Raw genomic sequence first — 69312 nt, 5'->3', positions numbered from 1 at the left:
GGTGATTTATCTGGTTTTTGGTGTTTGTGAAGCACCTTGAATGGCTGCAGGAGAAATGCATCAGTCAGCAGGACGCTCACAAATGCGGCAAAGTGGAGAAAAAAACCCAGAAAAGGTGGTTTTGACTTGATTCATCCCTTTTAATGCTTTTACACTTCAAGGTTGTTAGGTTGTTATATTCACTTCCCTTCCAATGTGTCATTTTGTGCATTATTTTACATGTAACATGTAAGTAGACGGAGGAAAGGTAAAATAATACATATCTGGATTGACTGTCAGGCAAATTAAAAGGCAAATTATAGGGCAATAAGCAGCAGACTTGAATATTCAGTTCACAAAGGTGGACTAACACTTTTTTTAAGAAGTGGACTACTGGACGCCAACTCACAACAAAAACCTGCACAGCAAAGTCCTCGTGTCTCCCATTGGGTGAGACTTAACCTGCTTCACTGATGGTCCCTCACTCCATCCCCCCCCCCCCCCTCTGCAGACCTGCAGCTGGCCGCCGAGCTCGGGAAGACCCTTCTGGAGAGGAACAGGGAGCTGGAGCAAGGCCTGCAGCAGATGTACTCCACCAACCAGGAGCAGCTGCAGGAGATCGAGGTAAAAAAAGGTGTTTCTGAATGCTGCTGTGAAATTGCACCATCGCAGGTTTGCATTGCATTAGAAAAGCCTCACATGTGGCCTAAAAGGGAAATACTGCTGTGCAGGGGGCGTGATTTCCTCAGAGGATGTTGGATTCATGTCCCAATCACTTGCTTCTCTTGGTTATTGTGTTTCACATACGGGCAAAAAGTATCAGGTCTCTATGAAGGAACGTAAATGTGATTATGATGCAATTCATGCTTTTATTTTGGGAACAAATTTAACCCTGATTTGCTGTTTTTAATGTTAAAAGTGTATGAATTTATATTCCTTGTATGTATTTGTTGCTGTGTATATGCAGGACTTCCTGTAGACCTATTAAGCCCCCCACGGCTCAATTTAATTCCGTTGAGTGAGGTCCGCCTGGCACTAAACCCTCCTCTTCTCACTGCCGACACTCCGATCTCTTAAGACCTTTCCTGGACACCCGTGACGTGGCCAGTCTGATCATGACCTGTGTTGCAATTCGTCCCCTCGGAGGAATTCCTTGTAAATGATCTTTGAGAGTAAAGCCAACCTGTCCAACTTGTCGGTTGACCCGTCTGTTTTGTTGTCACCGTGAAGTTCATGTTCCTTGTTGCGTTCGGCGGAGACTAGATTAGACGAGGAAAGGTTCAACGTGTCCTCGCTGCAGCGGCTGATAAGATAACCTGTCCTCAAGGAAACTGATTGAGAGACACTTGGCTGCTGCTTGGAAACAAAAACATCAGATTGTCTCTTTAAATCTCTGTTGTTGGATGTTGTGAAGAAAGTGTCTAATGATTGACAACGATTGATTCTTCTGGTTGACCTACTTATTATGGATTTGGTTGAAAAACTACATTTTTAGCCACTATGTTGCCATTCATTAACTGTTGATTTAATTCATTTTTTAAATCCTTTGGATGTGTCCTTCTTGGATCTGAATGTATGAATTATGCTTTATGGTTTCGTACATACATTTTGAGTGCCCTCTGTCGCCTCCTCCAGTACCTGACGAAGCAGGTGGACCTCCTCAGGCAGGTCAACGACCAGCACGCCAAAGTGTACGAGCAGCTGGACGTGTCGGCCCGAGAGCTGGAGCACAGCAACCGCAAACTGGTGCTGGACAACCGGACGGCTCAGCAGAAGATCCAGGGGTAAGTCTGGAGACATGTGGTCTGACCTCTTCCTCTGGGGCTCAAAACGCCCCTCGTTGGTAACCTTGACGACGCTGTGTCCAGGCTGACGGAGACGGTGGAGCTGCTGCAGACGCAGGTGGAGGAGCTGCAACGTCAGGTGGAAGGGTTGAAGCTGAGTCCGTGTCGGCCTCCGACGCCGCCGCCGCCGCACAGGACGTGGCGACCTCGCAGCTCTCAGAGCGTCTCCTGCCTGAAAGAGCTGCAGAACACACTCGGGTGAGGAGACGCAAATGCAGAGCGCCATCTTTTTGGACTGTTAGTCACACAAAACAAGCAATTTCAAAACATTTTTTCATCAATTTAATCATCTTCTATTAAGTCACACTAAAAAAAAATCAACAATTTTGGAAAAAAAAATAAATAAATACGTTTAGGCAGAAATTTATCAACAATAATATTGAGTTGATTCGTCGTTTGAGTCATTATTCAAGCAAAAATGCCAAATATTCTCAGGTTTCTGCTTCTTAAAAGTGAGGATTTGTTGCTTTTCAAGTTGGTGATAAATTAAATACATTGGTTGGAGAAAAATCTGCCCCTGATTATGAAACAAAGAGCCGAATAGCTGCGAACGAATGGACTCACACTCAAGTAATAATAACCTCTATTTAATACATCCTGGTGATTTTTGGGCCAGAAATAATTCAGTTTCAGTGTCTCTTGTTGATATATTGAGTCTTAAAATAGTTTGAGTTAATCCTGGTAGCTGGTTTAATCAAATCAAAACTTAAATGCCTTGTCACTGATCCAGAAGCTCTTTGTAAGCTTTAAGAAGGGAAGCAGCAAATCCTCCTCCTGGCTTTAGCCCCCCCCCCCCATGTGTGCTAATCCTACTGGCTGGCAGTTAGCCACGTCCACCTCACAGTGAGTTTTCACTCTGAATGATGTCACTTCCTCTTGGCCTGGACCGTCCTGTGGCGGCGTGACAAGTTCATGTGTGCCCCGGTGTAATCTCTGAGTGCTCCCTCATCACCGTCCCGGTCAGACAGACACCAAATCTAACTGGGGAATAGAGAGAGACGGGTCTGAAGTGTGGTGGGAGAGGTTGGGAGGGAGGAGGAGGGCAAAGTCCGAGCGTGTCTCGATATCTCTGAGGCCGACATTGATTCTTCAGCTGATTTCTAATCTACTTGGTTCTACTGATAAGCTTAGTGAGGCCTTTCTTGGCCTTGTATGCTGTTTTTATTATGTAACATGTTTGTTTTTCTTTTTTTCTTTCCTGTTATCAGATATGTTTTTAGTTGAATCAACCACAAAAAAAACAAGAATAGAAGCCTGACATATTTAAATATTAATATTTAAATGAACTAAACGCGTCTACAGTGTTGTGAGTCTGAACTCGTGACCTTTGGCACTTCCTGTCACCTTTCACTTTGACTTGTTCTGACCACCATTAGAAATGCACATCGATCTGACCGTCTGTGTGTCTCTGCGCAGCTACGAGTACGACGAAGCCTCCGACGGCCTCGAGTCCTCCGACGTGTCGTGGCACGAGGAGGAGCAGGCGTCGCTACGACAATCCCTCCGCAGCCTCCAGACTCAGTTCGCCGGCGAGCGCGCTCGGAGGGAGGAGTCGGAGCGGGAGGCGGAGCTGCTGGCCGGTGAAAACGCAGCGCTGGAGCAGCAGCTGGCAGGGATGGAGGGCTACCAGGTAGGTCCTGAATACACACCGGAAACACAAGCAGACCACATGGGGTTATATTCAGGGTTCTTGTATCATCTGTTCCTCTCTGCTTCAGGCCAGAGTGGCCGAGCTGGAGCGCGAGTCCGAGGAGCTCCGTCAGCTCTGGAAGTCGGACTCCTCCGCCAGATCCGCCAGGCCGGACGCCATCCACAGCATGCTGCCCAACTCCATGCTCCTCAACGCGGAGGAGGAACACGAGGAGGACGCAGCCAGAAGCCCCTGGGTGCTGAAGCGCTGGGACAGCGAGAAGCTGATGAAGGGGACGCCGATGCACGACAGTCCCGACAGGGTCTACGACCACGAGTGCTCCTGCGTGCGGCGAGCCGAGGTGGTGAAGTTCCGCGGGATCTCGCTGCTCAACGAGGTCGATGCTCAGTACAGTGCCTTGCAGGTGAAGTACGATGAGCTGCTGCGGCGCTGCCACCTGGGGGGGCAGCAGCAGGAGGAGGAGGAGGAGGAGGAGCAGGAGCCGACCCACAAGTCGGTCCAGACTGCAGGTCTTGCCGTCTCTTGTCCTGCTCTGACGGTCCTCGAGGAGGACTTTCATCAGCCGGAGTATAAGGAGCTTTTCAGGGAGATCTTCTCCCGCATTCAGAAAACCAAAGAGGACCTGATTGAAAACAGAGGGCGACCCTCCGCTGGTGAAGTGCTGCCTTTTGTGCATTAGTAGCTTCCCTGTAAAAAATAAGAGACCTGCTGCAAGATGAATGAATGTCTTCCAGTTAAAGAGTGAATCATCAGAAAGACTCTTCCAGCAGCACGTTAAGCTAACTGTGTTTTTTGCCCAGAAATGGTGATCGTCGTGCAAAGAGGTTATGAGATGAGAGTGATGCAGGAAAAACAAGGCCAAACACCACCAGCTCAGAAACACCAGTGCCTGACGCCGCCGTCTCTACTGTGCACTCGCTCTACCTCACTTCGCACAACCCGGTTCACAAGCCGAGCCCTCCGAGGAAGCCATTATCTGGGTCGTCCTCTCCATGAGCTGTACGCTAACGCTTTATTCTACGGGTCCTAAAGTTTCCTAGACGAATATAGAAAATCATGGAAAGCCTCCTGGGAAAGATGTAAAGTTGTGTTTTGGTGCTAATAGATAAATATAGAGAAAATTTGGAACACTTCCAATTAAATAATTGCAGTTATTTGCTGGATTAACCTTAAAACGTCAGAATAATTCAGCATATCTGGGTCCTTTTCTTTCTTTGAAGTCAATTCCTCAAACTGGTACTAATGGACTGATTTAAATAGCTGTTTTTAAAAATAATTATTTAGTCAATAAAATGCCAGAAAATTAAAAGAAAAATTCAAATAAAGGCCCATCACATGTTTCCAGAGACTAAAATAACTCCTTTAAATGTCTTGCTTTGGCCAAAACCCAAAGTTATATTCAATATTTGGCTAAAAAATGATAAAAAAATTCTTTTTTTGTTGATCAGCTAATTAACAAATGAACCAGTTGTTTCACCTCTAATTGCTAGTGTGACTTTTAAAGGCTTTCATTCAGTGAAAATGATCTGAATTTAATTCTTTATCACGTAGCATAGCGAGCAGGAACAAAGTGTGTTCACTCGATTTTAGCTCCGTTTTTGGTCTCCACCAGCTCCTGACTGTGTGCTAACGCTGAAAACGCCACACGAGAGCGGTGAGATTGAACCAAAACATTGACGTTGTGGGCTGGACAGCTTAATAACTTCATCACTACCAGTCACGTTAATATAAAAAATATATATAAATTATAGCAAATTCTTAAAATTCTCTATAAAATCAACCTTTTTCCAGGAAACTTCCGGTTCATAGAATGAAATGTTATCACTGTATCTGCTGTTTGTTTACTTTGTTTATGTGAACTTTTAATTTATTTCTTTTTTCCTTTACTTTAAAATAATAGCTGCACCTTTTCTTGGTGATAGTTTTGCGCCTGTAAGAGCGACCAATGCAAGATGTTATATCGGTGAAGGCGTTTATATTAGTAGAAGTTGGTGATTCGTGTTCATAAAGGGTGACACCTGATTATCGTACGGTAGGTTAGATGACCGTGACTGAATGTTATATTAAAGGGAAGTTCTGAGGTTCACCAAAAGACTAACTGTATGTAATTGATAATGTAACGGGGGGGGTTTGATTAGAAGCTTTCGTCACCAGCACTTCTGTTGCTTTGCCGGTTTCCTCGTTAAGATGCACGCGTTTGTAGACGTCTGCAAAAAAATTTAAAAAATCACGATGAGATGCACTTTGGAAAATTACACACTGTCCAACGTTCTCCTGACACTTTACATGTCTGTTAAATGTAATCATTATCAAGAGTCCTGAATAATCTGCTGTGTGTGTTTTCACCCGTTTCATGATTGGACCTCATGGATTATGTCTGAGCCATAAAACATGAAGCAAGACGAGACGGATGATTTGTGTCTTTTTGTTGCTGCGTCAGTCCGTTATAAAATATGATTAATTTATAGACTGAGAAAGTTGGACTTGGACATCGTAAACCACGGATACATTCTGATAATTATAAAATGTTTTCTTTTAATCTGATGTAATAAATCTGCTTTGACGTCAGACACCCAGATACACTGTCGCACTCCAGACGAGCTCAACGCAGCCTGAAAGCAAAACTGGAGACAACAATTTTTAAAGAAAATCTAAACGTTACTATGGCATATAAATAAATAAAAGTAAATATATGTAATCATCTTTCTTGGTGCATTAGGAAGAGCAAACATCATAAATTACTGCAATCCGTTTTCAAATAAATAAACATTTGATGTTCCCACCTCGTGACCGATGACTTTCATAATGACGAAGAGTTAATCCGACATGACAATAAAGAGAAATACAGCTGTTATTATTCAATGATGCACCGCTAGTTTTCAATGTATTCCACTGAGAGTTATTGTTCCGGTTCATTTGGTGCATTTAAACCCGATATTGACGATCAAAAACACAACAAAAACAATGTCAACATTGCATCTTTATTGGCCGTCATCAAAATCAGTCTCTCTTCAAACTCTGTACATTCAGTAAGAAACAAAACTCGGCCATTTAACCCACTCCGTCCTCTAACTGTGTGTCGGTACGCATTCGAGTGAATAACGCGTGTTGAAATGTGGGCGGGGCCACGTTGCATGTGGTTTCCAGGTCCACGATTGCCAAAATATTAAGTGATTTCAGTTGCGCAATATGATAACGAAATCAGGGACTTTTTGCATCATTTGTTTCAGGTCTGCAAAGTCAGGAATTTGGCAACAATTCAAGTGCTTTTCACACGTTTTAACTAAGCGATTGGGTCATTCCACCTTAAAGCTCAACCCTGTCATTTGTGTATTGAGGGTCGAATAAATACTCCACTCAGTTGATATTCTTTAAAAAGTCAGATCGTGTGTTAAGATAATGGATGGAAAAAAAAGCCCACAAGGCTTTAAACAATATTTGCTTTGTTGACGATACGATAAAGTAAAACGTGTCTTCCCTGGCAACAAATCAGGAGTCACGTTGCTTTAAATAGTGAATACCGTCCTGATCCAGTAAAAGTTTAATTAAAAAATAATCAAACATGAGGTCCAAAAGAAATCCCAAACTCTAATATATATATATATCTTCATGTTTTCGAGTCGTATTCTCCAGCTCTTAGTGGGAGTATGTGAGGGGTTCACATCCTCCGCGCTGCATCAGAGTGCTTGTGTTAATGTCAGAAATGCTTCAGATGAAACCGGAAAAAGCTTCACGTTCTGAGCAGACGGCTGACATCCTTTACCTCCAATCGCCCCGCCCTCGGAGCTGGGCGAGCTGTGATTGTGATTGGCTCTCACCTCTCTGGGTAGCCCTCCCACTGGACACCCGGGAGAGGATTTGATTGGCTGACAGTGACTGCAGGGTTTGGGTTTGGGGTCGGGGTGGAGGGGGGGCAAAGCTCTCAGGGTCAGGACTGTATCGTTCCCTTGAGGTACCACATCCCTGCGTGGCTGCTGCAGCACTCCTGGAACAACAGACGGCAAGTTAGATCGACGATATTAAAAAAAACAACAAAAAATAGCTCAAGTTAAGGTACAAGTTCAGTCTCATGACTCACATGGAGCACCCTGTCGACATCCGCCTTTGAGACGTCTCCAAACTCCTGTGCCAGTCTGGCTTGGATGATGTTCCTCCTGATGCGGTAGTTCTTGTTGAACAGGTCGTACAGCAGCCGACGATGCTGCAGAAGGAAAAACACAGGATTCATTTAATTCAGGATATGATTTCTTTGCCCAAGCCTATTTATCTGGTGGTAGAAGTAAAAAAAAATAAAACATTTTGGGTCAGTTTTATATTTAAAAATCTATATAAAAGCCTTATAGTCATACAAACATCCTGTGAATCCAATATTGCTAATGATTGCGGATTTGGTGAAAATAAATTCATAAAAAATAATAGAAGAAATATTAAGGGAATAGCTCGACAATTTGCACTCTCGAGAGTTGGATAAGAAGATCGGTCCATTGCAGCCACATATTATATTATATAAGTCCTGCTCACATATTAACAAGTTGTATCTTGGCTGTGTAATGAGTAAAAAACTGTGAACCATGTGACCATGGCCGACTTACAGTAAATAGAAATAAGAAACTAAAAGACTAAATCCAGCTCAAACTAGAAAGGTGTAACCCACACTGGGCTGAAAGTCAAATAAGTCTTATAAGACGAGAGAAAAAGCACACTTGGTGTCACGGCTTTGCCTCTTCCACTTTGGTTGCGGCTGACAAACAGAACCGTGTCCGGCTCATGGCCCACGCTACAACATCTGCGTGTGGTTTCAGACATTTCAGCGCTCGCTGAAGGCTTTGACTTGTGGTTTTGGTGCGTTTTTAAGCTTGCATAAGTCTGCAGGTAGAGTCAAGAGACAAGAAGGATCAAACCACGATACACCTGATAAAAAAAAAGAAAAAGAAGTGTTTACCTTGTCAAACTCGTCTCCAGTCTCCCACAAACCAAACACCTTCTGTTCATCGGGGGCTGCTGTGGTCTGAGCAGGAAACTAAAGTTGGAGGGAAAGAGTAATGTTAGAAAACCTGACCTGAAGTCAGTAACAAACAATGAACTGTGTGTTTATCAAAGACTTGATGATTTGTCTGTTAATGTGACAAGATGCCAAAACAAGAACGCTGCTGTGATCAGAAGGAGGAGGAGGCTGACCATCCAGACACCACCTACGACTCAAAACTGATCTATTACCTGCCAGACATCCAAACAATCTGTGTTTACAGTGATGCAGAAGGCAAGTCACCTGATTCCAGATCTGCCTGCGTTTGCAAAAAAAACAACAAACCGGCTTAGTCCCTCGCTGAGCATTAATGAGCTTTGCTTTGAGGCCAATAATCTGTTACATAACAAAGACCCAGCCAGCCGCTCCCCATACAGCGGGGTGGGGGGGTTAAAATCCTCTAACGTATATAGATTGGATAAGACCTAAGCTGGGACAGTGCTGGTCCTGGCAGGAGATCTGGCTGCTCAACTGAACTAAAGAGAGGATGCGGCACAGATCACAGCACTCCCCGCCCTACGAGCAAACACCACAGCAAGTAAAACACAGAGATCACATCCACCCGTATTAAGCCTACAAACGGCCAACCGTAGTTTAAACACAGAGGACGGAGCCGACTCACGGAGGTATCGGGTGGCTGCAGGAACTCGAGCGAGGTTTGCATTATTTCTACCGCTTTACAAGCAACAAAGCACTCACGAGTAAAACGATCGTTAGTGCCGTTATTCTGGTGGGGAAAACCGATAGCTGCATTCAGGCTGGGAAAACCCCCTCACTCAGTACCCACGGGCAGTCTTACACCAGACCGGGAGCCGAGAAGAAGCTCGTAATCCAGGACAAAAAAAAGTGGCGTAATCTCAGCACTTCTAAAACCAGACGTGCAGGATTAATAGAGGACAAACAAGGACAAATGTCGATCAAATAATCTAACCATTAATCAACTGTGATGGACGATTGTATACATTGTAAACAGACCGTGTAGCATTTACTGTGCAGCATTCCATCAAATAGAGATGCACAGTAAATGATCATTTACGATACATTTTCGGTATCAATACAACTAATTATGTTCTAATTAATGTATACAATTTCCCAGAGCCCATAGTGATGTTTGCAAACGTCCTCTTCTATCAGACAAACAACCCAACAATCAAAGTATTCCTCTAAACTGTGATACGAGAGTAAGAAAAAATGGAAAATCATTAAAAAAAAACTCATCTAAAATCATCTAATCAATTAAACTAGTACTAACTGCACTGTGTAATGAGCACACGAGAAAAAAATAAAACAATTGCTGCCATTCAGAGTTGTAAATTCCTTCTGAATTCTTCGTCACCTATACCTTATATACAACAGAGATGGAGAGAAGGAAGAAAAATAGGAGCTTCCAGAGCGAATGAATGGGAGATTTACATCCAAAACCTTGTAAATCCCAGGTTTTTACAGTAGAAATCCTCCCCGAATACTCACAGGCACCATTATCTGTTTGCACTGGCAGAGCAGTATGGCGTCCTGCAGCATGTGGTCCGAGATGGAGGGGTAGACGCTCCGTCCCACCGGCATGGAAGCCAGGTGGAGGCTGAACAGCCTCTTAAACTCGTTCAGCGTCAGTACAAAATGCTTCCTGAAAGTCTTGATCACAAAGTCGTGCAGCTCCGGGGACGGCGCGTTGCCGGGACTCCCTCCGTTCCCGTTGGTGTGGTCGAAGGCGGGGGAGGGGTAACCGTTGATAGAACCGTTGGGGATAGAGGAGGAGGTGTCCATGGGTTCGTCTTCCCTGTCGCTGACGGGTTCCTGCTTGACTTGGACGTTGCTGCTGCTGCCCGCCCGTCTGGCATCCATGTCCTTCTGCAGGGACGACTCGTTTCCTTGAGCGCGCTCCTGCGCCGCCTTCAAACGCTGCTCCCCGCTGATGTGCACGGGCTCTAGAAAAACCACACAGACATCAAGTCAGGTATGTGTTTCCTGATTGTCGAATGTGTCAACACAGAAACGCGGCACACACCAGGCTGAGAGGAATTCTTTGGCATGAAGTCTTCTTTGGAGAAGTTAAAGACCTTTTCCAACCTTCAAAGAAAGAGATCAGTACAAATTAAAAACCACAACCATCCCAGAGCTTTTCATCACACTTCCATGACTGACAACTGTTTGATTAAAACTTTGAGTGTAACCTACTTGCTCTGGATGCCAAGCCACAGCATGTGTTGCCTGTGGGCGACGTCTGGGTGTTTCTTAATGAATTCTGCATCGGTAGGCAGCAGGAACTCCCAGCCCCGGTTGACTCGAGGGGCGGCCACGTGCTCCAGGAACTCCTTCACGTCCTCTGGGGGAAGCTGGCACAGGACGGGGAAGAACGTGTTAGTGTGCTTTACCTGAATGAACAGAACATCTGTAGCCTCAAGGTGACAAGAAAGCATTCAAAGACACTTCTGCTTCAGTGAGGCCGCTCAGCATCTAAACAACTATGAAAGAGTGCGGTGAACTCCCTTCAGCATCAACAAGAATGTGGTTTTCTAATCACAAAAAGTAATGCAAATATATCTCATTCAAAAAAGGCTTGTTATTTAACTGGACCTGCACTTTTTCTTCAATAAATCAGAAGGATAAACTTGCAATACATCCAACCAATTCAGTCCAGATCCAGTGAAATTAAAAACACATCACACTTCCACAAACAACTTCCTAGCTAAACATGTTGAAGACCCACGAGACTAATTTACCATGAAAGCAGCCTCTGGGGGGGACAGCGCTTATTTTGAGGCTGAGCGGTTCCAACAATTCAGTTTTTTACTGCTTACTTATAAATCAATTTATAAGATGATACAATTTACCAAAATTAGTTGTAAACTAAACCAAACTCCTGAAATTAGATTTGGGCAGAAAGATGCTCCAGATGTCATTACCAGGCAGGAACATTCAGTCATTTATGGTCCTGTGATACTTACTTTGATGATGGATGTAATCTCCTTTCTCATCACAGAGCGCTCCAGAGTGAACCTCCACATCTAAATTAAAAAAGAAGCAAACAACTGAGTCACTGTGACTTTAAATCCAAGCCAACTACACACAAAACAGCAGTTTAATTTTAAGTAAAGAGTGACGGCAGCACACCACAAAGTCCCGGCCACGACAGAGCACTTCTGCAGGGACGCCACTGTGAGGACTGCAGGTGTTTTTAGGATACAGAACATCACTGTGGATAAAAAAACACACTGTGACATCACTCAGGTGTTTAATGTGAAAACTAGCAAATCATTAAGATCACACGGCCGCAGAGCTCATTTTAAAAACACCACCTTTAATCTGCGTCAAGCTTTGAGTGACACTTTCTCTCACCTCTTGACGACCCAGTTGCCCTGAACCAGCAGCGCCACCTGTTGGATGCAGCGCAGCGCTGCGGTTGAGTCTGTGCCGGAGGCGAGCAGGCCCATCAGGTTAGCGAACGGCATCACCTTGACTAAAGACCAGAGGAGACATGAGGAGTGAGATGGAGGAACGTGATAAAAACTGAACAGTTCCACTCAGACTGCAAAATGAAAACCAGCCTGCACCTCAGTTTGGATGCTTTCAATCATTTACATTAAAAGTTTTCAAACCATTTCACATGTCTGACATCCATACTAATGCTTTGTCGCCCCCATCTGGCACAAAGAAAAACTGCATGAGTAATTGGACTCATTGATATTTAGATAAAAAGAATGAAAATCTCACAAATAATGACAATTCTTCAAAAAGCAGACGCCCTGCTATCTTACTGATATGTAAATGGACATGTTTCATCATACAACATTGGTGGCAGAGTCTTACTCGAGCAAGGCATGTGGACTGGAGGAGCCAGGGGATTGAACCGCCAACCTCGTGGCACAGTTTGGCCCAAATGTAATGGATTTTGTCTGAATGTGTTGGCCTACCATTCTTCATCAGCGTCTTGACTTGCTCCCCCAGTGGCAGAGTGCGGAGCTGAGCCATGGAGAGCACGTTACTGGGACCGACTGGCTTCACACTGAATTACAGAATAAACAAAAACAAAACGTCAATGAAGATTCTCTGGAAGTGTCATCTTGTTTTAATATAAAACCTGTTCAAACTTACACTTTTTCCTCAGCAAGAGGGGGCATGAGCATCGCCAGGTACTCCCTGCAAAATAAGAGAGAGCATGTAAAAAATGTAACCTTCAGGAATTACATGAGGACAACAGAACTATAAGAACTGAACCAATAGTCCTGCTGGAAGATACACAATATATAAATTAATATAAGTAAAACCTCAGAGAATGGCAAGCCAGGGAATCAGTCGTCACTAACTAGCAGACATTTAATTAATTCCACATGAGTCATATTTACACTTAAACCAAACAAGTACTTTGGTGGTGGAAAATACTCATATAGAGGCGACATTAAGTTACAAGGCAAGCTTAGGTCAGTTTGATCATTTGAAGTGAGTGAATATGGACAACCAGGGTTGACAATACTGGCTGTTTGTTACCAAAAAATCCAAAGAATACGTCAAAGACTAGGGACGTCACGAGAACCAATACTTTGGGCGATGCCAAAAGGGCGACAATACTAATTTATTGATACTCACTTAGGAGTTTTGACCAGTTCAGAGTTCTCCGAGGCGTCCACCGTCTGGCAAAACAGGTACTGCCTTTCGTGCTCCGAGCGTCCATCCTGAAATTAAATGACAAAACACAAAACTGATGGGTTTTCCCACAAACCCTACACTAACGGTTTAGGCATTCTGATGGCTGTGTGCTCCCCCTACCTTGACACCGTGGTAGTGCAGGTGGACCCAGGGCTCCTCGGCCTGTTTCCTCTGGAGGAACTCGTACGACTGGATCCTCCTCTGCCGGGCCTGCTCCGACTCAGGACGAGCAAACCTCACCTGGAGTGGAGAAACACACGAGTATAAATGATGGGTTTACAGTGGCATGTGAATTCAGTGCAATCGTGAATGTGTGTGTGTGTGTGTGTGTGTGTGTGTGTGTGTGTGTGTGTGGTGTGCAAGTCTTCACCGTGATGGCCTTGGCGTCTTCCTCGGCTTCATCCTGGGAGGAATCTCCCCCTGGAGACAAAAGACTATGTTCATGTAACAGTGGTCACCGCAGCAGTTTAAAGACATTTTTTTCTTTAAAAAAAAAAAGGATCAGAATTCTATAATTCTATAAATATTTATTTATTTACAAAAGAGTTAATTGAAACGGTAAAGAATAAAAAAAGAAGCTTTAACCGTATTCTTCTGCTAAAAAGAAACAAATTCTACTCTTAGAACTCAATGATTACGTTTTGCCAAACAGACACACCTTCATTGGCTGCCTCCCTCTCTCTGGTTTTGGTGTCCGCCTTGTCCAGGTACGAGAAGCTCGGTCTCATCTGGAGGATTCCCGTCAGAGGTGTGACGTGCAGCTCACCTGTTGACAAGAAGAGAATACAATCACAAACCCAAGCGCTACTTTTGGTGCTGGATTGTGAATCATATTGACACGTTTTGGTTATCTTCCATGTAAACACAGTTAAGATTTAAAAGGTAACACTGATAAACACCCATATTGACTCTGAACACGTGAGCGACCTTTGTGGATTTTACAAGCAGCAGCAACGAGGTCAGAATAAAACAAAACACATGGTGCTTAAGTGGACTACGGGATCGGACCTTTTCGAAACACAGCAGCGGCATATCTGGAGGTGTTGGTGGTAGCCTGGATGGAGGTGAAGGTCTGTTTATCCATCATTTTCCTGGAGAAGAAAACAAGAGAGAAATGCTCAGGCCAAAGAACTAACTGGCTAATTATTCAGCTAGATTCAGAAAGAAAAGTCTGACCAAACTTGGCATCATTTTGTAAAGTCATCCAATTTGTGTTCTTACCACAACTTACATGAGATGCCAATCTCATGTCTGGACAATACATAGGGAAGCTACAGCCAACAGCTGGTTAGCTTAGCTTAGCATAAAGACTGATAACGGGGGAAACTGCCAGCTTGGCTTCCAACAGAAAAGAAAAATCAACCTAATAGCATCTCAAAAGCTCATGAACACATTATATCCCGTTTGGTCCGTACGAAAACTAGTCCACAAATGTGTTTTGGGGGATTAGGTGCAGAACTATGTCTTGGTTCTGAAAAACAGCTGAGAGAAAGTCTGGGAAATAGTTTCCCTAGTCTCCCGTCTTCATGCAATGCTAACCTGTAGCTTCATATTTGACATACAGACCTGACAGTGATGACGTTTGCCAGAAAGGAACGATTTCCCAAAAATTTCAAATTTTTTGCTTTAAACACTGGTAGCGTTTGAGTAATGAGTTTTAACAGCAGACTTACACTGAATAGGTGTTGGTTTCGTCGTAAGTCGTGCCGTCCACATTCAGAGCTATCTGCTCTCCTTTGCTGCGACAGTAGTTTGGACTCATTGTGTCGACGGCCATTTCTAACTCCACCTGTATTTATGGAGCCGAATGAAAAAAAAAACACATCACGAACATTTCCTACACTTATTGATGACAAAATAAGAGCTTTTTTTTTTTTTTTTTTTACCCTTTGCTGCTTGGGTTTGATCTTAGCCGCTAAGTGGTTGACGTCATCATAGGTCATGTTGTTGGGTCGGACAGGGTACTGGGTCAGGATAAATAACAAAAAGGTGATTAGTGAGTGACACTTTAGACTTTACACATCATTCACACATCAGAATAAAAAGAGTTGAGTTAACGTACAGAAACAAAAAGGGAGTCAACAAAAGATAAACATTACCTGGAAGAGATACAGCTTATCTGCAAGGCTTTTGGCAAGATACACATCGATCTAAAAAGGAAGAGAAAATACATAAATATAGAAAGTGATGAGGAGCTGATAGATGTATTTGAGTATCACAAGGGATATAGAAAGTCATTAATTCACAAATAAATCAGCTTCTCAATAGGTTAACTATAATGACAAAGTAACAACTTATGTTAAATTAGTATTTCCGGTAACTACATCACCCAGCGAAAAAGCATGTTATTAAATAGTTCCTGGATAACAATGCAGGTATTTGACGTAAAATAATAAGCTATACAATATCTCTCCAGCCTTGTTTTTTTTGGTCACTTAGCCTGCAAACATACCTCCTCTATAATGGGGTCATCGTCATCCCCGCTGGCCATATTGATGTGCACAGAGCGGAGGAGAGGAGATGAAACCGGAGCAGCAGATCTCAGACCTGGAGACAAAGACACGCTCAGTTATCAGTTAGACTTGCACACCTACAGGTCCACTTCATCGCTGCCAATAATAAATGGTGATAATAAAGCAAACAGATGACAGGTAGTTGGTGGTTAGTGAGAACACTGATTCAGCACATTAGAAGGCTAAGATTCATCACTGTTTGTGTTGTCTTCAGTCTGTTTTTTTTATTTTTTTTTTAAATTAACCCACACAATAAAGTTAACCCCTCAAAGTTAGCCAGGACCATGCAGTCTGTCAAGGGGTGCCATCACTGACACAACCAGGTAAATCTGGCATGAAAGCAAGACGAGTGCAATCAATATTAAATCACTTATATCCTTGCAAACACCACGTGACAAACACCACATACAGTTAACACGTACACAAACGACAGAGATCGCAGTTAAGCATCGCAAAACAAAAAAAATTCAAGTCATATCACAGGCTATGCTAGCTACATAGCAAGCTAGCAACAAACCCCCAAAGCTTCTTGTCACAGGCCTGCCCTTTAACACTAACGGGTTACGTTCCGCCCATTCCGATGTTAAGTTAAAACAACACACACTTAAACGAAAGCACCTTTAAATCCTCGTACACACGAACGTTAGTGAAGAAAACGGCTAACATCCTAAAGTAGCCTAGCAACTTTAGCATAGCATTAGCAAGCTAGCTCGGCGTGCTAACACACATACACAGGCAAGTCAAAATAACACACAGTGTTAAATGGGGCCAGTTTTCTTTCATTAAAAAACCGACACCAGACCAGATTGAGCGTTCAGCTCTCACCTGCACACGTCACGGGCTTTTAGCTATCTCATCGGTGTGTGACAAGCCCAGGAGTGAGGTGCGTAGAGAGGCGCAGGAGCGGTGACTAACTCCGGCTGCTGGACACTGTCGGCGTCGCTACCATGTTGACTCCACACACAGACACGTGGGGAGGAGCCCGCTCCCACAATGCACAGCGAGACCCCTTTATTACAGCCCCACCACCCCAGTTTGCTTCGCTTGTTTTGTTAGCGCGTACAGTGCAAGATCAGCGTTCACTACTTCATTGATTTTTATACAGCAAGTATTTTAGTGCAGGATGTGCAAAAATACAACTTGGCAGCGGTGGGATTCGAACCCACGCCTCCGAAGAGACTGGAGCCTTAATCCAGCGCCTTAGACCGCTCGGCCACGCTACCTTCTGGCCCAACGAGACTCACGAACTACATAACGATAAAACTCGACCGTGGTTAAATATTGAATGATATTTTACATTCTTAAAGGCGCCATATGTAAGAATGTGGCCAAGAACGTTACTACACCAACATTCAAAACACTGCGGCGAGTCGTATCCGCCATGGGGGAAACTGATCCCGGGCCCTTCTCCCCCGTCTTTGACGGACGAGTGTTCTCCAGCCTTGGTGAGGATGACAGCCAATCAGATCCGCTGCTGCTCCAACATTCTCCCACCAATCGCCTTCGCCCAGCTCCAACATTTGACCAATCACGACGGAGAAATGTTGGACAGAGCCGAGCGAAGCCGAGCGAAGCCGAGGAGATTTACAGGTAAACTACATTATTAGGAGTATTAAAAAAACACTCACATCAGAAATGACACCTAAAAGCTAAATAATAGTGTTTCATGTAGAACAGCTATATGAAATAACAACTTAATCTTTCATTGTGTTGTTAATAATATGAATTTTTTAAACTGATGTCAGTATATTCTTTGCCATGCTTTTTCAGGCTCCAGACCTTGAGACAGATCGTCAAGGTCCAGTGCCTGTCCTGGTCACCGTAAGTAATATAACATTTAATGTCATTCTGTAGAGCATAATCTTGTGATTTTTCTTAACATTTCCTGCAGCCCTACCTCCTCGGACATCAGCCCTACCTCCTCGGACATCAGCCCTACCTCCTCGGACATCAGCCCTACCTCCTGGCACATCAGCCCTGGCTCCTGGCACATGCCCTGCCCTCTACTGAGACTGGAGTGCTTTTGCAGGATGAAGATATGGTAAGTGTGTGTGTGAGATCAATTTTGATTATGTAGGTGTATATGCCCAACTCTTACATATACACACTTACACACAGTACATATGCACACACTCTGGATGATGTGTACTTTAAAGAAACTGTGAAGGTTGTAAGGTTTGCTATTTTCTTATTTGCACAGGCCGTTGATGACCAAAATGTTCCTGGGTACCAGCACGTGGACAGGCTTGCTGAGTACTTGGTGAAGCTTCGGGAGCAGGCCTCTCTCTGTCTCACCAACCAGCAGGCCAGTGCAATCATAGCACTGTGGGGGAAGCTGGATGAAGGTGACAAGCAGCGGGCGATCTACGCACTTTTGAGTGGCCGGTTCAGGACACCGAAGAAGCCCTCACAAGTTCCTGGTGTGGAGAGCACCACCCGTTGCTTGTTGGGTGCAAGTAGTGCACCTGCCCAGTGGCCTGACTGCTGTCGGTTGGTGGAGAGCATTTTTATTAGGCTCTGCGATCTCCACCAAGAGCCAGTGAGGAAAGGGCTGCGTCTAGGTGGTCCTTAATTCTTAGGGACTACCACAAAATCAGGCAGCTCATTGTTGGGAACTCCCTGGTGATGCATTGTAAATAAATAAATAATGCTTGTAAATAATAGTTAAATTGTAAATAGTTTGAAATGTTTGTTTATTTTTTGAATACTTTGTACTTTGTTTGTTGTATGGATAGTGTTGTGTGAATAGTTGTGTGAATTTTCTATTTTTCTATTTGATTCTTTATTTTACTTGTTGCACTTTTCATAGTCTGTTCTAATTAAATCTTTCTAAAGTTGTTGTTTCTTTTCTCCATGAACAAACAAACAAACAAACACAGCGTACACCAAAGGTACAAGTGGGTGTTTTTTATGATGATAATGACAACATTCAATAACAGTAAAATGGTATGTTATTTACAAGTTAATTAACTTGAACTCTTGGAAAAAACACCATGCTATTACATTTAATTTATTATTATACAGGAAAATATTAAAAGTAACAGTTAAATTCTTACAGTTTCGGTACACTGTGCAGCACATCAACAGCATAAAATGCTCAGAGGAGGCATTACTATTACTGATATATGGTGGAGGTGCTCTCTGGTAAACATGAGGAGAAAATTCAGAATGGTCAGCAATGGAAAGATCATGGGTTCGAATCCCGGCCCCGTTTCATCAAAAACACAAAAATGTCCAACTTGCATCCAGGCAGCTAGAAAAGTATTACAAGATAGACAGATGTTCCTCTCTTTCCTCCTCTTCTCTCTTTTTACCTCTTTATCTCCCTTTTTTCTTCTTCCCCCTTCTCCCCCGTCTTTGACGGCCGAGTGTTCCCCAGCCGGCCCTTCTCCCCCGTCTTTGACGGACGAGTGTTCTCCAGCCTTGGTGAGGATGACAGCCAATCAGATCCGCTGCTGCTCCAACATTCTCCCACCAATCACCTTCACCCAGTTCCAACATTTGACCAATCACGACGGAGAAATGTTGGACAGAGCCGAGCGAAGCCGAGCGAAGCCGAGGAGATTTACAGGTAAACTACATTATTAGGAGTATTAAAAAAACACTCACATCAGAAATGACACCTAAAAGCTAAATAATAGTGTTTCATGTAGAACAGCTATATTAAATAACTTAATCTTTCATTGTGTTGTTAATAATATGAATTTAAACTGATGTCAGTATATTCCTTGCCATGCTTTTTCAGGCTCCAGACCTTGAGACATCAGCCCTGGCTCCTCGGACATCAGCCCTGGCTCATGGCACATCAGCCCTACCTCCTGGCACATCAGCCCTACCTCTTCGGACATCAGCCCTACCTCTTGGGACATTAGCCCTACCTCCTCGGACATCAGCCCTACCTCCTCGGACATCAGCCCTACCTCTTCGGACATCAGCCCTACCTCCTCGGACATCAGCCCTACCTCCTCGGACATCAGCCCTACCTCAGCCCTACCTCCTCGGACATCAGCCCTACCTCCTCGGACATCAGCCCTAACTCCTGGCACATCAGCCCTACCTCCTCGGACATCAGCCCTAACTCCTCGGACATCAGCCCTGGCTCCTGGCACATCAGCCCTGCCCTCTACTGAGACTGGAGTGCTTTTGCAGGATGAAGATATAGTAAGTGTGTGTGTTCAGGACACCGAAGAAGCCCTCACAAGTTCCTGGTGTGGAGAGCACCACCCGTTGCTTGTTGGGTGCAAGTAGTGCACCTGCCCAGTGGCCTGACTGCTGTCGGTTGGTGGAGAGCATTTTTATTAGGCTCTGCGATCTCCACCAAGAGCCAGTGAGGAAAGGGCTGTGTCTAGGTGGTCCTTAATTCTTAGGGACTACCACAAAATCAGGCAGCTCATTGTTGGGAACTCCCTGGTGATGCATTGTAAATAAATAAATAATGCTTGTAAATAATAGTTAAATTGTAAATAGTTTGAAATGTTTGTTTATTTTTGAATACTTTGTACTTTGTTTGTTGTGTGGATAGTGTTGTGTGAATAGTTGTGTGAATAGTTGTGTGAATTTTCTTTTTTTTATACATTTGATTCTTTATTTTACTTGTTGCACTTTTCATTGTCTGTTCTAATTAAATCTTTCAAAAGTTTATGTTTCTTTTCTCCATGAACAAACAAACAAACAAACACAGCATAAACCAAAGGAACAAGTGGGTGTTTTTAATGATAATAATGACAACATTCAATAACAGTAAAATGGTATGTTATTTACAAGTTAATTAACTTGAACTCTTGAAAAAACACCATGCTATTACATTTAATTTATTATTATACAGGAAAAGATTAAAAGTAACAGTTAAATTCTTACAGTTTTGTTACACTGTGCAGCACATCAACAGCATAAAATGCTCAGAGGAGGCATTACTATTACTGATATATGGTGGAGGTGCTCTCTGGTAAACATGAGGAGAAAATTCAGAATGGTCAGCAATGGAAAGATCATGGGTTCGAATCCCGGCCGCGTTTCATCAAAAACACAAACATTTCCAACTTGCATCTAGGCAGCTAGAAAAGTATTACAAGATAGACAAATTTTCCTCTCTTTTCTCCTCTTCTCTCTTTTTTCCTCTTTATCTCCCTTTTTTCTTCTCCCCCCTTCTCCCCCGTCTTTGACGGACGAGTGTTCCCCAGCCTTGTTGGAGGATGACAGCCAATCAGATCCGCTGCTGCTCCAACATTCTCCCACCAATCGCCTTCGCCCAGCTCCAACATTTGACCAATCACGACGGAGAAATGTTGGACAGAGCCGAGCGAAGCCGAGCGAAGCCGAGGAGATTTACAGGTAAACGTCGGCGTGTTTTATTGAGCGGTGATTTTGAAGCGAGCGACAGTGAAGACAAAGCAGAACAACAAGCGACATGGCAAGTATTAACACCTTTACTACTCTGCTGTACATAATGAAACTTTATATACTGAAGTAATTTCACCTGTCGTGTTACATGTTATGACTGACATTACACTGACAATGTGCAACTCTTATTTTTAGATCGAGAAATGTCCAATGCAGAGACCAGGACAGAGGTCTTTGTTTGGTCAAGAGAGGCAGTGTGTCTGTTAATTTCACACGCAGAAGGTAACACTGGTCAATTAAATACTCAAGTTGTGTCTGTGTGTGTGTATTAGTACACAAACTAATTTGTGACATAATATATACTCTGCCATGTCCAGGGCACTGTGCAGCCACAGACTGCAGCACCTGCACCAACACCAGCACCAGCACCTGCACCAGCACCAGCACCTGCACCAACACCTGCACCAGCACCTGCACCTGCACCAGCACCAGCAGCTGCCGTCCAGGGCACTGTGGGGCAACAGACTGCAGCAGCAGGGCAGCAGAGTGCAGCCCAGAAGCAGCAATCCCTGCTTAATTTGTCAATGGTATTTGGATAGTTATTGACACTCATAACTTGACGATTAATAATTGACATTTTCTTCACTGGGTGAATAGTTGCGTGAATAATTGTGTGAATTTTCTATTTTTCTACATTTGATTATTTATTTTACTTGTTGCACTTTTCATAGTCTGTTCTAATTAAATCTTTCAAAAGTTGACGTTTCTTTTCTCCATGAACAAACAAACAAACAAACAAACAAACAAACACAGCGTACACCAAAGGAACAAGTGGGTGTTTTTAATGATGACAATGACAACATTCAATAACAGTAAAATGGTATGTTATTTACAAGTTAATTAACTTGAACTCTTGAAAAAACACCATGCTATTACATTTAATTTATTATTATTATACAGGAAAATATTAAAAGTAGCAGTTAAATCCTTACAGTTTTGTTACACTGTGTAGCACATCAACAGCATAAAATGCTCAGAGGAGGCATTACTATTACTGATTTATGGTGGAAGTGCTCTCTGGTAAACATGAGGAGAAAATTCAGAATGGTCAGCAATGGAAAGATCATGGGTTCGAATCCCGGCCGCGTTTCATCAAAAACACAAAAATGTCCAACTTGCATCCAGGCAGCTAGAAAAGTATTACAAGATAGACAGATGTTCCTCTCTTCTCTCTTTTTTCCTCTTTATCTCCCTTTTTTCTTCTTCCCCCTTCTACCCCGTCTTTGACGGCCGAGTGTTCCCCAGCCTTGTTGGAGGATGACAGCCAATCAGATCCGCTGCTGCTCCAACATTCTCCCACCAATCGCCTTCGCCCAGCTCCAACATTTGACCAATCACGACGGAGAAATGTTGGACAGAGCCGAGCGAAGCCGAGCGAAGCCGAGGAGATTTACAGGTAAACTACATTATTAGGAGTATTAAAAAAACACTCACATCAGAAATGACACCTAAAAGCTAAATAATAGTGTTTCATGTAGAACAGCTATATTAAATAACTTAATCTTTCATTGTGTTGTTAATAATATGAATTTAAACTGATGTCAGTATATTCCTTGCCATGCTTTTTCAGGCTCCAGACCTTGAGACAGATCGTCGAGGTCCAGTGCCTGTCCTGGTCACAGTAAGTAATATAACATTTAATGTCATTCTGTGTAGAGCATAATCTTGTGATTTTTCTTAACATTTCCTGCAGCCCTACCTCCTCCGACATCAGCCCTACCTCCTCGGACATCAGCCCTACCTCCTCGGACATCAGCCCTACCTCCTCGGACATCAGCCCTGGCTCCTGGCACATCAGCCCTGCCCTCTACTGAGACTGGAGTGCTTTTGCAGGATGACGTGACATGCTGGCTCAAAGCATGCAACATGAAATGGGGAAACCACGCCCGATTACAATCAACAATAAAGAATTTATTGTATATTAAAGAAGAATTTACAAGGATCAATTAAATAAAGAATATTAAAGATAAAGAAGTGTGGTGTAAGTCAGTAGAATGTAGTTTTCTCAACTGGTCTTTAGTGAACCTGTCCAATGATGACTCCAATGGAGCCTCAAAAAAACTATCCAATTCCATTTTACACTAAAAATTAAATGGACTAAAGTGTATCGACAATGCTTGTTTAATATCAAAAAATATTGTACCGATGGCTTCGACGCAACAAAGTACAGCACAGCTGGCAAACTGAATACAGGTGCATCCACCCAACTAACCACCAGTCTAGGGCAGCCCCGCATCTTACTTCAGAGAAAAACCTAGATATTTCTATGCTAGTCTTCGGTGTGCCCTCATGCAATTTGGTTGCACGCAACCCCAGCGCGTTCGACACACCAAAAATAACAAACTAAAATAAAAAAAGGCAAAACAACAAACAGCGGTAAGCGCTCTACACCTAACGCGAGGGTTCACGTGTGCTCTGGTAGGATCTAACCTACCCTCCCCCCTACCGTTACCACTACACCTGCACCCAATTAGCCAGCAACCTGCACAGAGCTCGTCTACCTGCAGCGCAACTGTCGGAAGCTGCAAGTATAGCCTCCCAAATGGCTCTCCCCCTCCTCGGCCAAAACAAAGCAAACAAATCCCAAACCAAATCAAAATTTGATTATAACAAAATCTCAATGAAACTACAAAAACACGTATTTATCATTAAACAAAATGAAACAATTTTAGCGCGAGTTTCCCCAATTTTGCATAATTATTGCACTGGCAATTTCTTCCCATCAGTACAAACAAAAAGCCTTTAATTCAAATTCAAAATAAGTTCACTTGCATTTACAAGCACTAGATCTTACGATATAATGGAAAATCAAGTTACCTTACCAAACTCCGGAAAAAGATCCCGGACGAGCCCCCATATGTGACCTGCTGTCTCAAAGCATGCAACATTAAAATTGGGGAAACCACGCCGGATTACAATCAACAATAAGAATTTATTGTATATTAAAGAAGAATTTACAAGGATCAATTAAATAAAGAATATTAAAGATAAAGAAGTGTGGTGTAAGTCAGTAGAATGTAGTTAACCAAAAGTGTCATGCAAAGTCAGTCTAATGGTTCAAACAACTAATGGTTCAAACGACACAAAACACCGGGAGGAGGAAGCCGCCCGATCGTCTGTGCACAGAGCTTTTTATCCTGCTGTTCATCAGGCTGTCAATTAGGCTCACCTGACACCAATCACCTGCTCCCAAACACAGGGGGAAAGAGCACAGGCCGCAGCAAGCATGGGCGGAGTTAGAGACAAACCCAGGGTCGTCACAATGAAGATATGGTAAGTGTGTGTGAGATCCATTTTGATTATGTAGGTGTGTATATGCCCAACTCTTACATATACACAGTTGCACACAGTACATATGCACACACTCTGGATGATGTGTACTTTAAAGAAACTGTGAAGGTTGTAAGGTTTGCTATTTTCTTATTTGCACAGGCTGTTGATGACCAAAATGTTCCTGGGTACCAGCACGTGGACAGGCTTGCTGAGTACTTGGTGAAGCGTCGGGAGCAGGCCTCTCTCTGTCTCACCAACCAGCAGGCCAGTGCAATCATAGCACTGTGGGGGAAGCTGGATGAAGGTGACGAGCAGCGGGCGATCTACGCAGCGCGACACCAGGGGAGACTTTTGAGTGGCCGGTTCAGGACACCGAAGAAGCCCTCACAAGTTCCTGGTCTGGAGAGCATCACCCGTTGTTTGTTGGGTGCAAGTAGTGCACCTGCCCAGTGGCCTGACTGCTGTCGGTTGGTGGAGAGCATTTTTATTAGGCTCTGCGATCTCCACCAAGCGCCAGTGAGGAAAGGGCTGTGTCTAGGTGGTCCTTAATTCTTAGGGACTACCACAAAATCAGGCAGCTCATTGTTGGGAACTCCCTGGTGATGCATTGTAAATAAATAAATAATGCTTGTAAATAATAGTTAAATTGTAAATAGTTTGAAATGTTTGTTTATTTTTTGAATACTTTGTACTTTGTTTGTTGTATGGATAGTGTTGTGTGAATAGTTGTGTGAATTTTCTATTTTTCTATTTGATTCTTTATTTTACTTGTTGCACTTTTCATAGTCTGTTCTAATTAAATCTTTCTAAAGTTGTTGTTTCTTTTCTCCATGAACAAACAAACAAACAAACACAGCGTACACCAAAGGTACAAGTGGGTGTTTTTAATGATGATAATGACAACATTCAATAACAGTAAAATGGTATGTTATTTACAAGTTAATTAACTTGAACTCTTGGAAAAAACACCATGCTATTACATTTAATTTATTATTATACAGGAAAATATATAAAAGTAACAGTTAAATTCTTACAGTTTTGTTACACTGTGCAGCACATCAACAGCATAAAATGCTCAGAGGAGGCATTACTATTACTGATATATGGTGGAGGTGCTCTCTGGTAAACATGAGGAGAAAATTCAGAATGGTCAGCAATGGAAAGATCATGGGTTCGAATCCCGGCCCCGTTTCATCAAAAACACAAAAATGTCCAACTTGCATCCAGGCAGCTAGAAAAGTATTACAAGATAGACAGATGTTCCTCTCTTTCCTCCTCTTCTCTCTTTTTACCTCTTTATCTCCCTTTTTTCTTCTTCCCCCTTCTCCCCCGTCTTTGACGGACGAGTGTTCCCCAACCTTGTTGGAGGATGACAGCCAATCAGATCCGCTGCTGCTCCAACATTCTCCCACCAATCGCCTTCGCCCAGCTCCAACATTTGACCAATCACGACGGAGAAATGTTGGACAGAGCCGAGCGAAGCCGAGCGAAGCCGAGGAGATTTACAGGTAAACTTCGGCGTGTTGTCAGATCAGCATCTTGATGTGGCACACCTGTGAGGAGGGATGGATTATCTCAGCAAAGCAGAAGTGCTCACTATCACACATTAAGACAGATTTGTGAACAATGTTTGAGAGAAATGGTAATATTGTGTATCTGGAATGAATTTTAGATCTTTAAGTCCATCTCATGAAAAATGGGAGCAAAAACAAAAGTGTTGCGTTTATATTTTTGTTGAGTGTAAATAAAAAGAGAGCTCTCTATTTTTTTTTGCTGGCCAGCCATTTATTTTTATTTTGAAAGGACAATTGAAAGACTCTTTTATAAAACACCTGATCGGTGATTCTTTTTATTTTATTTTATATGTTTATGGGGTAAATACTCCCTGAACCGAAGGACTATTAACTCAGACAGAGCATTCAAGTGTTTTTTCCTTTTCTATCAAAGGGAATATTTTAACTTCATTTATTTTTATATAAAAAGTGAATGTTCTTATAACTGCCACGTCGCTGCTTCTTCTTCTTCTTCTTCTTCTTCTTCTTCTTCTTCTTCTTCTTCTTCTGCTGCGCCCGGCCGCGCTCCGTGGCAAGACGGCCACCAGGCACTCGCTGACGGGCCCTCCCTCTGGGCCTGGCTCCAGACGGGAGCCCCGGGCTTCCTCCAGGCCGGGTCACTCCTCTTCTTCCTAGGTTATTCATGGGAGTCTTTTGAACCATTCTTAGTCTGGCCCCTCACCTGAGACCAATTTGCCATGGGAAACCCCACCAGGAGCACAAAGCTCCAGACAACACGGGCCTCAGGGTCATAGGGACACGCAAACCTCTCCACCGCGTTAAGGTGATGGTTCCCGGAAAGGTTTTTTTTTTTGGTTGTGGGAAACCGGAGCACCCGGAGTAAAACCCACAGGGGAGGGGATAATATGGGAGGGGTTGAGGAGGTATTTAATTTGGCCGCCCTTTTTTTTATAATTATATATAGCTGTATTTTTTTACAGCATATATTATTTTCTGAATTATAAATTTAGGGCCAAATTAGGACACAGCACCAGTTCAACGTCTTTTGCGCAGACCGATGCTGTGTCTGAACCTCTTGAAGAGAGATTTCTTCTTCTTGGGGGGCTGCACCTCCTCTGGCAGCTCCACACAAGGAAGGCTCTGCTCGAGGCTTTCGACCTGGAGCTCAGTCACCAGTTGGTCGGGTGAGGTCTGGTGCTGCTCCTCAGCTCCCTGAAGAGCACCACCATTCACAACCTCGATGTCTTCTGGTTCCTTCGCCAGCTCCTGGTCCAGGGTCCTCTGCTGGAGTTCTGCCTTTAGCTGAGATAATTCAGCTCGGAGGTCCTTGTTGTTCTCCTCGGCAGTCTGGAGGTCATCTGAGAGCTGCTGGTTGGTGGAGACCTGTTTTCTCAGGGCCTCCATCGCCTGCTCCACGTTTGAGCTCCTCAGTGAGGTTCACCCTAATGCTGTTCTCTTCAGCATTGATTCGCTGCTGCTCACGCATCTGCTCAAGCAGCAACGTTTTTTTTTTTGGTTGTGGGAAACCGGAGCACCCACAGGGGAGGGGGTAATATGGGAGGGGATGAGGAGATATTTAATTTGGGGCCAAATTGTTTTTTTTTTCTAGTGGGGGGAAACCGGCGCTCCCGGAGAAAACCCACACGACACAGTACAATTCACTGTGCCGCCCTTTTTTTTATAATTATATATAGCTGTATTTTTTTACAGCATATATTATTTTCCGAATTATAAATTTAGGGCCAAATTAGGACACAGCACCAGTTCAACACCTTTTGCGCAGACCGATGCTGTGTCTGAACCTCTTGAAGAGAGATTTCTTCTTCTTGGGGAGCTGCACCTCCTCTGGCAGCTCCACACAAGGAAGGCTCTGCTCGAGGCTTTCGACCTGGAGCTCAGTCACCAGTTGGTCGGGTGAGGTCTGGTGCTGCTCCTCAGCTCCCTGAAGATCAGCACCATTCACAGCCTTGATGTCTTCTGGTTCCTTCGCCAGCTCCTGGTCCAGGGTCCTCTGCTGGAGTTCTGCCTTTAGCTGAGATAATTCAGCTCGGAGGTCCTTGTTGTCCTCCTCAGCAGTCTGGAGGTCATCTGAGAGCTGCTGGTTGGTTGAGACCTGTTTTATCAGGGCCTCCTTCGCCAGCTCCTGGTCCAGGGTCCTCTGCTTGAGTTCTGCCTTTAGCTGAACGAATTCAGCTCGGAGGTCTTTGTTGTCCTCCTCGGCAGCTTGGAGGTCATTTGATAGCTGATGGTTGGTGGAGACCTGTTTTATCAGGGCCTCCTTCGCCAGCTCCTGGTCCAGGGTCTTTTCAGATAAATCAGCTTGGAGGTCCTTGTTGTCCTCCGTGGCGGTCTGGAGGTCATTTACCAACTGCTGGTTGGCGGAGGCTTGTTTTATCAGGGTCTCTTTCGCGAGGTCATGGCGCAGAGTACTCTGATCAAGCTCTTCTTGCAGTTGAACTAGTTGATCTCTGAGGCCTTGGGCGACCTTCACCTCAGCCTGGAGATTAATGGTGGTCTCCAGGTTGATCGAGGCCTGTACCTTCAGGTACTCCAATTCCTCCTCCTTTTCAAAGTTCTCCTGCCTGAGGCTCTGGATAGCCTTCTCCTGCTGTTCAAACTTTTCCTGGAGGATTAAATGAGACACCTTGAGGTCCTCATGCTCCCTCTGAAGATCTTTCTTCTTCTTTATCTTCACGGTGCAATGGACTGCAGAGGCGATCTCCATTTTATTCAGAGTCTCTGGCTCACTTGCCTTCTTGAGCATCTCCAGTTCGCCACGGATGGCCTTGCCCCGATTGATGTGCATTTCCTTCAGGGTCTTTTGCCGTTTGAGCTCCTCAGTGAGCCCCATCCTAATGCCGTACTCTTCAGCGTTGGTTCGCTTCTGCTCACGCAGTTGCTCACGCAGCTGGTTGATGGTCTCCTGAGGGGTCAGTTGGACATGAGTCCTCCTGCTGTTTCCCTGCTGCATCTTGGCTGCAGGAATGATAGTTTACAAGACGGTACAATGTAAACTGGCTTTCGCCGATGAACAGATGGACTAGAAGAGCAGACTGGTGGAGACAGCCCGCTCCAGATGTAAAAGTTCTGTCTCTATCTGTTTGAACGTAGATTCAATTTCGTTCCTCTCACAAAGTTGCAAAAAGTTCAAAATATCACTATCTATTCACTCTCAATCACTATCTCTCTAAAGATCTCTCTCTCTCCAAACTCCAAAAACTCCACGATGAGTTCGGGTCACTGCTTGTATTTATACAGTCCAGGGTCACGTGATGTCACCAGTCATCAAAGACATCAGACATCAAAGCACATTGTACATTCCAAAATGAAAAAAAAGAAAAGAACTTTCAGGTTGCCATAGTAACCACTGCCCTTAAACATGTTTACATTGGTTTTTCATTGACTTCAGCACCCCAAAAGTTTGCCATACTTTAACTTCCAAACGTGATTAAACATTTAAAATGTTCATAAGACTGTGGACTTTATTGGGTCAAACATTCATGTCGATGGTCCACACGGTTTTCCCGATATCGCAGTTTGAGTTTGGTGAAGTTTCAGATGTTATAATGGGTGTGAATGGCGTGGAATCTTCAGCTCCTGTCGATATAATATAATATTTCCAACTATTTAGTAAGTCTACCAGAATTGTATTTGTTTTATGTTAACATTTCACACATTTTTTTAATATATACTGTATATATACAGTATATGCAGTATATACAGTATATATACACACGGTCCACTTTTTTCTTGGGTACAACCACAACCACGAATCATCATTCACCTGTCTCCTTGTTCATTCAGATTGACTGGCATACAGACAATCTTATTTCCCAGTGAAACAGGAAACAAGGAAACACAGGCAGGACATAAGGTCGGGAGGAATTTGATGATTCAAAAGATCTCTCTCTCGTTGGTACTAGCTGATTTAAGTAGGTGCGGTTAAAATCACGTTTTTCATTTCAGCAATTAGCAATTCAGCAATCAGGACAATTGAAAGACTCTTTTATAAAACACCTGATCGGTGATTATTTTATTTTTATTTTATATGTTTATGGGGTAAATACTCCCTGAACCGAAGGACTATTAACTCAGACAGAGCATTCAAGTGTTTTTTCCTTTTCTATCAAAGGGAATATTTTAACTTCATTTATTTTTATATAAAAAGTGAATGTTCTTATAACTGCCACGTCGCTGCTTCTTCTTCTTCTTCTTCTGTGCCTGGCCGTGCTCCGTGGCAAGACGGCCACCAGGCACTCGCTGACGGGCCCTCCCTCTGGGCCTGGCTCCAGACGGGAGCCCCGGGCTTCCTCCAGGCCGGGTCACTCCTCTTCTTCCTAGGTTATTCATGGGAGTATTTTGAACCATTCTTAGTCTGGCCCCTCACCTGAGACCAATTTGCCATGGGAAACCCCACCAGGAGCACAAAGCTCCAGACAACACAGGCCTCAGGGTCATAGGGACACGCAAACCTCTCCACCGCGTTAAGGTGATGGTTCCCGGAAAGGTTTTTTTTTTTGGTTGTGGGAAACCGGAGCACCCGGAGTAAAACCCACAGGGGAGGGGATAATATGGGAGGGGTTGAGGAGGTATTTAATTTGGCCGCCCTTTTTTTTATAATTATATATAGCTGTATTTTTTTACAGCATATATGAATTATAAATTTAGGGCCAAATTAGGACACAGCACCAGTTCAACGTCTTTTGCGCAGACCGATGCTGTGTCGGAACCTCTAGAAGAGAGATTTCTTCTTCTTGGGGGGCTGCACCTCCTCTGGCAGCTCCACACAAGGAAGACTCTGCTCGAGGCTTTCGACCTGGAGCTCAGTCACCAGCTGGTCGGGTGAGGTCTGGTGCAGCTCCTCAGCTCCCTGAAGAGCACCACCATTCACAACCTCGATGTCTTCTGGTTCCTTCGCCAGCTCCTGGTCCAGGGTCCTCTGCTGGAGTTCTGCCTTTAGCTGAGATAATTCAGCTCGGAGGTCCTTGTTGTTCTCCTCGGCAGTCTGGAGGTCATCTGAGAGCTGCTGGTTGGTGGAGACCTGTTTTCTCAGGGCCTCCATCGCCTGCTCCACGTTTGAGCTCCTCAGTGAGGTTCACCCTAATGCTGTTCTCTTCAGCATTGATTCGCTGCTGCTCACGCATCTGCTCAAGCAGCAACGGTTTTTTTTTTTGGTTGTGGGAAACCGGAGCACCCACAGGGGAGGGGGTAATATGGGAGGGGATGAGGAGATATTTAATTTGGGGCCAAATAGTTTTTTTTCTAGTGGGGGGAAACCGGCGCTCCCGGAGAAAACCCACACGACACAGTACAATTCACTGTGCCGCCCTTTTTTTTATAATAATATATAGCTGTATTTTTTTACAGCATATATTATTTTCCGAATTATAAATTTAGGGCCAAATTAGGACACAGCACCAGTTCAACGCCTTTTGCGCAGACCGATGCTGTGTCTGAACCTCTTGAAAAGAGATTTCTTCTTCTTGGGGGGCTGCACCTCCTCTGGCAGCTCCACACAAGGAAGGCTCTGCTCGAGGCTTTCGACCTGGAGCTCAGTCACCAGTTGGTCGGGTGAGGTCTGGTGCAGCTCCTCAGCTCCCTGAAGATCAGCACCATTCACAACCTCGATGTCTTCTGGTTCCTTCGCCAGCTCCTGGGTCCTCTGCTGGAGTTCTGCCTTTAGCTGAGATAATTCAGCTCGGAGGTCCTTGTTGTCCTCCTCAGCAGTCTGGAGGTCATCTGAGAGCTGCTGGTTGGTGGAGACCTGTTTTATCAGGGCCTCCTTCGCCAGCTCCTGGTCCAGGGTCCTCTGCTTGAGTTCTGCCTTTAGCTGAACGAATTCAGCTCGGAGGTCTTTGTTGTCCTCCTCGGCAGCTTGGAGGTCATTTGATAGCTGATGGTTGGTGGAGACCTGTTTTATCAGGGCCTCCTTCGCCAGCTCCTGGTCCAGGGTCTTTTCAGATAAATCAGCTTGGAGGTCCTTGTTGTCCTCCGTGGCGGTCTGGAGGTCATTTACCAACTGCTGGTTGGCGGAGGCTTGTTTTATCAGGGCCTCTTTCGCGAGGTCATGGCGCAGAGTACTCTGATCAAGCTCTTCTTGCAGTTGAACTAGTTGATCTCTGAGGCCTTGGGCGACCTTCACCTCAGCCTGGAGTTTAATGGTGGTCTCCAGGTTGATTGAGGCCTGTACCTTCAGGTACTCCAATTCCTCCTCCTTTTCAAAGTTCTCCTGCCTGAGGCTCTGGATAGCCTTCTCCTGCTGTTCAAACTTTTCCTGGAGGATTAAATGAGACACCTTGAGGTCCTCATGCTCCCTCTGAAGATCTTTCTTCTTCTTTATCTTCACGGTGCAATGGACTGCAGAGGCGATCTCCATTTTATTCAGAGTCTCTGGCTCACTTGCCTTCTTGAGCATCTCCAGTTCGCCACGGATGGCCTTGCCCCGATTGATGTGCATTTCTTTCAGGGTCTTTTGCCGTTTGAGCTCCTCAGTGAGCCCCATCCTAATGCCGTACTCTTCAGCGTTGGTTCGCTTCTGCTCACGCAGTTGCTCACGCAGCTGGTTGATGGTCTCCTGAGGGGTCAGTTGGACACGAGTCCTCCTGCTGTTTCCCTGCTGCATCTTGGCTGCAGGAATGATAGTTTACAAGACGGTACAATGTAAACTGGCTTTCGCCGATGAACAGATGGACTAGAAGAGCAGACTGGTGGAGACAGCCCGCTCCAGATTTAAAAGTTCTGTCTCTATCTGTTTGAACGTAGATTAAATTTCGTTCCTCTCACAAAGTTGCAAAAAGTTCAAAATATCACTATCTATTCACTCTCAATCACTATCTCTCTAAAGCTCTCTCTCTCTCCAAACTCCAAAAACTCCACGATGAGTTCTGGTCACTGCTTGTATTTATACAGTCCAGGGTCACGTGATGTCACCAGTCATCAAAGACATCAGACATCAAAGCACATTGTACATTCCAAAATGAAAAAAAAGAAAAGAACTTTCAGGTTGCCATAGTAACCACTGCCCTTAAACATGTTTACATTGTTTTTTTGGTTTTTCATCGACTTCACCAGCCCAAAAGTTCGCCATACTTTAACTTCCAAACGTGATTAAACATTTAAAACGTTCACAAGACTGTGGACTTTATTGGTTCAAACATTCATGTCGATGGTCCATACGGTTTTCCCGATATCGCAGTTTGAGTTTGGTGAAGTTTCAGATGTTATAATGGGTGTGAATGGAGCCGAATCTTCAGCTTGTGTCGATATAATATAATATTTCCAACTATTTAGTAAGTCTACCAGAATTTTATTTGTTTTATGTTAACATTTCACACATGTTTTTAATATATACTGTATATATACAGTATATGCAGTATATACAGTATATATATACACGTTCCACTTTTTTCTTGGGTACAACCACAACCACGAATCATCATTCACCTGTCTCCTTGTTCATTCAGATTGACTGGCATACAGACAATCTTATTTCCCAGTGAAACAGGAAACAAGGAAACACAGGCAGGACATAAGGTCGGGAGGAATTTGATGATTCAAAAGATCTCTCTCTCGTTGGTACTCGCTGATTTAAGTACGTGCGGTTAAAATCACGTTTTTCATTTCAGCTTGCCTTTAAAGGGCGGGTCCACCATTATGATTATCATTTTTTTAAATCATTCTGTAGCTTCCCACTGCTGTTCCCATATACACATATATCTCATGTAACCTGGTTGGCAATCTTCTGACCCCACTCCGGTGTGTAATCCTACACAAGTTCCTGAAAATGGTGCAGTTTCCTGAGAATGAACCTGAATCTACAGAATTTCTTATATACAGTGGTGTGAAAAAGTATTTGCCCCCTTCCTGCTTTCTTCTTTTTTTGCATGTTTGTCACACTTAAATGTTTCAGATCATCAAACAAATTTTAATATAAGTCAAGGATAACTCAAGTAAACACAAAATGCAATTTTTAAATGAAGGTTTGTATTATAAAGGGAGAAAAAAATCCAAACCTACATGGCCCTGTGTGAAAAAGTATTTGCCCCTCCAGTTAAAACATAACTTAACTAAGATTTATCACTTCAAGGTTCAATTTCTCTAGCCACCCCCAGGCCTGATCACTGCCACACCAGTTCCCAATCAAGAATTCACTTAAATTGGACCTGCCTGACAAAGTGAAGCTCCTCAAAAGCAAGACATCATGGTGAAAACCAAAGAAATTCAGGAACAAATGAGAAAGAAAGCAATTGAGATCTATCAGTCTGGAAAAGGTTATAAAGCCATTTCTAAAGCTTTGAGACTCAAGAGAACCACAGTGAGAGCCATAATCCACAAATGGCGAATACATAACACCGTGATGAGCCTTCCCAGGAGTGGCCGGCCGACCAAAATGACGCCAAGAGTGCAGCGACGACTCATCCAAGAGGTCACAAAAGACAAGGTCAATGTTCATGACTCTACCATAAGAAAGACACTGGGCAAAAATGGCCTACATGGCCGAGTTCCAAGACGAAAACCACTGCTTTGCAAGCCAAAAAAATATTAAAGCTCGTCTAATGTTTGCCAGGAAACATCTTGATGATCCCCAACACTTTTGGGAGAATACTTTGTGGACTGACGAGACAAAAGTTGAACTTTATGGAAGGTGTGTGTCCCAATACATCTGGCGTAAAAGTAACGCAGCTTTTCAGAAAAAGAACATCATACCAACAGTAAAATATGGTGGTGGTAGTGTGATGGTCTGGGGCTGTTTTGCTGCTTCAGGGCCTGGAAGACTTGCTGTGATAAATGGAGCCATGAATTCTGCTGTCTACCAACGAATCCTGAAGGAGAATGTCCGTCCATCTGTTCGAGACCTCAAGCTGAAGCGAACTTGGGTTCTGCAGCAGGATAATGATCCAAAACACACCAGCAAGTCATTTACATTTACATTTACATTTAGGTCATTTAGCAGACGCTTTTGTCCAAAGCGACTTACAATAAGTACATTTGTCAAAAGAAGGAAACAAAGAAACCACGACGTATCATTGCCGATGCAGTAAGAGCTAAAAATAGAACAAGTGTTAGGTCCTCATCTGAGTAAAGTAGTACTTCAAGAGTAACAGTGCTACGATCCGAGTTTTTTTTTTTTTTTTTTGCGGGGGGGGGGGGGGGGGGGGGGTGTCGAGGGAGGGTGTTAGTGGGTCATGCTATGTAGAGTCGAGGTGAAGTCTGAACAGGTGAGTCTTGAGCCTTTTTCGGAAGATGGCAAATGACTCTGCTGTCCTGACATTGGTCGGGAGTTCGTTCCACCACTGAGGCGCCAGAACAGAGAAGAGTCTGGACTTTGCTGAGCGACATTTGTTTGATTTCAGCGATGGTGGTACCAGCCGGCCAGCTGAAGTAGAGGAGCGGAGTGCTCGCTTCGGGGCATGAGGTTTGACCAGTGTTTGAAGGTAGGCAGGTGCCGTTCCATTGATGGCCCTGAAGGCCAGTGCCATCGTCTTGAATTGGATGCGTGCTGCAACAGGGAGCCAGTGGAGGTCACGGAGGAGGGGGCTCACGTGGGAGAATTTGGGTAGATTGAAGATAAGGCGTGCTGCAGCGTTCTGGATACGCTGCAATGGTTTAATCGCATAGGCCGGGAGTCCGGCCAGGAGAGAGTTGCAGTAGTCAAGGCGGGAGATGACCAGTGCTTGGACCAAGAGCTGCGTTGCATCCTTTGTGAGGAAGGTCCGAATCCTGCGGATATTGTAGAGGGCAAATCTGCAGGATCGGGCCACAGCAGTGATGTTGGGGGTGCAGGATAGTTGGTCATCGAGGATTACACCCAGGTTCCTCGCAGTTGAGGAAGGAAATACTGTGATGCCCTCAACAGTGACCGACAGGTCCATGCGAGGGCAGTCTTTCCCTGGGATGAAGAGGAGTTCGGTTTTATTCAGGTTAAGCTTGAGGTGATGTGCAGTTGTCCAGACAGAGATGTCAGCCAGACAGTCCGAGATGCGAGTTGCAATGTGAGCGTCAGAGGACGGGGGAAAAGAGAGGAACAGCTGGGTGTCATCAGCGTAGCAATGGTAGGAGAATCCATGCGATGTGATAACAGAAAGTCCACCTCTGAATGGCTAAAGAAGAACAAAATTAAGACTTTGGAGTGGCCTAGTCAAAGTCCTGACCTGAATCCTATTAAGATGCTGTGGCATGACCTCAAAAAGGCGGTTCATGCTCGAAAACCCTCCAATAAGGTTGAATTACAACGACTGTGCAAAGAGGAGTGGGCCAAAATTCCTCCACAGCGCTGTCAAAGACTCATTGCAAGTTATCGCAAACGCTTGATGGCTGTTGCTGCTGCTAAGGGTGGCCAAACCAGTTATTAGGTTTAGGGGGCAAATACTTTTTCACATAGGGCAATGTACATTTGGATTTTTTTCCCCCCTTAATAAAAGAAAACTTCATTTAAAAACTGCATTTTGTGTTTAATTGTGTTGTCCTTGCCTTATATTAAAATGTGTTTGATGATCTGAAACATTTAAGTGTGACAAACATGCAAAAAAAGAAGAAAGCAGGAAGGGGGCAAATACTTTTTCACACCACTGATATATGGTGGAGGTGCTCTCTGGTAAACATGAGGAGAAAATTCAGAATGGTCAGCAATGGAAAGATCATGGGTTCGAATCCCGGCCGCGTCTCATCAAAAACACAAAAATGTCCAACTTGCATCCAGGCAGCTAGAAAAGTATTACAAGATAGACAGATGTTCCTCTCTTTCCTCCTCTTCTCTCTTTTTTCCTCTTTATCTCCCTTTTTTCTTCTCCCCCCTTCTCCCCCGTCTTTGACGGCCGAGTGTTCCCCAGCCGTGTTGGAGGATGACAGCCAATCAGATCCGCTGCTGCTCCAACATTCTCCCACCAATCGCCTTCGCCCAGCTCCAACATTTGACCAATCACGACGGAGAAATGTTGGACAGGGCCGAGCGAAGCCGAGCGAAGCCGAGGAGATTTACAGGTAAACTTCGGCGTGTTTTATTGAGCGGTGATTTTGAAGCGAGCGACAGAGAAGACAAAGCAGAACAACAAGCGACATGACAAGTATTAACACCTTTACTACTCTGCTTTACATAATGAAACTTTATATAGTGAAGTAATTTCACCTGTCGTGTTACATTTTATGACTGACATTTGGCCTTTTCTCGCGTTTTTTAACATTAATGTTATCGATGAACCTCAGGAACAGAGCTTTAATTTCAGAGTCTACTGGAGAGGAAAACAAACGAACAGGAAGCAAAAATTAGTGTTTATTCATAAAAAGCAAACTTTATTTAACAGTTTTATACTCCAAGCATATTTGAACATGCATTCTTCCAACATAAATGCGTTGAGCAAAGCAAGTAAACCACATAATTTATTCTGATCTTTGAGATCTTCCCTTACATTCAAACATTCACATTCGCTGAGTCAACAGGTGGTCAGAGACGGGGAGATTAAACAGGAGACTCACAAAGAAAAACAGAAACCTGAACATTTAAGCCCGATCCTAGAAAGCTGCACATGCACACAGCACTATTGTCAAAATGTATTGCAATTAAAAAAAAGTATGTAAACTGCACCCACTCAGGTTATACCTGAATGTGTAAAAAAACGGATTCCAATGGCCTTTTTGTGATAAAAAAATGTGTGCCCAGAATTACTCTTCCATGAGCGCCCAGGCTTCCTCAGCTTTCATGTAGTACTGGTTAGCCAATCGGCCCTTCATGGCCTCCATGGCAGCTTCTGCTGCTTCTGTAAACAGGTCACCTGTAGGGAGGGATGGTGAGATCAGGAGGCAGATACAAATATCTACATCAATTAATGGCCAATAATAAGCCTCATCTATTCTCAGTGACACATTGCACTGAAAAGCTCACAACAGTCGTGATGGATCACAATAATAACACAGCCTCAAGAGTGTCATCGGTTACTCGAACCTGCTCTCTGTGGGTCTGCCGTGAGGTCGCCGCCCCCCGCTTGGTACAGCTCTGCCACTCGGCTCAGCAGCAGGTAGCGAGGCTCGTCCTGCGTCCCATCGAACTCCCCCCCCTCATCGTAGTCCGTCATGTTCAGCGCGCTTTCATACCAGCGAATCGCCTCCTGACAGTTTTGCTTTCTAGATAAAAAAAACCCCCAATAAAACGAACCCTTTAGCATCAAAATCTTCCTTTACTTTAAAATTCATCTCCAGAAACGCCTCTAGGGGGCAGTATCATCACGATTGTCCAGCTTCACTGACCTGTCGGCAGGCAGATTGATCCCAGTATCAAAAGCTTTGGCCACGATGATCATAGAAGATCTGTCCCCGGCCTCGGCGGCCAGCAGCAGATACTTAAATCCTTTCATCTTGTTTCCTGCGTTATCCTGCCGACGACACAGAAACGTTCAAACACAAGGGTTTACAAACACAGACTGTACAACACCAAAACCGTTTTTAATAATAAACGGTACCTCCAGCTCCATGTCGGGCAGGATGTGATGCGGCAGCTGCAGACAGCACTGCCCCAAGGCTACGATGGCCTCCAGCTCTCCGCACAGCGCGGCTCGCTCCAGGTGCAACATGGCCGAGTCCTGATCCCACTGCTCATCCTTCTCACAGAAACGACCCGCTTCATGGTACCGCACCATCGCCAGGTGGACCTGGTGCAGGAGGAAGGAGACCAGAATTTAAAAAATCCGGGCCAGATGGGGTCAATGGGAACAAAAATGCATGAAGTGCATTGTGGGTAATTATGTTATTAAACTACACTTGTTTTAAGTGTTTGCACTGGAAAAGTGACTGAATAAGATACACTAAAAATATAATATGGGGTCTTTAATGTGTATTTCAGCTTTAGGCCGACGAATGTGAGTTAATTTCAGTCCTTCTGTCCAGCCACACATATCACCTTTAACACCAAACCAATCGTTTTACCTTCCCGAGGATGGACTGGCCGATCTTCTTCTGCAGGAGAGTGTTGAGTCGCTCCACCTCGGTGGCCACGCAGGACGGTCGGTGGACGTGAGCCCGAGAGGAATGGTAGAAGCTCCACTTCTCCTCCGTCAGCTGAGTAGAAGTAGAAGAAGAAAAAAAACGGTCAAGATGCACAAGAAGGGAAGGGAACGACGATGTTCTTTATTCACCGCAAAATCAAATCATATGATGAAGGCAACTCAACGCTCTCAGGGGTGCAGCCGTCCAGACACGGAGAGGCCTTGAGCTCAGAGCTGGAGGACTACATCCCTGTTAGCCTCAGTGATTGCAAAAAATCACGTAAAGCACAGCAACAGGACACACACACACACACACACACACACACACACAGCTACTAGCATTAGCAAGATGGTGGCGTTGGGGAAGGAGAGGTAGATGGTGTTTCGGTTCCAAATGTAATTTCTCAAGTTTTTTTGGTATTTTTTGCATTTTCAGGCTGTTTCCACTCAGAATCATGCTCCATAAAGCTTTACAGCCGGGTAGCGCCTGGCTTTACAAGCTGCCGTGCAAGCAATCACCCTTTCGTCTGCGGCGTTGTATGAATTTAAGTTTGCAGAGACTCTTGGACGAGCTACCATCTTCCTCTAATGAGGGAACACAAAGAGCAGGAGGAACTCGTTTAGAGGAAAGGCGAGGAAGAGATTTTGCTGATAAATTAAGTGATGAGGAGAAAAAACAAGGATGAGTGAAATTAGAGGATGATTATTATGTTTACACACTGCTGACTCTGTTTGTTTACCCGTCTGACACTGTCCTCGTCCGACTCAGAATAATGTCTTTGGTAGCGATGGTGGGCCTACGTGGTGATACAACATGCATTCATAAGACCTACAGTCAGAAGATCTAACAGCAGATTCAACGTGGAGGAAGAGAAATGGTTGAAATGACTTGTTAATCTGATTTAAACACTAGACATACATGATCTAAAGTCAGCTATAAGATATCGATATACATAGTAAATGTCAGACTGTTTTCAGGCCAGAAGTAAACAAGCAAAAGGACATCTTTACCCCGTCGACGTGGTCGTTCAGGTCGCCTTCGCTTCTCCTCTCGCTGGGGTAGCCGCTGTCCCCGCCGCTGTCGGATTCCTACAGAAGGGAAATACATCTTAAAGAATCTCTGCAGTGAGTTGTGTTCTCAAAAAGCAGGTTCATGCTTCATCGTCACCTCTAGGTTATTCAATTTCAGATTCCCTGACTTTTCCTGACTTTCAATGACTAAAAAGATGAATTTCCATGACCTATAATGAACGGTAAGAACAGAGAAAACAAAAAACAGCCACAGTATTGTAAAGTGTTCACTTCTTGAACGCTACACATTTATTGTGCTATTCGTTGGTAAATTGGTGCTGAAAAAAAAACAAGTTACCATGACAACCACACTACGAAATAGGCAGGAAACTTAAATATAATATAATAGGATAAATGCCAACTAATCCTGATATTCTAAAAATGATCAAATCCTCTGACTTTCCCTTACATTTTATTTTTCCAGTTCTATTATCCGTTTCATTTAGGCTTTTTGACTGTGTTGTGATTTAAATTGCCTTATTTAAGTATTTACTAGAGTAAGTAATTGCTCACCTTGTGTTCTCCTGTGTTGTTATTATTATTGAGTCTTTCATAGTCGTTCATTCCAGTAAAAGATAAACCTGTAAAATGAAGAAATAATGCTTGACTGCGGTCAAATATACTGTTATACATGTGTAATAACTACGTTCCTGGATAACGCACCCAGAGGGAACTTTCCCAGAGATCCATGTGTGGTTAGCGGGGAGCAGGGGACCGAGTCCACGTCGCTCATGCTCTCGTCTGCAGAAGACGTCTCCGACAGCCGGCTAAAGAGCGGCGGCGCCCGGCTTCCCGACACGGTCCGAACACGAGGAGAACCGCAGGGTTCCTCGCAGCCCCTCAGAACCGTCTGGGCTGACTTCTGCAAACAAAAAAACAGGATTACAACACACTGATAAGGATCCTTCTCACGCCTTGTGATTCAGGGACCAGTTCTCGGAAAATTATTGTGCAAATCTTCCCCTTATTTTCATCGTTTTCTTTCTTTGCACGTTTTTGCAAATCTCATGCTGTTGTTTTTTCTGATGAAAAAATAATTACAGGAAATAAGATCCCAAATCCGGGGGACAACAGTCAAGCTCAGGCCCAAATATGGCAATTTGGTTTGTTTTGTTGTTTTGTTTGTCAGCAGGATTATGGAAAACCTGATTTTCATGAAATTCAGTGGAAGGCAGCAGCATGGGCCAGGGAAGGAGTCTTTGCATTTTGGACACACATTATTTTTCATTATATTCTGGACTCTTTTAACCCGGAACCACTGCTGATTTCTGTCCCTCGCTGCCACTTTATTTGTTATTATTATTAAAATGTGACAACTTACAAGCAGTTTGTTGGTGCAGTCCAGCTGGGACTTCTCCGCGGGGGAAAGGTCGAAGGGCGTCAGGCCCATACTCTTGCAGATCTTGTTACACAGGTGGGAGTGGAAGAACAGCGCCATGCCTCGCACACCTGGAACAGGCAGGCATGAAACCTCTTGAATCATCTCTAACCAAAAAAACGTCACACTTCAACTTGCAGCAGCGTGTCGATATCAGAAGGGAAGCCGCACCTAGGTTTCCATCTCCGAAGTCCGTTCCCTTCTCTGTGTGGATCTGGGGGTCGGTGTAGAGATCCCCGACTCCCTGGATGTCCACCACGATCAGCTGGTGGCCCGATCGCTCGAAGGAGAAGTGGCTGAAGGCCTAGTGGATGTAAAAGAAAAGAACGGTCATTAAAGTGCTTAATATGAGCGTGTATTGACAGTAGAATGTGCGGCGGCGAGCGGCGGCTGACCTGTGGCGTGAGCCGGATGTTGTCGTCCCTCACGAAGCCAGAGTTGGAGTTGTATTTGATGTACTTGCCCTCGATGTAATGTTCCAGGTGGTAGAGAGGTTTACCCGGTCTGCCCGTCATCTCCATCACGCACATCTGCATGATGTCCACCTGGGAGTCCAGCACAGAATTAATAAATGGCCGCAGACCCTGAATACGAGATGCTACCGCCGAAGTTCCTCCCGCACCTGTTTGGGAGGCCGGTGGCGGTTGTACTCCTCCCCCCAGAGTTTGGCCTCCATTTGTAACCGGACGTCCTCAAAGTAGACGTTTCTGTCCACCGTCTCCATGTAACGCTTGGACACATAGTTAGACGCCGACTTCCAGTTGCTGCTGTGTGAGAAATTAGACAACTTCTTCCTGGAGGAGGGGGAAGAAATGTAGGTACAGTGATGATTTAATGCCTTGAACCAGATAGAAAACTTAACTAAAGCCACTTTTGATCGTAGCATCAACTGGAAAAACACGCTACGGCTCAAATTTCTCACATATCTCAGGATTTAACATCAACAATTGGACCTTTATCTCTTTTCTTTCGTTCTGCAGCGCCATGCGGGAGTCGAAACAAAGCGGTGCAGCGAAAACAAACCATCAGACTCTTCACCCCAAAACAACCGGGGAATAAATAGATGGGAAGATCTACACAGCCGGGTCATTTTTTCCGTACCATCTTTGGTCTCTGAGACTGACTGGATTCATCGTCAGCTATCCTCCCGAGTCGGAGTTAGAAATGTGAGGAATGTGGACCTGGACCTCTTGTGGGCTAAAACAACCGCCGGATGAATGAAGGGAAATATCTCCACTTACGTTCTGAAGCACTCCCTCATGGCCCCTTTCCCGAACGGCTGCGAGAGACAAATGTGACAAGAGATAAGAATTTATTCGTTTAAACATCGTCTTTTTATCGAGAGTTGGATTTTACCTGGGCAGCCATCTTGATGTGGACCTGGTCTTGAGCCCACTCCCCTGTGATGGCATTGTACCTGCAAAAAAAGTGAATTAAGACTCAAATTTGACTGTTGGATGCTTTTTTTTTAGCAGCGTGGACAAGCAAGTGTCTCAACATCCGTCTGATTTATTGCCATAAAATTTGGTGCAGACGTTCAAGTCTCCCCCCGGGATCGATTGCAATCATTTTGTTGATCTCTTAAATTCTCCTCGAGCGCCATCATCTCATCAGAACTCCCATTCGTCCACGTTGCCTTTGCCTGACGTTTTGACTTCAGAGCGACTGCCGAAGTCTCGGTCGCGTTTGCCAAGTCACTCCTTAGTCTCTGTGGAACAGTTCGTCTGTCAACAGCTCATTAGAAATTCTTATCATGGGGCTGGCACATGAAGCATCCAGGACTCGATCACTCCATGCAGATGTTTGCACACTGTTTGTCAGTGTGTGTGTGTGTGTCCTGGGTTAATGAACACCGTGTGCAGCTGCAAGTCTTCACTGAAACCCGAGTGCCTTCAGGACACAGTACGAAGCTTCGCTCCTCCTCAAACAAGAACTCTACTCCCCGTCCGAAATGCTTTCCAGCAACAAAACCGTTTTAGCCCGGGGAACGCAGCGTACTAGCGTGACATTCATTCCATCTAGTTCGTACTACGGGGGGGTGAGGTTACTCGTGGGTAAAATTAGCACATGAAAACACAACATGAAGGCAACTCCTGACAATCCCTGCTCTCTCTGCAGTCAAGTCCTAGTCACACACACACACACACACACACACACACACACAGACACACACACACACACACACACAGACACACACACACACACACACACACACACACACACACACACACACACACACACACACACACACACACACACACACACACACACACACACACTGTCTTCCTGCTTTCCTGCCCACGCCCGTTTAACCGTGTGCTGCTGTCCTGATACGCCGCCGCCCGAGTCTGAGATCTCTGGGAGAGGCGTGTGTGTGTTTATGTAGCTGCCGCGTTGGTACACACTCAAAGTGCAACACCAGCAGTATGAGATAAAACATGTTAAAAAAAGACCTGGCTGGGCCGAAGGGCGTCAGCGTGTCCAGCCAAGAGGGCAGTAATGTTTGCAAATGGTTCAGATTCAGCACCGCTGGATATTTTAAGCATTTTCCGCTAATTGTTTGTTTTTTTTTGGTTTGTTTTCTTTCTATCTCACTGCTCTGATGAACGCAGCGATCGCTTCCTGCTCAGCACCAAAAACATTAACTTTGTTGCTTTTACAGCTTGTTGCGCCGCCTCCAAAGTGGCTAAAATATCAATTAATGCAGCTTTAAGTAAATGTCTAATTCTCGAAGTGTCGTTTATTTAGTGTTGGATATAAATCTCATATTCAAAATTTGGATAATGACTATTTCACACAGATATAGAAGCTATATGTAAATAAATTATATGTGATAATGTAATGAAGGGGCGGGACATGATAAGCATCCTTCTGTCCCTCCTCGAAGTTGAAAGATTTTATTTATTTATTTTTTTGCATTTTTCATAATTGTATGATGCATTTCATGTCATGTAAATATTGTAAACTTTGTATTCAAGGGAAATAAAGATCAAATCAATGTGACGCCACATGGAAAATACCACCTTTGAAACACTGCATCAAACTAACTTGTTTTGGAACTTAATCTTGAGATTATTTCAGGATTAAGCTGTATTTGCCAGAACAAACATACGCAGCTACACTGTACCACCCATACAATAAAGGCTTTCCCCACAGCAACACAACATTTTGACTTTTATAGAAGGACAATATAATGAGTGCAGTCCATTTAGCTGAAGTGGTTGCTTGTCATGGCCGACTGCACACTAGATGTGTCTTTTCCCTGCAACAGTGAGGTGAAACACGACAGCCACGCAGAGTTCTTCGTACCTGTAACGAATGCAGGGTTCGGTCTCGACCTCCTCCAGGTGAAACTCCGCCCAGGGGTCGGGCATAGCTTTGGCCTTTTCGATCGCATGTCTCCATGCGTCCTGTGGGCGATGAACAAACTGGTTAGCATGGTCAGTATGTGCTTTTATGCAAAGATAATGGAAACATTTCCAGGTTACCTTTAAGGGGAAGAAGCCCTTCGATGCAAAAAACAGGTTAAATTTGATTTGCTCTGCATGCACAAGACTCTCTCCCACTGAGTACCTGCTGTACTCACTATTTGAGCAAATTAAATTTCACAGTTTCCGCATTGAACAGCTTCCCCTCATTCTCAGAGGTATTTGGATTTAATCAGATTAAGGTGAGGAAAGCCTGCAATAAGAATAATGTATCAACACACCAATGTGAATGCTCTAAATTCTTTAGCATACAGCATGCAAATCAGGAGGAAGGAAAGGTTAGGGAAGGAAGGAAAAACGATGAAATATGACATGAAAATGTAGCTAATTAATGGATTAACAGAGTTTTATTACGAGGCAGGCCTCACAATAAATGTATTACTGCTCCCTCGATATCTTTCACGGCCCTCTGCAGTCGTGACATTTTCAAAAAATAACTTTCTTGGTAGGAGCCGTGATTCAAGTGTCACTGGTAATCCAGACCAGCTCCAGTAACCCGAACCCCGAAACCGTCCAGTGCTGCACAGCAGCACGTCTCCCTCGTGTTCCACCGTTCACTGTACAGCAGCGTTCTCTAAACATGGTTATATTTAGAGTGAAGGAGTGGCGTGGAGAGATTTGTGAAGGGTTGGGTTTTTAAAGACTTTGACACACATTACGTCTAACCTCGTTCACCTGCAGGAGTGCAACTCCTATAATAACAGCTATAATTAGAAAAAAATGTAAAAGCTTTTGGAAAAAAAAAAAAAAGGAAAAAGATAATTTAATAATAATTTGATAATAAAAAGACATTTTTTTCAGTGTAGTTTAGTGAAATAATATAAAAAAAATACCTTGTGTGTGTTGGTGGAGATTAATTAAATAAAACAGAAGAAAGAAAGGATGCATTGATTATAATACCCACTCATAAAGAGTCACTGGAAATGACAGAAGGTAACAAAAGTGAAGGTAAATTAAAAACATTTAAAAACAATCTTAAAGAAACTTTTCAACCTAAATAAAAAATGTATTTAAAAAATGTCAAAAGTGAAGGGAAATGAAAGTAATGTACACGTTAGAGTGGGGAAAAGTTGTAGATGGTCACTGGTGGAGAGGTAGAGAAGGGAGATATAATTTGATCTGTCACATACCCGTGCACTCTGAGACAAAACCTTGTATGACTGAGGTTCTGTCACCGCCTCGGTTTCATTCTATGTAGGAAAGGCAAAAGAAAGTGGACCGCCGTTCATCAACAATCAAGAAAAGACATTTAAATAGCATCCTGAAATATGTGAAACTCTACAGCTGGCTGGTGCACAGAGGCTCCGATAAGACTGAAACCCTTATGAGAGACGTGTTTATTGCAACGTAATCGCATGAAGTGAAAACACTCTCCGGCACTTCCTGCTCTTTAAAGAGAAGTGTCCGACCAACTTTTGCACGTAAACAATAACACGACACACTTGTGAGTGTGCGCGGACGTGCACACAGCATCTCTCCTTATAAGGCAAAGCGCTGTTATCACACAAATGTGGATGCCACTGTAGAGCTTATTATTATTATTATTATTACTACTTAGAGGGCACTGGTTGGTCGAGGCCCGTGCATTAAAGGCGCCTCTGTGCATGAGAACTAAGTGATATACAATCTTCTGGCACTTTAATTCTAAATCTTCTGATACTTCCAGTCACGTTGCCGGGGCAACGGCTCACCTTGAACATAAAGTTGCTCTTAGGGAGGGAGTTTGACAGCTGCCGGGTGTAGGCCAGATTCTTCAGGTAGTGACAGATTTCTCTGGCGGAGTCGCTCAGGATGGGGCAGATGAAGTGTTCGTCGTCATCGTCATCGCTGGCGTTAGATTCACTGAGGGAAATGGCCCGTTGGTTTCGGGCACTTTGTTGGACGGCGGGCCTCTTGGCGCTGCCCTCCTCCTCCATGCTGAACATCAGGTCGTCCTCCATTCTGTCGGCTTGTTATGTTGACGAGAGAGAGAGGGGAGAGTGGTGGGGGAGCAGATCCAGATAAAGAGAGCATTGGAGTTAATCTGTGGCAGGCTGCCATGTTAGTACGTGTTCACAACAACCCTGTTCACCTCATGTGAGAAAGTGTCAACATAGATGGCTGCACCATGACGTCTCCATCAGATGCACACAACTAAAGTCAGTCTACATATATGCTCATATAACTGTATGGATTCAAGCAACCAATCAGAATCAGCAAGTTATTCAACAGTTGCAGATTTTCAGTATAAAAGCTCGCTGGTGGAGAGGAATGCAGAAACCAAGCAAGATTCCTGCACAGCAACCATGGATGTTGTATATTATGTTACACAGCATGCTGCAAAGCAAATTTCTCCAAAGGCTATAACTTTAGTTTGGTCTAAAGTGACCCGCTGTTAGATGCACGCATTCAAAAATATATTAGAAATATGTAAACCCACCTTTAATCGCTCGATCTTAACTGTGAGACAATGCAGCCGGATCTTCTTCCGTCTCAACAGTGAGAAGTTTCAACTGGCGGCAGCGACGGGTTGAACTCTCCTCCCAGACCAGACTGGTTCTGGTCCTGGTTCTCCAATGTATCCCGAAGGTCCGGGGACGTGCCGAGCAGCGGGCCCGTGGCTCTTGTTACCGTCCTCCACGACGACGTGAGCCCTTTGCACGTACCCTGGTTCTCCTGACAGCCCCAACCCTGCATTCTGGCTGCTTTCATGGATATCGGAAATATGAAATACACGTGAACAGATCATACGGGAGAGGAGTCTGACGAGGATGTAAAAAGTCCTCAAACAATTCATTCAATGCGCAAATACATAGATAAATTAGAGTAAGACATTACGTATTAAACGCATATATAACACAGTGACGTATTATTATTTCAAAGCAAAATAGCGCGCGAAGCTGAAAGTAACAACTATGGAAGAGCGTTTGAATGCAGCACCACGTAAATTATGGCTGACACTGGCTGTACATTCAGTACTAGTAAACGTACAAGTACCGTCGTCCCGGGAGACGAGTGCTCAACCTCGCGATGCTAAAACTCGGACAGCTTCCTTTGAAATGTCCAACAAACATACATACCTTAAACGCTCTGGTAACGTTGCTTAACGCTACCTAGCTGACTGAGCTAACTAGCTTGCTAGCTGCCTGAGCTAACTAGCTTAATGTCTGCACTGTTTTTAATTATTGCAAATATGTTTTTATTCTCCTTTTCTTTCTGTAATGCATTTTTAATTTTGCCTTTATTTTCTTTTAATTCTTCTATTTTTTTTTCACTTTGTTGTATGATGTGAAGCACTTTGAGTCTTCCTTGTGTATGAAATGTGCTATACAAATAAACTTGCCTTGCCTTGCCTTGCCTAGCTTGTTAGCTGGCTCAGCGAACTAGCTTGCTAGCTGCCTGAGCTAACTAGCCTGCTAGCTGGCTGAGCTAACTAGCCTGCTAGCTGGCTGAGCTAACTAGACTGCTAGCTGGCTGAGCTAAATAGCTTGCTAGCTAGCTAGCTAGATTGAGGAATAGGAGTGACGTTCAGCGACGTGTATACATTCAACGCCACGTTCGGTTACGTAAAAGTTACATCCCGCTAACCCAGTAGAGTGGCGACAATAACTGCGAGCGTTAGCTAATGACATGACCGTTTAGTGAAAGATAACGTTAACCACGGCCGGACTCCGTAAATACCGGTACGTTAATGGTAAATTGTTCATCGCAGGCAGTCAGATAAGGGTGTTCGTATGTCTCCGTCCACCAGTGTGGTAGCGTGGCCGAGTGGTCTAAGGCGCTGGATTTAGGCTCCAGTCATTTCGATGGCGTGGGTTCGAATCCCACCGCTGCCAATACTTTTTGGTTTTGCTTTAAATTTCACAAAATCCACGCGAAAGCCAGAATCAGGACTGGGACGATTTATAAGAGAGGGAAAAACACACAAATAGGTATAGTAGTGATGGTGAGATGAAGCCTCATGAGGCATCGAACCACTTGAGCCAATTGGTTCGAGAAAGGGTTCATTTCTCGAAGCTTCATGTGCACACGAACACCACCTACTGGCCAAGTGTATAATCACAGGCAGCTGTAGCTGAACCACATAATGTGTGATGCATTGCATTTTTGTGTCTGTTATGTCTGTTGGGAATGATGACTATGAATTACAAAAAATGGATGACCAAATAATTACTTAAAGGTACAATATGTAAGAAATCTAAAGCAACTGGCCGTAAAATCATCCTAATATGTCATAGAGACTCAGGAATAATGATCATATAACATACTGAACTGAACCGAAGTTTACCTGTAAATCTCCTCGGCTTCGGGCTCTGTCCAACATTTCTCCGTCGTGATTGGTCAAATGTTGGAGCTGGGCGAAGGCGATTGGTGGAGCAGCGGATCTGATTGGCTGTCATCCTCCAACATTGGCACGCTCATGTACAGAGGCTCAACGTCCTCGACGCGGCGATCACGGGTTCGACTCTCGGCCCGGGATCAGTTTCCCCCAATGTCTTCTCCCTGTTACCACACTGTCTGTATAGAATAATATAACTGCTTGAATGATCTTTAAGTGATTATTTGGTTATCCATTTTTTGTAATTCATAGTCAGTACGACTCGCCGCAGTGTTTTTAATTTGGGTGTAGTAACGTTTTTGGCCACATTCTTACATATGGCGCCTTTAATGGTGCACAGGAATATGAGATATCATCCTTTAGCAACAGAGCTCCGCCACTTCAAGACAGACATCAAACATTAAAAACCTCTCAATTGAAATATCTATAACCAAACTTTTTGCAGAATATTGCTCATAGTATGAAGGTTGAGATTAAGGAAGTCCTTTTTGGGAATCTTTAAAAGAATATTAACTACTTAATTATGACATGTGGCTAAAACTTAGATTGTAATTTATTTTTAAAATATATAAAATATACCCCTCAAAATACATTAAAAAAGAAACAAACTTTGGCCAAAGACAGTGTTATTTAAGTTTAATAAGAATTATGAAAATGTGAAATTAACACTCATATAAAGATAAGCAAAGTCACTCCAGTTGTACAGTATTCATCCTGTGTTTGACATCTCTCTAAATTAATCTGGATAGAATCCCTATGATCAGTTAGGCTGCACATCTTAGGATGCTACAGGTTTCACTGGGCCCTGATCTTCTCCTCCAAGTACCGAGAAGCCACAAATTGCATTTTTCGAATGGCCAGCTGAGTATCTTCAGGGGAAATCCCAAGATGCCACACAGCCCGTACTGAATTTCCGAAATGGGGGTACATGAGTACTTGTATCCCCTGTCCCAGCGCTGCCTCCTCGCCCTCGCCAACCTGACCCATGCGGGCACACAACTCAACGGGGCTCAAACTGGGCTCCTGTAGGTAGAAACGCAGAATATTTGTCTCCACGGCGGCCATGTCTACGGCGAACAGAGAAGGGTCACAGTCGAGCAGAGCTGGGAGAGACGAACAAAGACAAGAAGTCATGAGCTGTCTGTTAATCATTTCATTTCTTTATGGAGAGAAATATGAGCCGCTCACCTCGAGCAAAGGTTTTTGCATTATGGTGATCCTCTTCCAGTCTCCCAACCATCTCCAGCAAAGACAGTTTCCCAGCTGCTGCCAGAACACCAGCCTGCCGCATCCCCCCACCCAGGGCTTTACGGCACCGCACCGCCTGGGAGATGAAGTCTCGGGGTCCAGCCAGCATCGTTCCCACGGGGGCACCGAGACCCTGTTAACACGCCGCAACGTGAACTTGACTCTGAGATGTAGTTTGTGTTTCTGGTCCTTAATGTGTGTTTGTGTTGTACTCCCACCTTGGAGAGGCACACACTGACTGTGTGTGCGTGCTGCAGGATGGTGGACGGAGGCACGCCCTGGGCCACAGCGGCGTTCATCACCCTGGCTCCATCCATGTGCACCGACAGACCGTATCTATCCGCCAAAGCACGGACCTTAGAGATGGAGGGGGAGGGAAAAATATGTTGACATTTTTCTATCAGCATGATGTTTTAAAAAATGAAATCCACACACCTCCTGCAGGAAGCTGAGAGGAAGCACACGCCCTCCCTGTATGTTGTGCGTGTCCTCCACACATATGAGGCGCGTGCGGGGGAAGTGGGGGTCGGGGTAACCGTGGCGGATCTTCGATTCCAGCTGCTCCAGATCGAATGATCCGTCGGGGAGCGTGGTCGCCGTGGTGGCGTGGACGCCGGCCAGCTGCGACACAGACACAAGGTGAATGAAGACACCGACCCTACCACAGGTGTCTGCTGCTCTGGTTCAACTCACCTGTGCGCTCCCTCCCTGCTCGTAGATGTGAAGATGTGACAGGTCGCCCACAATCATCTCGTCCCCCCGCTGCCTGCAGTGCACCATCACTGCATGAAGACAATGCATGCATATTTATGACCTACTGACCTCACGAAACGTGGATTCAGACTCTTGGGGATGAATGCACGGCTCACCTGCGATGAGGTTACTCATGGTTCCAGTGGGAACGAACAGAGCGGCCTCCATCTGGAACGTATCGGCTGCAATTTTCTGTAACTCTGCAGGAATGAGTGAAATGATGTAAAAGATGTCTGTGTTTTCATGTTGAACCACAGTCACACATAGACCTAAACACATCATCATGATCCTGAAATCATCCATCAAGCTATTTCATTATACTCCAGTCCTTGATTTATGACTATTCTGGAGTGACTTTTTAATTATGCATAAATAAGTTTGTTCCTGTTTCGCTCACTAACGCTTCGGTTCTAACCGTTCACACTCGGGTCTTCTCCCATTACGTCATCCCCGACCTCGGCCTCCGCCATGGCCTGCCTCATCGCCGGTCCGGGCTTGGTCACCGTGTCGCTGCGGAGGTCCACCACCCGGGCGTGGGCCGCCCCGCCCGGGTAACCGGGTAACCCGGGTCTCCCGGTGTTGTAATAGCCCCGCGCGGAGCTCCGTCCCAGCGCCGAAGCGGCCGCATGTCGGGCGCCGCGCGGTTCGCTGGAGGCGACGACGACACCGCGGTTCCGACAGTTCGACAAAAGCCTGCAGCAAAGTGTCCTCAGATACATGATGCTCCTCTCACTGACATGTTCGCGAGGTGATCGGCGGGTATCGAACTTTGGAGCGCGTAAACAATAATCATTGACTGCAAGGAAAGTTAATGGATGACCTATCCGCTCGTCGGCATGCACCGATCACCACGAGCCTCTAGATGGCGCCAGAGGAAGCCAATTATAATGTTAACTCTGAATTATTCAGAAAGAAACCAGAATTAAATCAACTTATCCGACACACATTTTAGACTTTTTACAGAAATATTTTATAACCATCATATTTAATACTATCTAATGAAACGACAATTAGAATATTGATGGTCAGGTTATTGTACTTGATGATATAATGCTAGCAATGTCAGCTTTCACAAAAAAAAACAACAGTGAGACTTTTTTATTGGTCCACTCTGTTGAACACTGAACAGATTTATTTTTCACATATGTACAGGTCATGGCACATTATTACAACAGCCCTCTGAATCTGCTGTTTCCCTGGAAATATTCTCGGACACATTCAGCTACCTTTCCACAAAGCTTTAGTCAGCTGATGTAAACGATTTAGATCACATTAATATCCTGGCAGATTATATCATTTTGTAGATAACAGGCAAATAAGTTAAATTAGTCCCCCAATGAATTTAGATTAAAATCAAGCTAATAAAGTGGCTTCTGATAATATAAAATACCTCAAAACAACCGTAGACGTTAGTTGTAAAAATGATAGGTGGAGAATTCTGCCCTTTACTCTAATTGGCAGAGATAAATGTTGGGAAACTTGATCCACTAATGGGGTTAAAGGCTCCTCCATGTATGTTTTTAGGGGGCTTTGAGGAGCCTCTTCTGGCAAAATGTTAAAAAGCCTAAATCCGACAGCAACATTAAAAACAAAGACGTGGCTCGAGTTACAAACTACTTGTAGTGTAAGAAACAGCCAAAAGGCTCGACCTTAACGTCGTCTTTGTTTGTAGACCGGCACGATGATACAGCTGTCTGTTTGTTTCTATTTTTTTTTTATCTGAAAAACAATGTGCAATAATACAAAACCATCACATTCTTGATTACATTCACAGTATCAACAAAACCAAATGAAATTAAAAAAAATACAAAAGCAAGGTAAGAGTGTCACATGCAGAAATCTCTCTTCCAGTGTGACACCGCCTCATCCATTAGTTCTCATTAAAGCCCCGGTTTCAGGTGAAGGTCTGTCATTGCTGTACGTTAAGCTATGAATATAGGTCCCCATTCCTTCCACACTGTAACTCTCAGATGACTCATAGAAACCCCTGAGTTACCCATTAAAGTGTTGCCTTAAAAAGGATATTGTAAAAAAAGAAGATAAAGAATCCCCATGATCAGTCAGGCTGCACATCTTAGGATGCTACAGGTTTCACTGGGCCCTGATCTTCTCCTCCAAGTACCGAGAAGTCACAAATTGCATTTTCCGAATGGCCAGCTGAGTATCTTCAGGGGAAATCCCAAGATGCCACACAGCCCGTATTGCATTTCCAAAATGGGGGTACATGAGTACTTGTATCCCCTGTCCCAGCGCTGCCTCCTCTCCCTCGCCAACCTGACCCATGAGGGCACAGAACTCAGCGGGGCTCAAACTGGGCTCCTGTAGGTAGAAACGCACGATGTTTGTCTCCACGGCGGCCATGTCTACGGCGAACAGAGAAGGGTCACAGTCGAGCAGAGCTGGGAGAGGTGAAGAAAAGACAAGAAGTCATGAGCCGTCTGTTAATCATTTCATTTCTTTATGGAGAGAAATATGAGCCGCTCACCTCGAGCAAAGGTTTTTGCATTACGGTGATCCTCTTCCAGTCTCCCAACCATCTCCAGCAAAGACAGTTTCCCAGCTGCTGCCAGAAAACCAGCTTTCCGCATCCCCCCACCCAGGGCTTTACGGCACCGCACCGCCTGGGAGATGAAGTCTCGGGGTCCAGCCAGCATGCATCCCACGGGGGCACCGATACCCTGTTAACACGCCGCAATGTGAACTTGACTTTGAGACGTTTTTGTCTGCAAGCTCTTTGTTTCACATAAATGTGTATGTTCTCTTTGTGTGTTGTTTGTGTTGTACTCCCACCTTGGAGAGGCACAGGCTGACTGAGTGTGTGTGCTGCAGTATGGTGGATGGAGGCACGCCCTGGGCCACAGCAGCGTTCATCACCCTGGCTCCATCCATGTGCACCGACAGACCGTATCTATCCGCCAAAGCACGGACCTTAGAGATGGAGGACAACAAACAAACCTCTATTATGGTTTTCTATCAGCATGATGTCTCGAAATTAAATCTGCACACACACACACACCTCCTGCAGGAAGCTCAGAGGAAGCACACGCCCTCCCTGTACGTTGTGTGTGTTCTCCACACATATGAGGCGTGAGCGGGGGTAATAGGGGAGAGGGTAACGGTGGCGAATCTTCGATTCCAGCTCATCCAAATCGAATGATCCATCGGGGAGCGTGGTCGCCGTGACGCTGTGGACACCGGCCAGCTGTGTTCAACACACAGACACGCGGTGAATGAAGACACAGACACGCGGTGAATGTAGACACAGACCGACCCCGACCACAGGTGTCTGCTGCTCCGGTTCGCTCACCTGTGCGCTCCCTCCTTGCTCGTAGATGTGTTGATGGGAACGGTCGCCCACGATCATCTCGTCCCCCCGCTCCCTGCAGTGCACCATCACTGCATGAAGACAAACACGTGCACAATCGTGAACCATCGTGACCTCGGCGAAACGTGGGTTCAGACTCTGGGGATGAATGCGCGGCTCACCTGCGATGAGATTACCCATGGTTCCAGAGGGAACGAACAGAGCAGCCTCCATCTCGAACAAATCAGCTGTAATTTCCTCCAACTCTGCAGACATTCGTCAAATCAAAGATTTTGGTTGTGGATGTGATTTAAAGGTGCAATATGTAAGAAATCTAAAGCAACTGGCTGTAAAATCATCCTAATATGTCATAGAGACTCGGGAATAATGATCATATAACATACTGAACTCACCAACAACAACAGTACAGCCAAAATATTCACATTTATTTTGCGGACCGCAAATCATGTTTATGTTTTGAAAACATGTTGTGGCACGTGGCGCCACCCACTGGCGTCTACAAATCATTGCAGTCAGTAGAGTCTCAGCTGCAGAGCAACCACGGGTTGCCAGTTTCGGCTGAGCTACAATGGCGGAGGCAACGAAACCCAAAAGAGCGCGTTATGATTCACAAAAACGCCAAGATAAAAACCGAGGCAAAGTGAGGGTCAGGGACGCATTTGAATGGTGGAGACAGTTGAAAGCTGAGAGGAATTTGAAATCGGATGCAGGATTGGCTACACTTCTCCTCAGGCACGTGCAGGGGGGGGCGGAGGGTGCTGGAGCACCTGCCCCTTGATGCCCAAAGTGCCCTTTTGTCAAAGTGATTTCCCCCCCCCAAAGAGTGTGTGTGTGTGTGTGTGTGTCTGTGTGGGCCAAAATAATAATAAATAAAACAAAATAATAATAATTTAGATCTACCCTGGTCGGTCGTGCCCTCACTCTGCCGTCACTGCCCTGACGTGCCCAGACATGCCCTGCTGCTGAACGCTAAGCTGCTGGAGACGGCCACTGCTCGTCTCGCGAAACCTCACTTTTTGACAGACAGGGAGTAAACAACTGGTCCGGTGAGTAGGTTTTGCAGCGGTATTCGTTTGTGCACGGTCTATTCTTGCAAGATGACTGACGAAGTGAAGTGAGCAATGGGCATCCTCTGTGTTGTCCAACTCTGCACACACACACCTCTCACAAGTTATAGCCATAGTTTCTCTTGTCACGGGCAAAGTGCATTAGAGAGATAATATGTGTTATTTTACTGTCAAGATGTTTTTTCCTATGTTTCTAGAGGCGATGAGGCAAAGACTCTGTTATTTCACTAAAACTATGCGATATACATATTCACATAATTTTGGACTATTACAGTATAAATACAACAATAATAGAAGAATAATATGCATACATATGATGTAACTTTTAGAACCTCGCTGTCGATAGTCGATAGTCAAACTGAGTAAAAGCACAAAAATATTTAAGTACATGATTTCAATATCATTTAATTATTTTTTACTTTAATAATTTAGCACTAGGAATAATAAATGGCAGATTATGAATGGATTAAATTCGTGGCTATACAGTACAATTTTTGAAAAGGTATGAAATGTCACTGTGTGTGTGTGTGTGTGTGTGTGTGTGTGTGTGTGTGTGTGTGTGTGTGTGTGTGTGTGTGTGCCATCCACACACACACACACACAACAGCTACACCAACAGCTCTGGCAACCTCGAGTCTGGAGGGGAGGGGGTGGAGGGGGAGGCGGATACGACTCGCCGCAGTGTTTTGAATTTGGGTGTAGTAACGTTTTTGGCCACATTATTACATATGGCGCCTTTAATAATAGAAGTTGTGCAAGTACACATTCATTGTTGGTTTATTATTATTAATTTTGACATAACAATTCTAAATAATAAGGTATTGAGGAGGGCTGGTTTTGAACCAGTTTTAACCGCTGCTGAGAAGGATCGACAAGCTTTTAATGGCTGCACCATTCCAGGTGTTTGTCCTTAAAGGGATAAGTCATCAAACAAACCTGATACGACACGCATTGCTTTACGTTGTTTTCAAGAAGCGCCGTCTCAAAGTCATCAACAAGAGAGAACAACACAGAGAACATGACTGAAACTTTACTGACAAGGCGCGTATATCGAGTAAACACTCGGACTCTGGATCTCTGATGGGCGGGAAGTGAGGTCCCACCACTAGTCTGTAATAGGTCTGTAGTCTCAGTGGGCCCCGCCCCCTATAGGCGGGTTGAAGAACTGGTGTAGTCTCACCCCCTCTAACCAAAGCAATGCAAATATTTCATTATCATTTTGCATCATCGGAGGCTCTTTTTAGAACACAAATACAGATATCTCCTGTCTCTGGGGAAAATGATGAAATTATGCACGACCATTCAAAAATACTACAGGGTTTCTAACGATACAAAGCTTAATGCAAATGGTGATTCTTTGATTGTTAACAAAGCAGATGTATTATTGCATGACGGAGACTCAGAGCCCTGCAGCGTTGCATAGTTTGAGAGCCGGTCGTTGCGTAACACAGAGACCCTGTCATTTAAAACAGGGTGTTGGCGAAGACCGAGACCCTGTCATTTAAAACAACAACATGGTGCCTCGATAAAGCTCTGTGCACTGGTAACTTGCGACGTCGTCCCTCCTGTCCACGGGTCGGTCTGATGAAAGCAATCTGTGATTCAGCCGTTATCACTAGTTTAACAGCAGGAGAGGAGATTGCTCATCAGACTAGTTCGGGCTTGCTCATCCTATGGCTGACAGGGTTTGGCCAGGTATGCTCCCACTGACAGAAATCTTGACCTCAAAAACCCCAAACCACCAAACCAATTTGGTAGTCTATGTAAATATGTGTAAATATGCATAATCATTATCTGCTTTTTTTCTCCAGTAATCACTGATTCACCAAATACTTTACTGTGATTTTGTAACGCCTGTGGTTTGTGGAAAATGAGGCCAAAAATTCAAACAATATGGACCTTTTTCATGTATTTATACTAAACTCTCATTAGTTGCCGTCATTCATGAACACATAATTGGTTTGTCTCACCTTCAACAGCGGCGTCGACTCTCATCAGGTCATCTCCGAGGTCTGCCTCCGCCATGGCCTGCCTCATCGCCCGCCCCGGCTGAGCCACCACGTCGCTGCGGAGGTCCACCACCCGGACGTTAGCCGCCCTGGCCGCCCCCCGGCCCCTGGGCTTCCCGCTGTCGTGATAGCCCCGCACCGGGCTCCGTCCCAGCACTGAACTCGTGGCGTCCCGCGCCCCGCTCAGCGGTTTGCTCCAAGCCACGCCACCGAGGTTCAAACATTTCGACAGGACTCTGTAGGAGGTTTTCAAAGACATGATGCTCCTCTTTACAAACCTGCGAGGTTATGGATGAAAGCAGGGTTGAGGTCACAAAAAACTTCCACAACTCCTCACCGACACGTAGCAGGCCGATTAACAAAATCACACTCCCTCTCTCTCTCTCAGTAAAACCCACCCCTCTTTCTTTCCCACCTTGCATATTAATACCCGTTTCCACGTACAATATACAAATGGATACAATCTAATACAGATTAAATAATATGTATAACAAATGAAAGATTACCCTAACGAATGCCAGTTTAACAAAGATCCTCAATAAACTGCCTCTCTTTCCTCCTTGACTACTTGGTTCGGACTAACAAGGTAACTGACTCCGGGGAGTTATGTGCTACATTCTCAGGTGTGCAAGCCAATCCCCCCCCCCACTCCACCCCACCCAGGTAGACTCCAAAGAGGGAGTGAATAGTAGGAGTTCCTGTTCCTCCGCAAAAACCTTTCACACTTGGATTGTTTCGTTGAACTAGCTCTTCGGGTTTAAATGGTTAAAATAATCTGTAAATAATGTTATCATATTAGGCATTCATATCACGACTATGTTGGCGGAAAATAACTGCAATTCACGATATCTCGATAATCATCTAAATGTGCTCAAAACTCTTAACTAAGAATGTCTCCCTGCATAAATAAATGATCTTTTTTAATGTATTTTTTATCTTCTCGTCTCTGCCATATCTTTTAACTGTTGTCACATAACTGGAAAAAGTTCCACCTACCATTCCACCTTAAAAGCCCTGAGGGGGGGGCTGTCTGTTTTGTACACGTTTGTGCGGCGGGGTCATTGCTGCAGCTGAGAGGCTGGCATCACGTTTCGGGTGCAGCTGTGCATGGAGGGCAGTGTCTGATCCTGTCTGAACCTGACACTGTCCCATGGGGGATAAATATGATAAATATGATGTCCTTAAATCAACTAGCACCAACCACTTTCAACAGATCACGGCATCACCCATCAACCAGTCATTCTGAAGCTTTGCACAGATGCTTATCTTGTTTCATAGGAAAATACCTCATGGATGGTATAGGTGATACTGCATCATAATACTTCACAGTTCAACAGAAGCCTGCAGCAAAGTGTCCTCAGATACATGATGCTCCGATCACTAACATGTTCGCGAGGTGATCGGCAGGTATCGAACTTTGGAGCGCGTAAACAATAATCATTGACTGCAAGGAAAGTTAATGGATGACCTATCCGCTCGTCGGCATGCACCGATCACCAGCAGCCTCTAGATGGCGCCAGAGGAAGCCAATTATAATGTTAACTCTGAATCATTCAGAAAGAAATCAGAATTAAATCAACTTATCCGACACACATTTTAGACTTTTTACAGAAATATTTTATAACCATCATATTTAATACTATTTAATGAAACGACAATTAGAATATTGATGGTCAGGTTATTGTACTTGATGATATAATGCTAGCACTGTCGCCTCACAGCAAGAGGGTTGCGGGTTCGATCCCCGGGTCAGGCCCGGGTTCCTTCTGTGTGGAGTTTGCATGTTCTCCCCGTGTTAGCGTGGGTTCTCTCCGGGTTCTCCAGCTTCCTCCCACAGTCCAAAGACATGCATGAAGATAGGTTCATTGGTGACTCTAAATTGCCCGTAGGTGTGAATGTGAGCGTGAATGGTTGTCTGTCTCTACATGTCTCCCTGTGATAGACTGGCGTCCTGTCCAGGGTGTACCCTGAATACAGGATAAGCGGTAGAAAATGGATGGATGGATGATCAAAATAGTTGGCGGTTTATTTTTGGAAGCAGTGGTGCATTTGCACAGAAAACAGCTTTCACAAAAAAACAACAGTGAGACTTTTTTATTGGTCCACTCTGTTGAACACTGAACAGATTTATTTTTCACATATGTACAGGTCATGGCACATTATTACAACAGCCCTCTGAATCTGCTGTTTCCCTGGAAATATTCTCGGACACATTCAGCTACCTTTCCACAAAGCTTTAGTCAGCTGATGTAAACGATTTAGATCACATTAATATCCTGGCAGATTATATCATTTTGTAGATTACAGGCAAATAAGTTAAATTAGTCCCCCAATGAATTTAGATTAAAATCAAGCTTATAAAGTGGCTTCTGAATAATATAAAATACCTCAAAACAACTGTAGACATTAGTTACTAGTTACCATTACTCTAATTGGCAGAGATAAATGTTGGGAAACTTGATCTACTAATAGGGTTAAAGGCTCCTCCAGGTTTTTTTTTAGGGGGCTTTGAGGAGCCTCTTCTGGCAAAATGTTAAAAAGCCTGAATTCGACAGTTATTTCATTGTGCAACATTAAAAACAAAGACGTGGCTCGAGTTACAAACTACTTGTAGTGGAAAAAACAGCCAAAAGGCTCGACCTTAACGTCGTCTTTGTTTGTAGACCGGCTCGTTTTGTTCGGTTTCTATTTTTTTTAATCTGAAAAACAATGTGCAATAATACAAAACCATCACATTCTTGATTACATTCACAGTATCAACAAAACCAAATGAAATAAAAAAAAAAATACAAAAGCAAGGTAAGAGTGTCACATGCAGAAATCTCTCTTCCAGTGTGACACCGCCTCATCCATTAGTTCTCATTAAAGCCCCGGTTTCAGGTGAAGGTCTGTCATTGCTGTACGTTAAGCTATGAATATAGGTCCCCATTCCTTCCACACTGTACCTCTCAGATGACTCATAGAAACCCCTGAGTTGCCCATTAAAGTGTTCCCTTAAAAAGGATATTGTAAAAAAAAGTTTATAAAATCCCTATGATCAGTTAGGCTGCACATCTTAGGATGCTACAGGTTTCACTGGGCCCTGATCTTCTCCTCCAAGTACCGAGAAGCCACAAATTGCATTTTCCGAATGGCCAGCTGAGTATCTTCAGGGGAAATCCCAAGATGCCACACAGCCCGTATTGCATTTCCAAAATGGGGGTACATGAGTACTTGTATCCCCTGTCCCAGCGCTGCCTCCTCGCCCTCGCCAACTTTACCCATGAGGGCACAGAACTCAGCGGGGCTCAAACTGGGCTCCTGTAGGTAGAAACGCACGATGTTTGTCTCCACGGCGGCCATGTCTACGGCGAACAGAGAAGGGTCACAGTCGAGCAGAGCTGGGAGAGGTGAAGAAAAGACAAGAAGTCATGAGCTGTCTGTTAATCATTTCATTTCTTTATGGAGAGAAATATGAGCCGCTCACCTCGAGCAAAGGTTTTTGCATTACGGTGATCCTCTTCCAGTCTCCCAACCATCTCCAGCAAAGACAGTTTCCCAGGAGCTGCCAGAACACCAGCCTTCCGCATCCCCCCACCCAGGGCTTTACGGCACCGCACCGCCTGGGAGATGAAGTCTCGGGGTCCAGCCAGCATGCATCCCACGGGGGCACCGATACCCTGTTAACACGCCGCAATGTGAACTTGACTTTGAGACGTTTTTGTCTACAAGCTCTTTGCTTCACATAAATGTGTATGTTCTCTCTGTGTGTTGTTTGTGTTGTACTCCCACCTTGGAGAGGCACAGGCTGACTGAGTGTGTGTGCTGCAGTATGGTGGACGGAGGCACGCCCTGGGCCACAGCAGCGTTCATCACCCTGGCTCCATCCATGTGCACCGACAGACCGTATCTATCCGCCAAAGCACGGACCTTAGAGATGGAGGACAACAAACAAACCTCTATTATGGTTTTCTATCAGCATGATGTCTCGAAATTAAATCTGCACACACACACACACACACCTCCCGCAGGAAGCTCAGAGGAAGCACACGCCCTCCCTGTACGTTGTGTGTGTTCTCCACACATATGAGGCGTGAGCGGGGGTAATAGGGGAGAGGGTAACGGTGGCGAATCTTCGATTCCAGCTCATCCAAATCGAATGATCCATCGGGGAGCGTGGTCGCCGTGACGCTGTGGACACCGGCCAGCTGTGTTCAACACACAGACACATGGTGAATGGAGCGCAGACCGACCCCGACGACAGGTGTCTGCTGCTCCGGTTCGCTCACCTGTGCGCTCCCTCCTTGCTCGTAGATGTGTTGATGGGAACGGTCGCCCACGATCATCTCGTCCCCCCGCTCCCTGCAGTGCACCATCACTGCATGAAGACAAACACGTGCACAATCGTGACCCATCGCGACCTCGGCGAAACGTGGGTTCAGACTCTGGGGATGAATGCGCGGCTCACCTGCGATGAGATTACCCATGGTTCCAGAGGGAACGAACAGAGCGGCCTCCATCTCGAACAAGTCAGCTGTAATTTCCTCCAACTCTGCAGACATTCGTCAAATCAAAGATTTTGGTTGTGGATGTGATTTAACTATAGAAGTTGTGCACGTACACATTCGTATCATTACTTTTGATAGAACAATTCTAAACAATAAGGTATAGAGGAGGGCTGGTTCAACCAGTTTTAACCGCTGCTGAGAAGGATCGACAAGCCTTTAATGGCTGGAACCATTCCAGGTGTTTGTCCTTAAAGGGATAAGTCATCAAACAAACCTGATACGACACGCATTGCGTTACGTTGTTTTCAAGAAGCGCCGTCTCAAAGTCATCAACAAGAGAGAACAACACAGAGAACATGACCGAAACTTTACTGACAAGTCGCGTCTGCACATATATTGACTAAACACTCGGACTCTGGATCTCTGATGGGCTGAAGTGAGGTCCCACCACTAGTCTGTAACAGGTCTGTAGTCTCAGTGGGCCCCGCCCCCTATAGGCGGGTTGAAAACATGAAGAACTGGTGTTGTAGTCTCACCCCCTCTAACCAAAGCAATGCAAATATTTCATTATCATTTTGCATCATCGGAGGCTCTTTTTAGAACACAAAAACAGGTATCTCCTGTCTCTGGGGAAAATGATGAAATTATGCACGACCACTTAAAATGGAGTAATTGAATTACTTGATGCTTTTGCCCTTTCGTCACAGTGTAAGAATGCAAGCCGCCTTCTCCAGTAATCACTGATTCACCAAATACTTTACTGTGATTTTGTAACGCCTGTGGTTTGATTGTAATGCTACACTGGTTGTGGAAAATGAGGCCAAAAATTCCAAAAATATGGGCCTTTTTCATGTATTTATACTAAACTCTCATTAGTTGCTGTCATTCATGAACACATAATTGGTTTGTCTCACCTTCAACAGCGGCGTCGACTCTCATCAGGTCATCTCCGAGGTCTGCCTCCGCCATGGCCTGCCTCATCGCCCGCCCCGGCTGAGCCACCACGTCGCTGCGGAGGTCCACCACCCGGACATTAGCCGCCCTGGCCGTCCCCCGGCCCCTGGGCTTCCCGCTGTCGTAAAAGCCCCGCACCGGGCTCCGTCCCAGCACTGAACTGGTCGCGTCCCGCGCCCTGCTCGGCGGTTTGCTCCGAGCCACGACACCGAGGTTCAAACATTTCGACAGAACTCTGTAGGAGGTTTTCAAAGACATGATGCTCCTCTTTACAAACCTGCGAGGTTATGGATGAAAGCAGGGTTGAGGTCACAAAAAACTTCCACAACTCCTCACCGACACGTAGCAGGCCGATTCACAAAATCACACTCGGATGCGTCAGATTCTAGCAGCACTCCCTCTCTCTCTCTCTCAGTAAAACCCACCCCTCTTTCTTTCCCACCTTGCATATTAATTAATACCTGTTTCTAGTGATGTTATGATTTGCGTCGAGGCTTCGAGGCATGTGTCGAGAATTTCGGCTCCTCCCCCAACGAAGCTCCGTGTCGAGATCTGATTCACCTCGGCAAAATGACGTAGCATATGACGAGCGAGGCTTCGTTTCGGGCTACTTTTTCGCGATACAGGTACCGCGGTGATACAGGTTTTCAATTGGCGGGACATTATGACTATAAAAATGCCTCATACACGAATACTAACTTGTGGGCTTATCAGTATTCTTATTAATTATTCTTATATATTCTTATACATCATTATTATGAAAATGGGCACATTATCAAAGCATTGTAGGTTCAAATCCAAGGTGGAATTGCAGTGTAGGCCTACCACTTTGACTAATATATCACTTTATCATTATTATTATTATTATTATACATCATTATTGTAATTATTACTACTGCTGGTCATCCTACAAAGAGGCAGTGGTGTAGCGGTTAAGAAGTTGGACTTGTTGTCAAAGTGTTGCAAGTTCGAATCTAGGATAGGGCTACAGCGATCCACCCCCATGCATCCATTACTTATATTACAAATGATTATTATTATATATCATTATAAGTATTACTCCTACCTCATGTTTCGGGTGGTGTAGTGTCTAAGGACTGAGACACATTATCAAAGTGTTGTAGGTTCAAATCCAAGTCTGTGGTTTACCAAATGACTTATTTTCTATCTTGAGTTCAGAACTATTTATGAAAGGCACACTCACACACATGTATCACCAAGATGACTTTAATTCTCAAATGATTTGATGTTGGATCGGCACATATAGCAAACATCTTATGTTAGGTTGACTGGAAACACTTTCTTCATAATTTCATTCACCACTAGGTGTCCCTAGCGTACATATTTGAAGCTTTGGGGTCGAACCACTTTGGTGGTTCATCTGGCTGAGAGGCTTTGATGTTTCAAGAGGCTTCATCTCACCATCACTACCTGTTTCCACATACAATATACAAATGGATATAATCCAATACAGATTAAATAATATGTATAACAAATGAAAGATTACCCTAACGAATGCCAGTTTAACACAGATCCTCAATGAACTCCTGCCTCTTCCTTGACTACTTGGTTCAGACTAACAAGGTAACTGACTCCAGGGAGTTATGTGCTACATTCTCAGGTGTGCAAGCCAACCCCCCCCCCCACTCCACCCCACCCAGGTAGACTCCAAAGAGGGAGTGAAGGAGTTCCTGTTCCTCTGCAAAAACATTTCAGTTTTTCAGGTTTGGAAGCCTAATTGGCGGAGTTTCAGGAGCAGGTCCACACCTCAACAGCGCCAACTTCCGCATCTCTATAAATAGCCACCTGACCCTCTCCTCCGCTTCGCTCTCGTATTCTGCGCTCGCTCACGTATCCTGCGCTCGCTCCCGTGTTCGTTCACTCTTGTGTTGGGCCAGAGACCAGAGCACCGACTTCGCCTCGAGCACAACTAGTGATGGTGAGATGAAGCCTCTTGAAACATCAAAGCCTCTCAGCCAGATGAACCGCCAAAGTGGTTCGACCCCAAAGCTTCAAATATGTACGCTAGGGACACCTAGTGGTGAATGAAATTATGAAGAAAGTAAAAGAGTTTCCAGTCAACCTAACATAAGATGTTTGCTATATGTGCCGATCCAACATCAAATCATTTGAGAATTAAAGTCATCTTGGTGATACATGTGTGTGAGTGTGCCTTTCATAAATAGTTCTGAACTCAAGATAGAAAATAACTCATTTGATAAACCACAGACTTGGATTTGAACCTACAACACTTTGATAACGTGTCTCAGTCCTTAGACACTACACCACCCGAAACATGAGATAGGAGTAATACTTATAATGATATATAATAATAATAATTTGTAATATAAGTAATGGACGCATGGGGGTGGATCGTTGTAGCTCTATCCTAGATTCGAACTTGCAACACAAGTCCAACTTCTTAACCGCTACACCACTGCCTCTTTGTAGTATGACCAGCAGTAGAAATAATTACAATAATGATGTATAATAATAATAATAATAATGATAAAGTGATATATTAGTCAAAGTGGTAGGCCAACACTGCAATTCCACCTTGGATTTGAACCTACAATGCTTTGATAATGTGCCCATTTTTATAATAATGATGTATAAGAATATATAAGAATAATTAATAAGAATACTGATAAGCCCACAAGTTAGTATTCGTGTATGAGGCATTTTTATAGTCATAATGTCCCGCCAATTGTAAACCTGTATCACCGCGCTACCTGTATCGCGAAAAAGTAGCCCGAAACGAAGCCTCGCTCGTCATATGCTACGTCATTTTGCCGAGGTGAATCAGATCTCGACACGGAGCTTCGTTGGGGGAGGGGCCGAAATTCTCGACACATGCCTCGAAGCCTCGACGCAAATCATAACATCACTAAGCACAACCAAACTTTCGCATGAACAAACACCAGCTTTGGCTCACCTCGCAGCTTAACTCACCTCACCATGGATTTCGTCTTTCCATCCCCGTCCGTCGACGATCCTTTCCATCGAGATCGGGACCATAATCCACCAGAAGCCGACGCCACCTCCGTCCCCGAGACCCCGACTTCAGTGGCGCTAAACGACGTAAGCGACTTCGAAGAAAACCCAACTCCATCTCATCCACGGTCAGTGTTCCGCCTAGTTCATCCCTTCTCAACAGTCAAGACTACCATAGCTCGCCGGACGAATCCTCTGTGTCTCCCAGCCCACCTCCTTCAGCAGCTAGGAGAGGACGAGGAAACTCACGGACAGAACGTCGCCGCCGCCGTCCCGCCGGAGTTCGCCGGCCGCCGCCGTCCCGCCAGAGTTCGCCGGCCGCCGCCGTCCCGCCGGAGTTCGCCGACCGCGTCGCCCCCGAACTTGGCTCCAGCCTCCCGCCATCGTCCCGACAACACCGGCCGAACAACTCGCCGGTCGCAGCGTCACCACGCTCCAGTGTGATCCCCAGACCAGTCTCCATCTTCAAAGAATCTCCAACCGGAAAGACGCCAAAAGACGTTCCATCGATCGACAATAAAGCAAACTCCAAACTCGTGGCCGCTCCTTCCGTCAACACCAGGTCGCTTCCGGATGACGTCACCACGCACACACGTCCAGCCTTAACGTCGACGCTCTTGTTAAAGAGACAGTACTGGTACAATTCGCTTTCACCGTGTTCACTCGTACTTTTCACCGAACCCATATAAATCACTGGTCGTGCTCATTAGTACAGTGTGACCCGCGGGCCGTTTTGCACTAGTTTCGCATTCATTCCATTTAATCGTATATTCATTCGAATGCGTCTGCGTCATATTATTCATCATTTGAAAGCTGCGAGTCTCGTGAATCGAACGAAACAAGCCATTTCAGGCTCACGGAAAACCCATCAAAAGCGAACACAGCTTGTGCGCAAAATAAATAAATAAATAAATAATAAATAAAATAAATAAATAAATAAAATGCCGAACGCCTGAAGGACAACACTCAAACACGATCCATATAACATTTCCGTAAGTCCACGTCGGAGACAACCGACCAGTAAGACTCGGTTGCGTGAACGTTTAACTTCCTAACGGGGCAGTCCCAGCCCAAGAAAATAAAATGTATCCAGCACCAGGAAACGAGGTTCGTTCCGACGGAGATCTTGCGGAAGCCCTGCCATTCCGAGCCCAGGCCCGCCATACTTTACTGCGGCCTGAACAAATTCTCTATTCATGAACTGAGGATTTCTTTGGTTTATCCTTGGGCTTCCAACAAAAGAACCGGGGGCTAATAGAACCATCAAACACAGCCCTAAGAAAACAAGAGCAGTAGCAAAAGCAGAGACAGAGATCCTCTGCCAGATCAAACAACTCCGGAGTTTCCGCCACTACTTCTCGTCATCTCTACAATCCAGAGGGAGCGCCCAGACGGATCCAGGACCCTCCAACTTCCATCAGGATCGTCATCATCAGCAAAAGCTACCTACAACCCAAGGGCAAACGCCACAGCGCATGCCATCCAGTTCCAGCCGTCACCGCAGCTAACCTTCGCAGGGGCTCCTGGCACCAGGATGCCAGCGCCCCCCTCGCCGCTTTTCCAACAACCACAGCAACTCGTTCGAGCCGGGGCTCCTGGCACCGGGATGCCAGCGCCCCCCTCGCCGCTTTTCCAACAACCACAGCAACTCGTTCGAGCCGGGGCTCCTGGCACCAGGATGCCAGCGCCCCCCCCCCACCCCGCCGCCTTCCAACAACAGCAGCTCGTTCACCCGGGGCTCCTGGCACCGGGATGCCAGCGCCCCCTGCCGTTTCTCCAACAACCATAGCAACTCGTTTCAGCCGGGGCTCCTGCCACCAAGATACCAGCGCCCCCGCCGTTTTTCCAGCAACCACAGCAACTTGTTTCACCCGGGGCTCCTGGCACCGGGATGCCAGCGCCGCCCGCCGTTTCTCCAACAATCATAGCAACTCGTTTCAGCGCCCCCTCCCCCCGCCCCGCCACGTCTTCCAACAACCAGTCTTCCTCCTGGCACTAGGCCACCAGCGCCCCTCGCCGCTTTCCAATAACCACCGTAGCGCGCTTCAGCCCGGGCTCCTGGCACCAAAATGCCAGTGCCGGGATGCACTAACTACATCCCCAACTCTAAAGTGAGAGCACCCACACGTTCCAGAGAGCTTACTCCTACAGAGTACGCTTGCGCCTTCTCCCTTTACAGGGACGCTCTCTGTTCCAAACTCCACACGCAACGCAATGAACTGGACAACTACTTGTCCACCATTCTTAATCTGGCCCTCCGCTTTGGCAGCATGGTTTCTATCAATACCATACACACTTCGCCTCCGAAGTTGCAGCCCGCCTCTCACAGTTTAACGAGGCCACCTACTGGGGCGCTCTCGAGAACGAGATCTACTGCTGCATCTTCGCAGCCCGTGCAGCCCTCGCATGCTCCCTTCGCGGTGCCCCATCTCACCCAGCCTCTTCTCGCTAAAGAAGTTAAGGAAGGTTCCATGTCTTCCATCCTCCATTTCCTAACTCCGCATCAGCATCGGTATCGCATCAGTATTGCAATCAGGAAATTCTCCGGCAAGAAACGCACCATTATCGATCTCTTAGCACCCCATGGCAGTACTATTCCCAGCACCAATAGCTTGATCCCGAGCGAAGAATTTTCTCTCCCCCGGCACTATCAACCATGCCATCGCCTTATTAAACCCACCGGTAAAGGGTCGCGGCTCTCAAAAAACCAACATCACCAGCGCCTTCAAAGTCCCCCTTTCTACCCCGACTTCTGGCGTTCTTCGGTGTCCGCTGACGTGGCGCATATCACTTTGCTGTCAGGCTCACCTTCGGCTGCAAGCAGCCCCAAACTCTTCGACCACTTGTCTAAAGCCCTCTGTTGGATCCTGTCCAACAACCGGGATTCCATACGCCTTCCATCATTCCCCCGTCATCACCACCCGCCTCTGGCCTGGCCATTCCGACTTCAGTCTCCTCCGACCTCGGAGTTACATCATCCGCAGAGAAGACAGAAGGCCCCTCCTTGCCAAACTCGGTCTGTGGCTCAACCTTCTTACTAATCGGAACAGAATCACTTTCTTCTACGACGACCAACGGACTAACCCACATGACATCCATCTGTACATTGACGCTTTTCCTTCAGTCCTTTTGGGGGCTTCTACAACGGAAGATGGTTCTGTACTATATTAGTCACCGCCATCTCGCGGGGACACAAATGGTCCCGCAAGTCCATCCATATACTCAGATAACCTTGCAGTCGTCGACATAATTAACAAGGACGCTCCAACTCCCCATCCATCATGCAATTCATACAGAGCCCCATCCGGCACTCCGTTACACATCAATATGTTCTCCACGCAGCTCACGGTCAAACAATCAGTATCGCTGACTCTCCTTCCTGCTTCCCATTGCCGAAGTTCC

The 69312-nt window shown here is 45.1% G+C and overlaps 6 protein-coding genes across 9 annotated transcripts in view; 1 reads left to right on the top strand and 5 right to left on the bottom strand.

The window, feature by feature from the left end:
• The window catches only part of LOC311033050 (cerebellar degeneration-related protein 2-like), a 5159-nt gene extending 418 nt beyond the window's left edge, over positions 1-4741 (top strand). Inside the window, exons 2-6 of the mRNA XM_084040221.1 lie at positions 491-603; positions 1615-1763; positions 1848-2021; positions 3240-3453; positions 3542-4741. Of these exons, the coding sequence (XP_083896347.1) occupies positions 491-603; positions 1615-1763; positions 1848-2021; positions 3240-3453; positions 3542-4153 (1262 nt within the window). The 3' untranslated portion in view covers positions 4154-4741. The remainder of the gene's footprint in view (positions 1-490; positions 604-1614; positions 1764-1847; positions 2022-3239; positions 3454-3541) is intronic.
• Positions 4742-6460: 1719 nt separating this feature from the next.
• polr3e (polymerase (RNA) III (DNA directed) polypeptide E) lies at positions 6461-16612 on the bottom strand. Its single transcript, XM_084040024.1, has 21 exons — positions 16483-16612; positions 15597-15691; positions 15244-15294; positions 15031-15108; positions 14818-14933; positions 14153-14235; positions 13803-13910; positions 13515-13564; positions 13265-13384; positions 13085-13170; positions 12593-12637; positions 12412-12503; positions 11837-11957; positions 11612-11693; positions 11446-11505; positions 10676-10833; positions 10506-10567; positions 9971-10425; positions 8417-8494; positions 7553-7675; positions 6461-7459 (listed from the first exon to the last, which is right to left on the bottom strand). The coding sequence occupies exons 2-21, from the start codon at positions 15633-15635 to the stop codon at positions 7403-7405; spliced, it is 2064 nt and encodes a 687-aa protein (XP_083896150.1). The 5' UTR covers positions 15636-15691; positions 16483-16612; the 3' UTR covers positions 6461-7402.
• Positions 16613-37107: 20495 nt separating this feature from the next.
• Positions 37108-47407, bottom strand: eef2k (eukaryotic elongation factor 2 kinase). 3 transcript variants are annotated; one of them, XM_084002225.1, is made up of 19 exons: positions 47175-47407; positions 46447-46703; positions 45886-45945; positions 44577-44677; positions 42624-42684; positions 42509-42546; positions 41890-42061; positions 41663-41812; positions 41439-41571; positions 41211-41338; positions 40553-40751; positions 40403-40470; positions 39830-39907; positions 39338-39403; positions 38760-38891; positions 38297-38485; positions 38085-38209; positions 37783-37961; positions 37108-37612 (listed from the first exon to the last, which is right to left on the bottom strand). In XM_084002225.1, the coding sequence occupies exons 2-19, from the start codon at positions 46693-46695 to the stop codon at positions 37503-37505; spliced, it is 2238 nt and encodes a 745-aa protein (XP_083858351.1). In that variant the 5' UTR covers positions 46696-46703; positions 47175-47407; the 3' UTR covers positions 37108-37502. The 3 variants fall into 3 exon arrangements, with proteins under 3 accessions (XP_083858351.1, XP_083858352.1, XP_083858353.1); XM_084002226.1 differs by lacking the exon at positions 39338-39403 and adding an exon at positions 39559-39615 and having other exon boundaries at positions 47175-47405; XM_084002227.1 differs by lacking the exon at positions 39338-39403 and having other exon boundaries at positions 47175-47406.
• A 2326-nt stretch (positions 47408-49733) lies between these two features.
• Positions 49734-51878, bottom strand: LOC311008390 (uncharacterized protein). The gene is made up of 7 exons (XM_084002043.1): positions 51490-51878; positions 51191-51274; positions 51015-51103; positions 50757-50942; positions 50540-50677; positions 50262-50454; positions 49734-50176 (listed from the first exon to the last, which is right to left on the bottom strand). The coding sequence occupies exons 1-7, from the start codon at positions 51791-51793 to the stop codon at positions 49869-49871; spliced, it is 1302 nt and encodes a 433-aa protein (XP_083858169.1). The 5' UTR covers positions 51794-51878; the 3' UTR covers positions 49734-49868.
• A 1244-nt stretch (positions 51879-53122) lies between these two features.
• On the bottom strand, positions 53123-57750 carry LOC311008392 (uncharacterized protein). The gene is made up of 7 exons (XM_084002046.1): positions 57437-57750; positions 54561-54644; positions 54382-54470; positions 54091-54276; positions 53865-54002; positions 53560-53752; positions 53123-53473 (listed from the first exon to the last, which is right to left on the bottom strand). Exons 1-7 carry the CDS (start codon positions 57732-57734, stop codon positions 53166-53168), a joined length of 1296 nt encoding a protein of 431 aa, XP_083858172.1. The 5' UTR covers positions 57735-57750; the 3' UTR covers positions 53123-53165.
• Positions 57751-60197: 2447 nt separating this feature from the next.
• Positions 60198-65891, bottom strand: LOC311008391 (uncharacterized protein). 2 transcript variants are annotated; one of them, XM_084002045.1, is made up of 8 exons: positions 65869-65891; positions 62877-63151; positions 61923-62006; positions 61744-61832; positions 61477-61662; positions 61247-61384; positions 60942-61134; positions 60198-60855 (listed from the first exon to the last, which is right to left on the bottom strand). In XM_084002045.1, exons 1-8 carry the CDS (start codon positions 65874-65876, stop codon positions 60548-60550), a joined length of 1281 nt encoding a protein of 426 aa, XP_083858171.1. In that variant the 5' UTR covers positions 65877-65891; the 3' UTR covers positions 60198-60547. The 2 variants fall into 2 exon arrangements, with proteins under 2 accessions (XP_083858171.1, XP_083858170.1); XM_084002044.1 differs by lacking the exon at positions 65869-65891 and having other exon boundaries at positions 62877-63189.
• Between the last annotated feature and the right edge of the window lie 3421 nt (positions 65892-69312).

Source organism: Eutrigla gurnardus (assembly GCF_963514095.1).
Source record: "Eutrigla gurnardus genome assembly, chromosome: 22".
NCBI classification, from domain to species: domain Eukaryota; kingdom Metazoa; phylum Chordata; class Actinopteri; order Perciformes; family Triglidae; genus Eutrigla; species Eutrigla gurnardus.
This window is presented reverse-complemented; position numbering and strand designations above follow the sequence as displayed.

Excerpts from the sequence above, each read along its gene's own strand:
- LOC311008391 (XM_084002044.1), bottom strand. The coding sequence starts at position 63,174 with ATGTCTTTGAAAACCTCCTACAGAGTTCTGTCGAAATGTTTGAACCTC. Across the intron at positions 61,663-61,743 it reads AGCAAGGAGGGAGCGCACAG|CTGGCCGGTGTCCACAGCGT; the intron begins GTGAGCGAACCG and ends TGTTGAACACAG. Across the intron at positions 61,385-61,476 it reads CTCTGAGCTTCCTGCGGGAG|GTCCGTGCTTTGGCGGATAG; the intron begins GTGTGTGTGTGT and ends TCCATCTCTAAG.
- LOC311008390 (XM_084002043.1), bottom strand. The coding sequence starts at position 51,793 with ATGTATCTGAGGACACTTTGCTGCAGGCTTTTGTCGAACTGTCGGAAC. Across the intron at positions 51,104-51,190 it reads CATGAGTAACCTCATCGCAG|TGATGGTGCACTGCAGGCAG; the intron begins GTGAGCCGTGCA and ends GTCTTCATGCAG. Across the intron at positions 50,455-50,539 it reads TCAGTGTGTGCCTCTCCAAG|GGTCTCGGTGCCCCCGTGGG; the intron begins GTGGGAGTACAA and ends GCGTGTTAACAG.
- eef2k (XM_084002225.1), bottom strand. The coding sequence starts at position 46,695 with ATGGAGGACGACCTGATGTTCAGCATGGAGGAGGAGGGCAGCGCCAAG. Across the intron at positions 40,471-40,552 it reads TCTGGGAAAGTTCCCTCTGG|GTTTATCTTTTACTGGAATG; the intron begins GTGCGTTATCCA and ends TTCATTTTACAG. Across the intron at positions 37,962-38,084 it reads ATCAATCTGCCTGCCGACAG|AAAGCAAAACTGTCAGGAGG; the intron begins GTCAGTGAAGCT and ends TTTTTTATCTAG.
- polr3e (XM_084040024.1), bottom strand. The coding sequence starts at position 15,635 with ATGGCCAGCGGGGATGACGATGACCCCATTATAGAGGAG. Across the intron at positions 12,504-12,592 it reads CCTCTTGCTGAGGAAAAAGT|TGTGAAGCCAGTCGGTCCCA; the intron begins GTAAGTTTGAAC and ends TCTGTAATTCAG. Across the intron at positions 10,568-10,675 it reads TGGCTTGGCATCCAGAGCAA|GTTGGAAAAGGTCTTTAACT; the intron begins GTAGGTTACACT and ends CTTTCTTTGAAG.
- LOC311008392 (XM_084002046.1), bottom strand. The coding sequence starts at position 57,734 with ATGTCTTTGAAAACCTCCTACAGAGTCCTGTCGAAATGTTTGAACCTC. Across the intron at positions 54,471-54,560 it reads CATGGGTAATCTCATCGCAG|TGATGGTGCACTGCAGGGAG; the intron begins GTGAGCCGCGCA and ends GTCTTCATGCAG. Across the intron at positions 54,277-54,381 it reads AGCAAGGAGGGAGCGCACAG|CTGGCCGGTGTCCACAGCGT; the intron begins GTGAGCGAACCG and ends TGTTGAACACAG.